This window comes from Lepisma saccharinum, chromosome 1, assembly GCF_977018435.1.
Source record: "Lepisma saccharinum chromosome 1, izLepSacc3.1, whole genome shotgun sequence".
Taxonomy (NCBI): domain Eukaryota; kingdom Metazoa; phylum Arthropoda; class Insecta; order Zygentoma; family Lepismatidae; genus Lepisma; species Lepisma saccharinum.
Genome location: NC_139229.1, coordinates 64,213,830 through 64,279,244, shown reverse-complemented (window position 1 = coordinate 64,279,244; position 65,415 = coordinate 64,213,830). Strand labels below are relative to the sequence as shown.

General features: G+C 37.0%; 2 protein-coding genes across 2 annotated transcripts; one reads left to right on the top strand and one right to left on the bottom strand.

The window, feature by feature from the left end:
• Positions 1 to 2,387: 2,387 nt before the first annotated feature.
• Positions 2,388 to 3,946, bottom strand: LOC146001206 (STAM-binding protein-like). Its single transcript, XM_083138536.1, has one exon. It carries the CDS (start codon positions 3,765 to 3,767, stop codon positions 2,472 to 2,474), a length of 1,296 nt encoding a protein of 431 aa, XP_082994662.1. The 5' UTR covers positions 3,768 to 3,946; the 3' UTR covers positions 2,388 to 2,471.
• A 10,999-nt stretch (positions 3,947 to 14,945) lies between these two features.
• On the top strand, positions 14,946 to 64,841 carry gwl (serine/threonine-protein kinase greatwall). The gene is made up of 13 exons (XM_083132031.1): positions 14,946 to 15,336; positions 20,052 to 20,107; positions 23,340 to 23,440; positions 26,456 to 26,547; positions 34,351 to 34,472; positions 34,898 to 35,004; positions 42,274 to 42,380; positions 45,118 to 45,262; positions 47,886 to 48,826; positions 57,090 to 57,258; positions 58,308 to 58,421; positions 61,980 to 62,192; positions 62,667 to 64,841. Exons 1-13 carry the CDS (start codon positions 15,235 to 15,237, stop codon positions 62,711 to 62,713), a joined length of 2,316 nt encoding a protein of 771 aa, XP_082988157.1. The 5' UTR covers positions 14,946 to 15,234; the 3' UTR covers positions 62,714 to 64,841.
• Positions 64,842 to 65,415: the final 574 nt, after the last annotated feature.

Here is a 65,415-nt window from a genome sequence, read left to right as displayed (position 1 = left end):
ATTTGAGAAAACTATTACTTAGTTTACGGCGGAGCATGTAATTTCACATTTGACGTAGCATGAGCCGGGCGGAAGAGTGATGGGTGTAATCAGAGCGGATTTATTGCATCGAAGTCTCGATGTAAACCACACACCGCAGAGAAGCAGAACTGTGAGTTATGTGCCGCATTCCAGTTGCCTATACCCTTCCATGCACCTCGGGGCGATCCTCTTTTCCCCACCATCCAAATTTTGGCTGCGTAATTGTAAAGTGATAACTTTGTGTGTACGATGGCTTGCTTCATTGTTTTTCTTTTCTTGTCTTAATAGGAGAGAGGATAGTTTGGGGAAACGTTCACGATCCATGACATTAATTGCGGTTGTACTAGTGTTTATGTCTAAAAGAGAAGTGGGCAAGAATTGTACGGTCACCGGCAATAAAAATGGGACGCCTAAATCCTGAAATACTCTCTTCCCTGCAAGGCGTTATGCGTGTTGCCTAACTCTACGACGACAAGTGGATTTTAATAGCAAATTTTCAATGGAGACTTCTACCAACGCCGTAGAGTTAGGCAACATAGCGCTTTCGAGGGAAGCGAATACATATTTCAGGATCTAAGAGTCCCACTTTTACTTCTGGTGACTGTACATACAACTTTTTCTTATAGGGTACGTCTGAAGCTGGAAAATATTTTTCGAATTAAATTGAGGGGGGAGGGTGCAAGGAATATCTCCTCTGGATTTTCTTTACCAAGTTCTCCATTTCTAAATTCGTTCCCAACTGGACAGGCCCACAGGGGCGTACTGCGAGGCCTGGCACATAATATGTAAGGTGAAGGTAACGTTCCCCGTGAACTTTGCTTTTTGCACTATGCCATGAGGCATATATAGGGGATGTGGGGGTGATATGATAAGCACCAAGCTTCGACCTCCGGGCAATCGCAAATGTTCCCATTGCACAAGTCAATCATAAGAAGGAAAAGAAAAAAATCAGACTTGCGCCTGTGATATGAATCCATCATCCGCCATCATAGAAGCTCTGAAAAACCTTTTTGGCGGTACGCAAGGAATTTTAATTTTTTTAAAAAACGTAAGTTTCGTAGCACGTAGATCTAAAAAATTAACTTCCGCGCTATTTGCAAACACTGTTTGTTATGAGGAACTACATATTTTCGTGAAAATATTTGAAATGTGCCTGAAATCGAGGGTGGAGAAAGGGATACCGGAGCCCGACCTCCTTTACCCCCCAGAGTTGCCCACAGGTACCCATTTATTTAAGGCTGGTTGAGCCCCATAACGCTTTATGCAGGGACGAGGTCGGAAAATTCCGACCTTAGATCACCCCAACCGGGAGTCGAACCCGTGTCCCCCGTGTAGCAGTCAGACGTCCTACCGACTAGACCATCGCGGCTCCGCACATGATATATTGAGCCCTACTTTGAATTTGTTGCAAGTCCACTTTTATGCACTAGGCTAATCGAGACTGAACCTACAGTTTAAAGTGGGATTCGAACCACTATGTGCCTCCTTCGGCGATCCGTCGTCGCCCTGCAATCAAGGGATCCTGGGTTCGATACCCCGGTAGAGGCACATAGACGTCCGGAAGGGGAGGGGCAAGGGGAGGCCACGCCCCCCTGGAAAATGAATGTCCAGTTAAAAAGTATTTATTTCACACATAATTTCATATAAGTCACAGTAATTTATATTCATTATTATAAAGGTGTTGAAGGAACATGATATTTTCAGACTGAAGCTGTGTTTTTTGAGGGGACATCACTATTATGGGGGGAAATATGCCTCCTTTGTCCCCCTGGAAAAAATAAATACCGCTTGCCCTCCCTGAGAAAATCATTCGGACGTCCATGCGGAGGCACATAGTGGTTCGGATCTCACTTTCAACTGTAGGTCCAGTCCTAAAGTACATAAAGTGGACCTTAAACAAACAAAAACTTTAAAGAAAAACCTCCATGGGGATCGAACCCAGAACCCCGGGGAAAAGAGAAAGCGAGAATCTTCTCTCTCCTCTCTCTCTCTCTTCATTTCTCTCTGCTCTCTCTTCTCTCTCTCTCTCTCTTCATTTCTCTCTGCTCTCTCTTCTCTCTCTCTCTCTCTCTCTCTCTCTCTCTTCCTCGTGATTACATGGGGACAGCGTTGTCAATTCGTCATGTTGAAGGCCCCGTGGAACCCAAATGAAACGTATAATTATTAACTATGATATCCTTTTAAAATGTCAAATGTACAATTTTCATCTGCCTGATAAAAGTTATGATAAGGAAACATGTTACCATATCCTCAGTCAATCTAATATCTAAATAAATACAATATGAACTGGAAATTTAAAGATTTCTGAAATCAATTTGCAATGGCGAGGTAGGCTAATTATGAAATAAATATAACAAATAGGCCCATACTTTTTTATTTAGTTGGTTGAATTTGCCAGGAAAGTTGAATTGAAGAGCTTAAGCTGCAGTGTGTAGGAACACTTTTCATGGTTATCGGAGATCGACCACCTTCAGAGATGCCAACCTAGTTGTATCTAATCTGTAGTTGGCTGCCCGTTTGTATAAAGGACCCTTGGACTGGTGGTCGTGGAAGCCCCCTTTGCTGCACTTTCCGACTACTCGCATCCCCTCCTCGGTCAGGTTTGCAAACAGAGTTTCATTTCTTGCTGGAGCGCAGACGATGGCTATGGACAGAGGATTCATTCTCTGCAGAACGCACTGAGTGTGCACGTCGATGCTCGACAAGTAAGCGGTTTGCCGCGGGTGGGTGTGTATCCAGCCGTAGAGGAAGAGATTGTGCTTCGTTTGGTATTCGCACACTTCCTCCTCGTTCCTCGATCCGCAGGTGTTCATGTTCCCGACTTGCTTCGGAAGGATGAGGTGCGTTATGGATATCTCGGAACTGCACTCCTCGTTTCCGCATATGTACGCCATGGTTTCGATGTTCTTCTGCGTGTTGGACTGTGCGATGATCAAAAATTCCTTGGTGAGCTGATGCGGTATTACCAGAGTAGGTTGTCCCATCTTGACAGGGTAGTTGATCAAGGTAATTTTAGATCTTTGCTTTTCTGGAAACACGTCGTGCACGGATGACCATGGAGTGTTGATGTGATCACAAGAGCTTCTGAAGGATTGTGTAGGAGCGATGGTTCCCAAACATCGACTTTGACTCTGATTTCCTCCGGCGATGATCTCCTGATTTCCTCCAGCGGTGATCTCAATTGCTCTTTTTCCAGTTGCTCCTAGATCTGCTGGATCTTCACTTCTAGAATTTCTTTCCTGAAAGTCTTGCTGTGGAGGATATAACAAGTAACCGTCATCAGATATCGTAGACCACCTCTCTCTTGGAATAACAATTTCGAAAGCTTTACGTCCGGTTTCCTTAAAAGCTTCAAACTCTCTCACGTACTTCCCCATAAGTTCATGACGCAAAATCAACAGAGGTTTATCGATTTCCGATAACTTCAGCTCTACCTTTCTCCTCTCATCTCCAACATGTGACTTGTAGTCTGGATGCGTCGGAACGAGCTGTTTGAATAGTATTGTAAACCTCAGTAGCAAGACGTAGGCATCTTCATAATAACCCTTTTCTAGGTACGCAAAAGCCAATGTGACCATGTCCGCTCCAGATCTATAATATCTTTCGATTGATATTCGTGGATTTATGCGTACGTGCTCCGCAAGCTTGGTTATCATATGCATCCTCAAATTGGGATCAACTGTGCAAAGGTCGACAGACGAATAATTGACATTTTTGCCAATTGCTAGTTCCCCGTCAGCTTCCATTTTCGTGGTCCTTGGAGCGTTTGTGAAGTTTCTTATGTCCCGTTATACATTATGGTGCGTGAGTGTTACTGTTTCAGCATGGCCATTGGATTTTATGTTCCCCTTTTCATAGGGATCAGGATCAAGTAATCAAATATTACGTCAATACGAAACACTCCATGATTTTACACAGAAACTAAGCAAAGAGCAACAATGGCGTTCAATAATAAAAACAGCTTAACTATGGACTCTCAAGAATAGAAAAGGACCGAGGTGGAAGCAATCGTAGAGTGCCACACACGTAAATTTGCCGTTGCGTAGAAACGAATTTTCGTTTCGTCCCCCTCTCTCTTAGCATCATGTGTTCTACCCTGCTCGAAAACCTTCGCTATTGTTGCCACATTGTCATTCCATTCCTGGACACACTCGCGCAAACATCATTGAAAACAATTGAATAGCGCTCCAGCTCGCGGTTCCCACCGTTCGGCAGGGACGGTAATGTGGCAATATAGCACGGCGTAGTGCTTGCTTCTTTTATGCAGTGCATGTTCATTGGCTAGCTAGTAACTAGTGTTGCCAACTGTAATAATGAAGCACTATTTCTGTCACGGAAGGGGAAAAGGCAGGTAAAGTGGCGGTGAATTTTGTTGGATTGGAAGCACCATATTTTTATTTTATACTAAGTATTTGACCGGTTTGACGTTGTGTGCGTGTATTGCGTGTGTGTATGTAAAAGTGTATGTTTGCTAATGAACGTTAAATTCCATAATGCCTCCAGTTCTGTCAAAGTTGAAATCAAAAACCTTGCATAGCGAAGCTCGGGAAATTCTAAGCAACGTGCGCGAGTTCATGAAGGAGGAAGCCAGTCATGGTGTTAGCATCCCAATAAAGCATTTTGGCAAGAGAGCAGCGAACAGCAGCAACAAATTGTTCATATTTCATAATTTTGGAATTATTCAAAATAAATAAATTATGTGGCTCCAACATCATTTCAACTCTGGCTCCGGCACGTGTTCTTGTAGAAATTGCATAGAGGAGGCTGTCATTTTTGCTGCTTAATGCGATACATATTGTTTTCTGTGTTAAAATTGCCATGCTTTGATGGGTGACCAAGTTCATAGCAGGGCCGGCGGAAGGGGAGGGCGTACCGTGCCATCGAAAGAGCGGCAAAATTTGAAGAGAAGAAAAAAATAAGCCTATTGAAAACTGTGATCGAGCGAGATATTCTTTTGCGCTGAAGCGTAGTAAGCGTAGTAAGTTTGAATATGGTATGCAACGAGGGGGCTTCCGATAAATAGTTTTATTCACCTTTAGAATAAGTTCATTCATGGTTTCGTCATGGTTGTCATTGGATAACATTTCAAAACATTTCACTAGAGATTTTTTCTTATGGATTTAAATTATGTTCAAAGTATACTACTTCATGGGCTGAATTTAAAGTCAATACATAATACAATACAATATCTACATACAATACATGGAATGAAACATAATACAATACAATGATAAATAGTACAGAAAATTATTGAGTGAATGCAGAATACATATAATAACACAGATATATCAAATTTGTAAATGTAGAAATGTTGTGTATACTTAAATGTATATATACACATTGCATGTAGACAATGGAATGTTTTTTTTTTATTTGTTACATATAAAAAAAATTCATCCACTCTCCAAGAGAAATGCCTTGACATGATTTCTAAATGTTTTTTTCTTCATTTTCTTGAATACATTGGGTAATTTATTGTATAGTTTTAATCCTGTGTGGTCAATAGTATTTTCCTGTTAACTGTAATCTTATGGTCTCTAAATGTAGGTTTTTTGCTGTTCTTGTGTTGTGTTCATGGAAGTTGCAATTTTGGTTAAATAAGTGTGCATGCTCGTGTATGAATGAAACTGTTTCTAAAATACCTAGGTATATAAGCAAGGCACTGGTAGTATACGAAGATGTTTAAAGATTGGTTTACTAGGTGCTCTAGGAGCTTCTTGCATTATTATTCTTACAATTTTTTTGGAGTTTGAAAATAGTTTCTACTTTTCATAATAGGCCCGCCCCAGAATGGTATTCCATATGTTATTCTTGAATTAATTATTGCATGGTACAAAGTTTTCATCATATCTTTTGTTAGGATATGCCTCAGGATTTGGAACATGTAACAATATGAGCTCAACCTTTCCGATAATGTATATCTATGTTTATCCCATAATAGATTTGCATCAATCCGTATACCTAGAAATTTACTCTCTGGAATTTCTTCTATTTGTTTTCCATTGTAAAGGACAAATAATTTCTCTTCTAAACTTTTATTAGGATTAAAATTTACTTGGAAAGATTTTGTTTCATTAATATAAAAGTGATTGTGATTAATCCAGTCGGCCAACCTTTTCATTGTTTCATCGGTTGTAACCTGGAGGTTATGCACATTGCAGCCATGTAATAAAATATTAGTGTCATCTGCATAAAAAACTGTATCTGTTGGTTTTAGATAGTCTGGTAGAGTATTGAGGAATGAGGAAGAGAATCGGTCCCAACTCCCAATATTGATCCCTGGAGTAGTCCGTGCGTAATGAGTTCAAATTTGGATTTTTTAAGAAGCGTTTTTCTAAATATGATTGGAACCATGAATTTGCAGTTCCCCTTATTCCCATATTGTTCAGTTTTTTATTAGAATTTTATGATTTAGCATATCAAATGCCTGTGTTAGATCTAGGAAGGTACCGTAAATATATTATTTTTCTTCCCTGAGTTTGTATTTTTTTGATAAAAATGAGTATAATGCATCATTTATTGTTTTGCTTTTCCTAAATCCGAATGGACCTTTCCACTACGACATAAAAAACGTTTTAAATCCATTCATTTTACGGATTATGACACAAGAATGATGTGAGCGAAATATCACATATATTTGTTTTGGAACTTGAGAAATACACCTTCAAACATCGCTGAAATTCACTTCTGACGTCACTGAAGTGAAAACGGCCTCTGACGTACGCTGACGTCATCTATCACAGCGAGGCGTGCAGGCAGGACTTTCTGCTAGCCACGTGACTTAGCGTGGACCGTGAAAGCGACAATAAAAAGTCATTAGTTAATAGTTAATATGTAAAAACACAAGTATCTTAAAATTCCAGTACAAAAACGAGTGCTCCATTTATAACATCGTCTACCTTATTGTGTGCCTGACGACGCTCCGGCTTTACATTACATGGGTAATGTAAACAAACAAGAAACAAATAAACAAAAGGCAATGATTCATACAATATTTACCTTTTGTGCCAGGGTAAGTGTCATCAGTTGGAGCCCAAGAGAATAGGGTAGAATAGATGTAACAGTTGCAAATTACACACCACAGGGTTAGTTTACTTTATATGATACAATTGCTAGAGAACATGCATAAAACACTTATATTAATGCCCCTTTCCTTCCTACATTCACTCTTTCACGCATACTTCGGCATTTCAAAAGACATCATTAATTAATACAAATTTAGTTTCGGGTGATGTTTAAAAACAGTAGCATTGATTTACATCTTTTCTTATTTTTACATTCACGTTTCCGTTTCCGGGTATCTTATGTTCAGGTAGGAGCTTAAGCATGGACGAAAAACACTACTCCTTTATGCAGGTATAATTGAATGTTATTAGGTTTACATTTATATTGATGCTATTTTGAGGTCAAATTTGATCACCGTTATATAATTACATCGACAATTTATAGTGTCGGACAATCTGAATGAATTGCCTAATTGAATGACTGAAAGTTGTACTCTGATTTACATGGTAAAATTATCGCTGGTACGATCTAATCACCGTAATAAGCAATGTCCATGAGTAATTTATACGTAAATATGCGAGTTCATTGGGCGTTTATAGGTACGACGGGGCGAACGAAGCTTCTCCATTTACACTTTTCACTCGGCTTACCTTTGCTGGATATGTTTGATGTAATCCTCTTGGAGATGTTGATGCTCTTGGCGGCGTGATGAATGAGATGGCTTCTAGACGTTAAGGCTTCACACTTCTGGATCTCAGCATCTTCGAGGGAGGCAAGGGGGTTAACGCCCCCACATGGGCTCTTTCCCGTCTCTACTCCATCGTGTTTGTAAACAATCCCGGGTGAACTAAACACAACACTAATTGGTTAGACACACGAGACGAGTACTTGCAAGCGCGGAAGGTTCCCGAGAGGTTGTGTAAGATAAAACTGTGTTTCCGCTTCCCCGCTTGTCTATTTATGTGCTATTCCAAATGTTCGTTATGATACTCTCTCGGTCTAAGCCTTGTTAAATCGTACTCAAACCGTGGCATCATACCCTTCTATCTTTGCCCGTGTAATTTGAGTTCCTTGACCTATCTACACCGACTCCTCGAAGGGAGGCTACCCTCTCGCCGGATTCATTATATTCTGCACGGTCGCTCCGTAGAGAGCGACGGGGAGTCTGTAGCTATTGTCATCAACTCTCACTCTTTAACCTTTAATATCTCCCTTAATTCACCTCCTATCATGTTGTGTTTTTGGGATTTTGCCGATCAGAATCTGATACTGGGATGTCTCAAATTTCTATCGAATCCGTTCATTATCTCCAAAGTTGTATTTTTATGTTTTTTGTTTTTTTTTACCCGAGGATCGGCCTCCTCGCTTAGGAAACCGGCTTGTCCTCTGTATTCCACAATGCAACTCTCGGGGAACAGCCACAGTCCAATTCTTTTTATTGCTTATTACGGTAATTAATCTGTTTACCTGATAGTTAGCAACATTTGATCGTTATACATTTCTTGCAGATGCATTATGTCCGAACAGTGGCAGCATTTATTATAATTCAGCCACTCGGTGGAGGATTTTTCCATTAAAGTGACAAAGCAATACTGCCACCAATAGTGAATGACTGAACACTTGAACAGTTTTGTTCATTGTCAATAGATTGGTTCTGACTGGCAAGAAATTATTGTTACAAGAATGCCTTTCTGGAATTACAATTATTTTCGTCACAATATTTTGTTCACAAATTTTAAAATAACAATACGCTTAGAACACTCGGGTTTACACGTAATTTTCTTCAGTAAATATATATTTTGCAAAATTGTGTATTTATCCCACTTTTAGGTTATTTTCTGTAATCGTAACTGCGAAAACACATAGTTAATTTAGTATTCTCTTCTATTGTGTAACTTTTCTTGTGTCTTTCTTCTTTGTATAATCGCCACGATGAAGATGAATGACGATAAGCAGTGTTCGAAATCGGGGTGCAGGAGGGCACCATCAATAGCAACAATCAGCACAATACGTACTATCACCAGAGTATAGTATTCTCAGCAGTTTCAATAGGTCTAACTCGGACTGTATCTTCGGGAATCACCAAACCTGTCTCCTTTCCACCAAGTTAACTAGTGTTGCCCACGAGACGAGTTGAGATTTTGGCCTGTCCCGTCTCGTCTCGTGAAAACGACATCTCGTCTAGTAAATGAGGAACATTAATGTTAACCATAGAAGCATCCCCAGCTGTCTCCTAAGGATCGATCAATCAACCGCCCCCCATCCCCCAGCTAACAATGAAATAACATTCACAAAGTTAATCAGTCTGCCAAAGTCGAGTGTTTGTTAGTATGGTTGGTACCAATAAGAGCCCGAGACCGTTTCCGAAAGGTGCAAGACCGTACTTGAAGCAAGCATCCTCCGAGTATGGTCTTGGAGTGCGGTCTTCAAGTCGTGGACTGGAAGTGAAAGTCTTTTGAATTGCACTTCGACTGCAGCGCCAAATACGATCAGTAGATAAAACTGAGTACTCGTTGTTTTCCCCGCGTTTTAAACACTTGTCTTTACCATACAAATCACGTAGCATTCTGAAATGTTCGTACACATACATTTCCACATATTATGTAGAAGCAATTTAACTAACAACTTGCTGGCCCATAACGTATATTTAACCTGTGTTGCTGGCATTCTACCTCAGCAACCATCTGCACTGCGAGCTGTGCACTTGCGTGCTTCTGTTCTTGGCGCTTTCGAACTGTACTAGATGACGTCACTTCCGTCAAGACCATACTTCAAGTCTATAATTTGTAACTTTCGGACAGTGCCCGAGATAGGCTTGTAATAATCGAGAATAGACCGGAGACACACCTCTGGAAAATAGAGGAGAGACTGATACTGTGTCCGAGATTCTCGGTCTCGTTCGAGACTTTGTTACGATATTCAAAAATAATCATGTAAACCGAATTTCTTATACTCTACTATGCGACTTCCTCAGATAAATCATGAATTTTGTCTATAATTAATAATTACTATAACCAGCGTCCATGTAAGCCGTCTAAGCCGGACTTACACTTTATTAGTTCTAGTAAAATGTATGTAATTATGTGGCAAAATTCGTAAAATTTTCAAAGTTCAACCAGTCTTCGAGATCCTGTTTGTTAGATTGCAACACTTCAGTACTAGGCGGCACATTGGAACTCCCGCCTTCTGCTTGCGGAAAGTTGTAAGCCGTCTGAATGTTGTCTTACAAATTTCTGACCGCGAAGGAGCAGTGCTTACCGTCGCCTGCCGTATCTGGATGGAGAGGAGCAAGGAATATAGGGAGAAGGGCGGGCCAAAACCCTCGTGTGTAAACCTACGGCCAGAAGCGTACAGCAGCGTTGTAAACCTCATGTTTAGGAAAAGTGTTGTTCATGGATGTCCGCAGTACTATTTCTTTCCACCAGGGAGGATTAAGCAATGTATTTTTTTTTCAGGGGTTGGGATAAACTAGGTATATTTCCCTTCTCAATATATACTAATTCAATTTGAAGTTAACGTTTTTCTGCAACGCCCTTACAGTAATCAACAATTTGATGTGACTGAAATGAAATTATATGTTTGAAAATGGTTGACATTCATTTTTCAGGAAGTGTCTCCTCCCCTTGGCCTTTCTAGACATCCATGGTGTCGTTTAAACTCTGAAATTATGCTACATACTACTAAATTGTTCTGGGATTTTCATATTATTAATATTAATTTATAACAAAAACAAATATAAATTCGAATGGTTCAACCAACAGCATGGATTCGACGTTATACGTGAAAAGTTTCAGAAAATTCAACCACAATGAAAAGTGGCCCTGTTGTTTTATTTATATCGCCAACTTACAAACGACTCTTTAAACTTGTGCGAGATTTAGCACCATTATGCTTGGGTTGGCTTCACTGAATACGTGCCAGCGAGACACAGGTCCTGCAAGAGGAGGGGCTCCAGCGTTGTCGGGTATGAATGGGTGACTGCAAAGGAAATTTGAGCCGGTGGTGCTTCAAGGAGTTTTTTTCTCCCAGGAACAGGGAATTCTGAAGCAAAAACTAACAGGAAGGGGGAAAAGGAGAAACCTAAAAATGAGCGGGATACGGGAAAAATAGATACACATTGATGTGCTAAATTCTTGTTTATGTTTTTCGCTTGTAGGAGAGCATAAACATTAGAAATATTAAGATCTCTGTTTTCGGTTTATGTATGAACTCAGCTGGTAATAATTGAGCTAAAAAGTGAAAGGAAAAAAAGAATAAAAAATAAATGTTAATGAAAACTGAAGATTGAACCAATTTTACAAATCTCATGTCAAATGTGAACCAAATATTATTAATTACATAGTCCGTGATTCAAACACTCTTCGAACAACGTACGAGAAGCCTGTTTATGATCTTTTAGGTGCTAGATTTGCTTTTACACTATCCTAAGAAAGCACTTACATGTCCTTTAATAGAAATTTCTGGATATATCCCTACAATTAGTGAGCATTTCTTTTATATTTTTATATATACTGTGAGGGGAATATCCCTTTCGGATATAAATAAATTTCCTCTCTTGCCTTAAAATTTCCTATATTTAGTAAAATATAGATCACTGCTTTGAGCAGTGACAGATTTTAGATCTGGTTTCTTTTTGTTTCCCCCTTCTTGTTGTGTGTTTGTTAAAGTCTCGAGGTATTGCTTTTGGGAATTCCATCTATTGAAAAGCGGACTGTCGTCCCTGTGCTGTGGTGTGATAGTGAAGTGCATTATGGAATAAAATGAGTGTGATTGTGCGGTGGGGTGGAGAACTTGTTGAAGACGCCGTTGTTGAGCAAGGATTTTGCTGCCAAGAAGAAACTTGTGGATGTAGGTAGGCCCATCCTTCCTTCTCTAGCAGGCACGGCAACAGAAACGAAAAATAAAGTGCGCCGATTTTGTGATTCATGGTACGAAGCTGATACTTGGTTATGCGGTTGTAAAAAGTATTCAGCACTTTTCTGTTTCCTTCTGTTGTCGTTTCTTTATTGTTATTATTCATTTTATCTAGCTTTGCATATTTTTATCGTTACGTTACTCATTGTGATAAGAATGAGACTGACTTAATTATCAGTTGAAATGTTGGAGATACACAGCCTAGCAAAGAAAACACCAATCCCAGGGATTTATCCAGAATTTTTAATTTGGTGAAAAATTCCAGGGAAGTGTTCTGCAAAATTGGAGGGGGGGATGTGTGTGGATAAATCACTAACCATGTCAGCCCAAAAATAAGCACAACGGGAAATAGCCTTCTTTATGCTAGGCTTACACTGTTGGAATGGTCACGCTCCGCAACTGACTATAACGTAAGTTCATTCGTTGTAATTCTGAATCGGATGTTTGGTTTACATATATATTCAGGATAATATCCCGTTTTCGAGGTCTGGTAGCGTTGAAACGAGACATCAAACAAACAAACAAAAAAAACAAAAAAAAAACATTAAGGAAAGTTGTCTTAATGCACTTTGAAAGTTTGTACTTTGACCCTATATTTTTTTTTACAGTTGAGACGACAACGAGAATTGCCCTTCGAAATTGAGACGAGACCGTCAATGAGACATTTACAAATGAACACAAGACAGATATTAACTCGAAACGAGACTGGATTGTCATGTCTTGTCCCGATATCACTCCTATAAAAAAAAGTAAAGTTGTGAGAGCCGACAAAACCAACCAAAACCATTTCCGTATGTGATCTTACACATTATTTTTTTTATTGTAACAATTATACATAAGTATTGACATTTTCTGTACAACTTATGTAATCTTCTATTACATTATATTTTTTCTTACCTGCAGAAAAATATTTTATCCCAATTTATGACTGCGCACACAGAAAGGAAACACAAACTGAAATTGACGTATGGAAAGAAAGTACAAAAGAAAATGAAAATATGAATACCGTACTTTTATCTCATTCTTATTTTGCACTACAGGTTAAATTTCGATAAATATAAATTTAAAATTTATTTTTGAAAATTTGGTCAGCAACCAATTTCGGAAGCAATATTTTTCGCATAACTGCACGGGACTACATGCACGTGGGAGACGTTTTTCATTTATCTTGCACGTGGGCAGCAGGGAGAATAATAGAAGAGTGATCACAAAGCATAATTTCCCTTCCACTATTGCTCTTTCATCCATTATTTTCATCAAGCAGATCGTTAAACTGCCGCACACGCTCTCCCTAGTCTACACGTAAACTGCACGGGCACGCTCGAAGAGCATACGACAAACCCAGTTACACATACCTACATGACGTATCAACATGGTGGATCGGGATCGTGTTTTGAGCAACGCTAGATTCGCAACTTTGGAAGTCTCCTGTGGTCTCCTTTTTGCCAACGCAGAGAGACGCGAGAACTGGCAGGGGTCAATTTTCTAGGGTGTAGTTTTTAAAATTGCTGTAAAAAAATTGAGTGGAAATGTCCATTGTGCACCTGTTAGTATGTTTTTTTTTCAGAAACACAAATTGTTATTAAGAAATTAGGGATGTCATCATGTCCAGGAGAATAAGTACTTATTTATTTTTTAGTTTTTTGATGATTTGATTTACTTCATTTGAATTTACGGGTGTCAAGAACATTGATTTGGGGTTAAATTGTTTGTCTAGTATGGCGTTTGCTTTTGGAAACATAATGGGGTATGACTTGAGATGACCGGACCCCTCTCCGATTTTCTTCATATTTGACTTAACTAATTAAGGCCTCCTAATCACGAATCTGAAGTTAAAATTTGTCGGAAACGTCTAGAAATTGCGAACCATTGACGCTAGCTTCACGAACCATTGACGCTAGCCCCACGAACCATTGGCGCGTGGTTAGGTTAGGCAAACATAGTTAAAATTTCGTGTCGTGGTAGTATCAGGATCTAGAAATTGCAAATAATTGCGAACCATTGACACTAGCCCCACGAACCATTGGCGCGTGGTTAGGTTAGTTTCGGTTAGGTTAGGCAAACATAGTTAAAATTTGGTGTCGTGGTAGGATCAGGAATATATATATTTGTTTGTGAAACAAAAGATTTCGCCAAAATCGACGTTTTCCATTCCGAAAACTAACGCCTTGTTTTCGCTTAATTTGCAATTTCTAGACGTTTCCGACAAATTTTAACTTCAGATTCGTGATTAGGAGGCCTCAATTAGTGAATATGTCAAATATGAAGAAAATCGGATAGGGGTCCGGTCATCTCAAGTCGTTCCCATAATGGTAAATACGATTGCCTGTTAATTTTCGTAGCATTTCCGCGAAGTTTGGAGTGAAATATACACAGACTAGAAATATATGTATAAAATATTTTTGGCCGAGTCTGCTGCCACGCACGTGTCAGCAGTAAGAATAAGCGTCAAATTTGCTGCTGCCACGTAATTCGTCTGCTAAGATGATGTTACAAATCTTAAGAACAGATTAAGATGAGAGAAATGCAAGTTTATGATTAGTGGGAATGAATCTACAGGTAATTTAGAACCTTTATCTTTAGAAAGCATTTAGCGATATTATTTTAATGCTAACAGAACTTAACCTAACTACGAGAGCATTTAGGTTTATTATTAGAAGAATGCTGAGGGACCTAATCTTAAAACATTTTTGTGAAAGAAATCGCTACAACTTCACAGTATGTGTTACAGACGTAATTGCATACATAGCATGATGAAATCACGATAAAACGAAGACCGAGTCTACTGCCACGCGCATCTTTTTTGAAGTTCCAGCAGAAAAAGAACGTGGCAGCAGACACTGCCAATATTTTTTGCAAATCCGAATCGCAAGGTGATTGTCAATTGTTCCTCTGTGCAAATGCGCTACTATTGAACTCTGCAACCAAAGCCCCTAAACTGTGCTCTAAAACACTCCACCTGTCCACAACGTTAAGTCTTTCTGGAAGCTCCCCGGACGAAAAAGAGCATGCATGCGCACGCATGTCGGAAAAGCGGTAGATACAAGCAGCTTGAAAAGTTGAAAGAGATAATGTGAAGATTATTTATGTAATTATTTACTTCTGACGAGTTTTAGCTGTACGTTTTATGTGTCTTCTCCAGTTTTGTTGTAACACTTTGCTAGTGAAATGTGTTGTATAACGAATGAAGGAAAACTCGTGATTCTCACCGTACAGTGATGCCACCTTGCAGAAGCTGCGAGAATATCTTTTACCTGGAATAACTTTCGTATATATTGCAGGCAACTTTAAAAAATGGACGCGAATAAGGAAAATTGGGAACCTGGAAGTATAGCGGCAACAGAGAATTCAATTTTAAGTTTTGTAACGGCCTCTAGGACAACAAATAATGCAAAGGTATGCACAACCATAGTACGATTATGTGGCATAACTAACTATAAAATGATTGGTATTTAATGCAACGTAAGCGCTTTAATGAGCTTTAATTTACTTCGGGCAGCTACTTGAATTGATATTTATGTAAATATTCAACCAACCGGATGATTAATATCCAGCTAAATGTTTAATTGTAAGTGCAAGGAAGATTCCCGTTGCCCACGATTAATTTGTTTGCTCGTGGTAATGTTGTTTCAGTACATCACAGTTGGCACTGCTATTCTACCAAACTATCAGTAATATATTCCTATAAAACATAATTTGATTTGATTTTAATGTGCAGTAATCATGGACCTTAGTGACACATTGCACAATCGTTCAGATCCTACTTTATTACCACTTCGATCTCGTGATAACACCTATAACTTATTTATTTCGTCCTTTTTAAGATTCCGGTACTATTATAGTATAAGGGAAACACCTATAAATCATATATTTCGCACTTTTTTACATTTCTAACTAAGATAATGTCTATTTCTTACATTTCCGAGTACTTACTGTTACTTCTTATTTCGATTCTGTAACACATTATGGCAGGCGATAGCGTACTGGTTCAGGGCACGTTGTGTTTTGTCGATTTATGCAGTGTTGCAACCTCGTTCACCGGAAAATACCTACTATCGTGCCCGGATTTAAAATTATGCTAATACGTCGCAAACCATTGATGTTAGCCCCAAAAACCATTCACGTTAGCCCCAAAAACAATTTTCCGTAAGGTTAAGTTAGGTTAGGCAAGCATAGTTTAAAAAAATAAAAACAAAATTAAAAATACTAGGCAAGTCATGTTCTAGTGAAAACACGGCGAGGTTGAAACACGGACTATGGGGTTGCATCATCTTAACACACGGAACATTGTGCTCTCATGCAGAAAGCATATGGCGGCAGCAGAAACAGCGTGTCGGACAGAGATTTTCGCAGAAAACGACATGTTTTCGCATTAAAATGGATCAAAACTACATTTACGAACTTCCACAATGCTACAGAAAATGATTTCCGTAAGTACTTTCTCCTGTAAATTTGAAGAAATCTGTTTCCCTTATACTATAATGTTACCAAGATTCCTACTTACGTATTCTGCAGCAGAACATTCGGTAAGAAGTTACAATATAGAGATATTGTATAATTAGTTTACTAGTTGTTATACTTGCTAAATTTGCAGTCGTGCTTACGTATATGCACATAATATTTTGGGGTAATGTGTTTAAATTGCACATTGAGTTGCAGAACTTGTAAAATAACGTTGTTAATTATCGCGATGATTCCCCATAAAGAGACAGGAACCATGTTTGATGATGTGAAGAAATGACGATCAACGTCCGTTCTGCTGTCTAGAGTGTTGCGACGCTGTTCAGAGCGATTCTCTTTGGTTTACAGCATTGGTCGTGGAAGAATGGCGGAGAGGAATGAAAAAAATATTAATGTGCTAAAGTTATATAAGTGGAGTGTAGAACAGGATGGTCGTGATTTGGTTAACAAATTGATGGAATTTGGTGTTGTGCCGAAGGAGAATAGTTACATGTGTCCATGCGGGCATACTTTGGAATTTTACAGAAACCGTGCATGTATTGATAAGAGCGATGGAATGCGGATTTTAATTACAGGTGAGTTTGAAAACGGTGATTCAGTTCCTTTGATTAAAAATGTCTCTTCACCAGTTACTTGCTACAAAAGTGTAGAACCATGGACGTATAGGTCACGCACCATTGGCAAATAGCCCCCCCCCTCACACACACACACAATTCACAGGAAGGTTAGGCAGACATAGTTAAAATTTGGGGTCGTAGAACCATTCATAGGTCATGCACCACTGGCGAATAGCCCCATGCACCATTCACAGGAAGATAAGTTTAGGCAAACATAGTTAGGAGCGATTTTACAATACCGAGAATTTCTCCATTTTGTTTGAAATTCGGCATACTCACTAAATTAGGGCTCCTAATCACGAATCTGAAGTTAAAATTTGGCGCTCACGTGTCAAACTTGCAAAATAAGAGGGTCAGTCATCGCAACCGACAATGTACAATTGCTCATTATTTATTGCAAGATTTTCAGTTTCGAATACTTAAAGAACGAAATATATGTATTCCTGATATTACTACGACCCTAAAATTTAACTATGTTTCCTAGCCTAACCTAACCACGTGCCAATGGTTCGTGGGGCTAGCGCCAATGGTCCGTGGGGCTAGCCATAATTCAGGAATTTCTATATGTGAGCGCCAAATTTTAAGTGCAGATTCATGATTAGGATACCCAAATTAGTAAGTATCCGAAATTTCAAACAAATTGGAGAAATTCCCTGTATTGTTAAATTATACCCATAGTTAAAATTTGGGGTTGTAAAACCATGCACGCATAGGTCACGCACCATTCACAGTAAGGTTAGGTTAGTTGCAGTTGGGTTAGGCAAACATAGTTAATATTTGTGGTTGTAGTATATCAGGAATATGTATATTTCGTTGTGAAACTATAGATCTTGCTATAAATAATGAGCAATTCTACATTGTTGGTTGAGATCATGGACCCCCTTATTTTCCGATTTCTAGACGTGATCCCCAAATTTTAAGTTCAGATTCGTCATTGCGAGGCCTAAATTAGTGAGTATGCGAAATATTAACAAAATTGGAGAATATCTCTATATTGTAAATTCGCTCCAAACATTCTTTAGGGTGGAATTATGCTTTCCTCACGAAAATAGTAGCGCATAGCCCCAGAAACCATTCACGCATAGCCCCCCTATTCTACATTGCAGAACATTCTTTAGGGTGGAATTATGCTTTTCTCACGAAAATAATAGTGGATAGCCCCAGAAACCATTCACGGATAGCCCCAAAAGCCCTAAAAACCATTCACGGTAAAGTTAGGTTAGGCAAACATAGTTAAAATTCTTTTTTCTATAAAAAAAACATGAATTCGCGCTAAAAGAGATTACACGATGAAAGAAAATACATTGACGAACTTCAAAAATGCTACAGAAACTGATTTATGTAAGTAGTTTCTTCTGTGAAATTGAAGAAATTAGTTTTCACTAGATCGAAGTGTTACCCCTATCCAGTTCCAGTTAACTTATGTGAGCAGAAAGTGGAATTTTGAATTTTGTTTACTCCTCTTACATCAGTGCACCCAATTTCCACCTTGGTAAATTGCAGTATCCATAAAAAAGAATCAATACGAAGGAATGTGAGTAATTACTCCCAGAAAATTCAAAAAATATTAGCCCAGTCTAATTCGCTGCATGATTAGCACTACATGAGTGGTGCTTGTTGCATTATAATTATGCGGTAACGGTTCCGATTTTTTATGATTTCTCCTAGCACGTATAATTTTGGAAATCATTGTCACACAAAATTTGAACCTTCCTTAAAGTAATGAGCCCTGTTTGAACTCGAAAAAAGTTATTTATCTTGAAAAAAACAACTTGAAAATGACCTTACGCACTCCTCATGGACAAGATATTGTCCATCGACAAGCGACAGTAAATATCATAGAAGCATGGGAATGGATGTAGAAGTAAATCGGAACCTTAGTAGAATGCATTTAGAAACTTTATTTTAATGTTAAGGGAACCAAGCCTAACCTGCCTAAGCTAACCACAAAAGCATATATTGAACAAAACCTTAAGTAATCGCTAAAACTCCGCAGTATGTGTTAACAGACGTACATCAAAATCGAACCATGTAAAAATTGCATTCGTAACATGATGAAATTGCAATGAAACAAAAGGAACTTGGGCCTTTATCTATCCAAATGGTAGGCTACTCATTTTTCTTAGCTATGATAATGTCAGTAGAAAAATTAAGTCACCATTAATAAAAGCTTCATATTTATCATTATTTGCAAATCAGAACTTTTCTTGTTTCCATGTTCATTCCAAGAAATATGGTAGTTATTATGACTCTTACATTTTCTTAGTTGTGTCTGAAACAGTATGATTTTTATTAGTATCAGCAAAAATCTTCCAAAATATAATCTTTCCTTATCATTAGTTTATAGAGTACACAGGGTCAAGGTTTGAAAATGTTATGTCCACAACTAAGGAATTGCTCAGAAGTTGGAGGAAAAAATAGAATTATTCATGTTGATCAGTTAAATAGTTCTATGTACAAAGATTCTATTAGCCAATCACCTGCAAATCTTCGCACTTTAAAATAACCTTTGACTGTGATAACAACCTAACAGGTGCCCCCTTGAGAGTTTCGTTAATTTTTTTTAAACAACACATTTCAGTGTTCGACATAATATAAAAGTGGTTCCAGTGTTAAGAAAGCACAACTAACGAAGATATTTGATCCCAAAGTATGGCCCACATAAGTTAAAACCTGCAATTTCGGAGTACTTTTGCTGCATTTGTTAGTAAAAACTGAATGCGAACATAACTATGTAAAAGTATAGCTGCTGTTGTGGAAAGTCGTTTTGGGTGCTATATTCACTTGCATGAAGCCTTCGGGTTGTTCTGCTACATAGTAAAGTAACGCGCTAAGGTAAGAGACGTACTTTACTTCACAATAACACATTTCCACAAGCAAAAATCAAGTGAAAACGTTCATAAACAACAAAATATTTAACTTTCTCCGGGGGGGGGGGGGGGTACAGAGGGTGAAGGTGTCATTAGGTGTAAAGTAACAACTTTATGTTGTAATTTACAACCATTAATTTGCCTCTTTTTTCTGTCTTTCTAGCCTCCGGATATTGAAGATTTTGAGATAATCAAACCAATAAGCAGAGGGGCTTTTGGGTAAGTATAACTACAGGGTAGATACTCACCGGGAATTACTTGAATTCCAGGAATTATGCGTGAATTATTGGCTCTGGGAATGATGCGTGAATTCTACTTGAATTTTTCTCCGTAGATGTGAAAAATTACAACTTGTATTAATCCGAATCCTATGGCGGAATTCTGGGCTGGGTGCCGAACTATCTAAATGAAAGAAATAGTTGTAAAATTGATTGATTGATTTGTGGTTTTAAGTCCACTTTACGCACAGAAAGGCTAATCAGGACTGGATCTACAGTTTAAAGTGGGATCCGAACTACTGTGCCATGTGCCTCCACCGGGTATCGAACCCAGGACCTCTTGATCACAAGGTGACCATGTTACCACTACATCATCGGGGAGGCACAAAAGTTGTAAAAGAGAGAATACATTGGCATCCCGTGAAATTATTTGCACCCTATAAAATCAATATTGGTTTCAGCTTGAAAAAAAATTAGATCCAAAAATTTTCTTGCTCGGTTCGCTCACATTATTTCGTTGTTCTCAATGATGCATTGTATCATAAATTATCAGACAGAGAAATAACATTTGTCTTAATTGATTTTCTTTTAAATGCACAAACAATTGTTTTGAGGAAAGGGTGCGTTTACATTTGAGAGACAATTTATGTAATTTTTGCTGTTGGTTTATTGTGAGATGGATGAATTGGCTGTGTAATGTATTTAAATAATATATGTTGTATATAATTTGTATTAAAGAAAGTTTCAATATGTACACAATTTAGTGTCCACATCGCTCCATGTTGCATATATGTGAAACATACATCGTGCATGAAAGTTATACATGTTAATATAAAAAAGATTTATATTTGGAATGCATTTATCAAGCATTTTCTGTCTCAAAAATAGTTCGTGTGCTTGTTTTCCATTATGAAATTGAAAGTGTTTAAAAAATTATTGATATCGTTTGTTCGAACACAAATGCTTTAGCAGCAAATTGCATAATTGACGAGGATAATAACGTCTTTGATACTACTACTACTACTACTACTAATAATAATTATAATAATAACAATGTTGGTCCCGGCAGGTTCGAATCCCAGCTTGGGCATGGATGTTTGTGACTGCCCATTCATCAATTTCATCATATCACTCATCCCCATCTTCGCAAATTAGCTAAACGTGGCACAAGAAGCGAAGTAAAATAAAACATCAATAATAATAATTATAATTAAATATTATTAACACTATTATTATTACTATTATTAGTATTAGTACGTTTATCCTGGCACTTTCTCCCCACCCTCCCAGACAGAAATTCCTGGTAGCGCCTCTGATTGTAAATAGAAACTCGGCACCTTAAATTAAATATTTTAATTGTATTACGTATACCGTTTAACTGAATTATATTTTTGGATGTTTGAATCACATAGACCCTCCGGGAATTATACTTGAATTTTATCATGGTCCTAGAATAGCCACCCTGAACTAGTATTAGAGCATATCATGATACATAATAACATTTCGATATCTTTCAAGTCATTTTGGGCCTTCATGGTGGTGTAGTAGTTCAATCCTCGGTTGAGGCATACAGTGGTTTGGATTCCGCTGTAAAGTATAGGTCCGAACCCAATTGGCCTATCTGTGCTATTCTACGTAATTTACTATCCAATTTATTCCAGGAAAATATAATTTGATTTGTTTAGTTGTGCAGTAATCTTAAACAAATTATTTTCAAGCCATTCCAATGAATCAAAAGACTAGAAGAATACAGGGTCATCAAGAATGATTGCCAGGATTTTAAACTGTTATTATAAAAGAAATATTTAATTGATATACACGTGTGGCATCTTAAAATGTTCAGAAAAGTTTAAAGTTTTAGACTTACCTTAGTACACTTCAATATGGGCACCATTTGTAGCTCGGGTGATGTCTAGACGATATTCAATCTCCTGCCACGTCTTCTGAATCGTATCCAGAATTACAATTACAATTGCAATTGCTGCAGTGACCCTCTTTAAGGTGCTCCCGCGCATGTGTTGTTTTAAGCCTCAAGGTCACACAAAACTTTAAACTTTTCTGAACATTTTAAGATGCCACACGTGTATATCCATTAAATAATTATTTTATAATAACAGTTTAAAATCCCGGCAATCATTCTCGATGACCCTCTATGAATAGTTTTAACTTGTAATTTCAAATACCACAAAGAAATTGTCTGCCCCAGCTTGCAATGCAGGGAAGATGCCTTTTGACCTTTATGGTCTCTGTGTCCCCTACCAACTTGGTCCACCAACTTGTGCTCCATCCCCTATTTCAATTCCCTGGCAAACGTGAATGTTAGGAATCGCAATGCCAGTACATAAAGGCCTGGTTCTTGGAACTGATCAGAAACATGGACAAGGAGGAGGCCAAACTTGCTGGCAGCTGTTGGAGGCTACATTAAATAATTTTAATTCACATGTTCTTTTCATTCTTACACCACTTGTGTACCACCAACCACAGAAGATAAATTGTGGATCTGCCGATGATCACCGAGATATTTTTGCATTTTTCATATCAGCCAATTATTCTTCAAGCTTCTTGATTTTTATTCATGTGCTTTGGGTATTTATATTAAGGAACATGTCCCTAGAGCAGATATTGTCAATGAGACAGTAGCCCAGTAAATTCTTTTTGAAAATTCAATGGCACAATCCCAACAAATTTATTCATAAATACCTTTATATTTTTTTAACTTTATACATTAATTAATATGTAACCTTGGAAATAAATATTAATAAATAAATTATGACAATTATAAAGTGTAATAATTCAATTATATCTGGGCTTATTGACAAATATAAGAGTGGGTTTAAATTAGTTGTCAGTGACTGGATCTAATGAAATATTGTAGTTCTGTGAGGCCAAATTAATTTGAAGTGCTAATTTTCAGTGGCATGTTGTATTTTGGACACTGAAAAATTGCAACGAATCAGAATTTTTGCACTTTAAAATATATGTTCCTAAAAAATTGCTGCGTAAACGAAGATGATAAATTTCACAAGAACCTCTCATGGCCCAGTGTAATAGATGCCAGGGCCCGATACTGGGCTGCAGCCCAGCCGTTAGGAAACACATCTATATAATATTCCAGCCATCAGGCCAAATAGATTGCACTTTCATTCCGCCCCTTGCACTTCGTGATGGGACCAGTACCCCTTGCCCTCAAGCTATATTTGAAACTTACATTTGCTGTTTAAATTTATTTTCAGGAAAGTATTTCTGGGCTGCAAGAAGAATAATCCAAACCAGCTGTATGCCATCAAGGCTATGAAGAAATCTGACATGATTAACAAAAACATGGTCAGCCAAGGTTGGTGTTACACAGTCACTTGTGAAATAAAATGTTGAATCCTTTAACTGTGAGATAGGAAAGGGGTGATATGAAAATTTTACCAATCTCGAAAAATGCTGGTAGAAAATTTCTGATGCTGTACCCATGGGCATCCGGAAAGGGTGGGGGGGAACGAAAGTCAACCAAAAATTACATATTTCACACATATAATTTAATTTCAGCCACAATAATGTGTGTATTGCACGAACATGATAAATTCAAATTTAAGCAATGTTTTTTGAAGGATGAACACTATTATTGGGGAAAATATGCCATGTTGGCCTCCGTGGAAAAAAATACCTTTCTTGCCCCTCCCTGGAAAAAATCCTGCGGACGTCCATGGGTGTACCAATCCAGTACAGAGTTTGAATGATTTATTATGTTAATGTAATAAACTTGATGACATAATTTTAAGGTGGAGGATAACTTTCAAATGGTATATTGTTTTACAATTGACTGCTAACTGTGAATTATAGGTTTATTTTTCATGTTGTTAGGTCATCTCATTGTTATTAATGTATTCATTTGGCAAAATATGATTGCTAAACTTCTAAATATGGAATTACAGGGAGTCCATAAAGTCCTGCAAAAAACTAAAACACTATAACTTTTTAGCTGTTGCGTTTAACAATACACACTTTTTGGGTGAGAAGGGTGGAAGTTTAAAGTTTTGTTCTGGCCACACTGCTCAGTGACGCTTGCACTGGTAATCACGTGATAATGTGACTTAAGATGGCGTCCATCCAGGAAAAGGCACAGTGTGTTCTGTGGTTTGCAGAGTCAAAATCTTGTGTTTCAGTGAAGAGAAAGTTCCAGACAACATATGGGAAACCACCCCCAGCAAATTCAAGTATCAAGAGACGGTATGAAAAGTTCAAGGCAACGGGAAGTGTGTCAGATTTGCCACGCAGTGGAAGGCCAGGATCGAGTGACGATGTGATTCAGTCAGTGCAGGACAGCGTTCTTCGGAGTCCAATGAAATCTCTGAAACGAAGATCACTGGAACTGGGAATACCGAAGTCAACATTACACAAGATCGTACGCAAGAAGGTGAAGGCCTGGTCCTACAAGTTCGGCAGTTTCTTAACGAACAATTTCAAGGTAGATGGATTGGCCGAAGAGGCCCCACACCTTGGCCTGCAAGATCACCAGACTTGACACCTTGCGATTATTGGTTGTGGGGACATGTAAAGACCGAGGTGTATTCACAGAAACCAGCTAATCTGGATGACCTAAAAGAAAAAATAAGAGATGTGATTCTGAATATCCCAGGAGAGCACCGTCACCACGCAATTCTCGGTTTCACAAAAAGTCTGCAACAGTGTTTCGACGTGAATGGTGCACAATTGGAGGTTTGGCGATGAACCTAACAAGCAGGAAATAAACTTTGAACCTTGCTGTAAGTACACACAAAATATTTTGTTAATAAACTTAATAGTTTTCAAGTTATAGAGTTTTAGTTTCTTGCAGGACTTTATGGACTCCCTGTATTGATCAATTATGCTTGAGTAAAGATTAATTTATCCTTTTCCTGCTACCTATAGATATATCATATTGGTAAATTTACTTTATTTGACAGCACTGTTGTAGTAGCTTGATTTGTGTGTGTTTAGTTTAGTTTATTTGCGTCCAAGGACTACCGGTGTGTACAAATTACAATACATGGTAATATAGGACATGTCTGATACTTTTCGTTAGCCAATGTACTATAGTGCTACTGAAAAATACTGTAGTATGATAAAACGGAATCGTACATTTGTGTATCCAGTGAAATCTGCCTTAAACATAACCAGAATGGGATCAGAATATTTTTCTGTTAAAACAGTCCCATTGAATGCAGCTCTAATGTATAAAAATTGAGATTAAATTAAATAATCACCATACTGATGTCTCCAGCTATCCATTAGATGCTTTGAATTCAGTCTTGCCCAGTATTTGAGCAACCTTTTTAGCATATTCCTGTAACATATGATTCGACACATGGTGATTTTTTTGTCTGGTCTCTCTCTTTTTCTCTGTGTGTGTGTACACATATGTACATAAACACACCGGAACGTAAAATTTTCAGGCAATTAGCATTATATTCTAAACAAGATTTTAATTAATGCTTAACTTTCATCTTAAATTATAAAACATGGGACACTAAATATATTTTTATTGTGTAATTATTGTATTATTTTATTATTATTATTGATATGTTAACACACACTCTTCATGACTTTCTTTTCATAAAATTTCCTACATGCAATTTATGGTGATTAGTTGATGCTGGGCGATACCTTCCCAGAATCTTGATGTCTCCTCGGGTGCCCAAAATGCCACATGATGCTTTCACAGAATCAATATATCCTATAACTATGTAGAGTTCACAATTTGCCTTAATTTTGCACCAATATTGTGCGATAAATGTGCTTCTTCTGATTAAATAGTAGCTATTTTAATAATCTGACTTTCTCATATATGAACCTGTGATAATTTTATTGTTTTTTTGTCTATTGTATGGGAGAATAGACTGCTGACAACAGCTTCATGCATTTTTATTCAGTGTTTACAAGTGCTTTAAGTTTGTCTGCTGTAACTTCATGCCCCTGCCAAAAGCAACTTGAACTTTGTTGCTTCCTTGTTTGCTTTAAGATTAGAGTTGTTGTTCATGTAGTTTTCCATAACTTACTCTTTCCATATATTAATGAACCATTTTGTGGTATTTATTATTTCAAGCAAAATTTCCAGCGAAATTACTTACATGTAAACATTTATAAATAAGCTGAACAACTATAAATTGTTCCAAATCAACAGTATTAGTATCAATCTTAAAAGGAAAATCATGTTAAAAAACTGTAATTGCCAATTTGAGTTTCAGAAATTGCTACTTTGAATTTTGTGAATTAATTTAATTTGTATCTGATTTTAAAATTATGCTTTGCAAGTTTTTTTATTTTTTGAAATTTTTTTGGTCTGTTCATCCTTTGCTTATATTTCTTGCTTTTTGTACAGTCATTACAGAAAGAAATGCATTGGCTCTCTCTAGAAGTCCATTTTGCGTTCAGTTATTTTATTCTCTTCAGTCTGCTGCTAATGTATTTTTGGTAAGTTGATGTATTTTTGTAGCATTCCATTACTAGATATTAGAAAAGCAAATAAATTACTGAAAATAATTGAAGTACATTTTGCTTTTAGCTGCTCTAGCAGATATATGGTTTAATATAGAGTAATTCACTCTGCTTTTCTTGCATATTGTAAGTGATGAAGATTTTTAATGTGCTTTGTCAGACTGTGGCACAATACATTTCTAGAATTGATTATTAGCATAATCTAATATGCAATTTTTATTTCCAAATTATCAAATCCATGTATGTCCCGCACCATGGCTTTTGTTCTAAGGCATCATGACTTAGGCTCCGGCTACGGGAGATTTCGGCCTGTGTGTATGGCTGGTGGCCGCCACCCACCATCGTGAGGAAATTGAGGAGGTACAAATGAGTAGCGTAACCTGGTCACAGAAACCTACCATGATGACTGGGGGTTCATTATGCTGACCACACGTTACCCCATAAATGTTTGGATGATCCCCCACCTGAGTGCTGGCAGTCTGTACGTAGGCCCTAGTCCTCACATGCTGTCGTGCTACGGGTTAAATTAAAGTCGTGTGTGATTGGCATTAATGATTGCCAGGAATCAACTTTGATCTCATAACTTGTAGGAAGGTGGGTCAAAAATAAATAACAGTCCGTAACCCCATCCTTTAGAAACTACACATACATTTCACTCAGATTCTCAACAGTATGTCCAGCAATGGACCAAAAGTTATTGAAACGTATTGTTTGAGCCAGCATATAGATTGTGGAGGAGGCTACATTTTTCAATAATTTTTTCCAATCTTAGGAGCAGATTAAAACGGACCAGAAATAATCCAGAATATTTTTGATGCTCTTGCTGCAACTTGAACAACAGATATTTCGTTGATCCATGGAGTTTGAAATTGGAATACATTTTATGAACGATGAGATGAATGTAGACCATCAGATGAAGGCGTAGAAGAAGATATAGCTCCTGCCAAAAAGATAAAGGAATATTGAAATGGAGATTTAGTAATAGCCCTACATGTAGGAACACCAGCAGTATTAACTATTTTGAGAGGTTGCCAAGTCTCAACACTAGAGGATGCCACTTTTGCCTACAAGATGGAATTAAATTGCACAGTTGTTTGAATCCCACTATAAGCCATAGGTCGAGCCCTCATTATACCCGGGTCAGTCTAAGAACTGACCTCATTCACAGTGCAGAACGGCTCTTTTGACAAAATCCTGTTTCCCTGCTGGCTGCTTTGGGGAGGAGGGATTATAAGGTTGCTGCTTCTTGCCCAAACAGGGGGAAGGGCAGCGGTAGTCCTAATTGGCTGTTTAACCTCAAGTTCCTTCGTAGGTAAACGTGGCAACAGAGGCCACTGTCAGAAAGCTTGGTCTCACTCCGGGAGTTACAGCGGTCTCGCTGTAGTCTGAGCATTCAAGGGGCTACACTGTCACTGAGTGGCAACACTGCCTTTCAGGAGTAGTTGTGTGGAACATACTTTGAGGAATTTTAATAATATCTAGTTTGATACAGCTTTAACTGTGTATGTTTTCATAAACTTTTGTAGTGTCCTTTGTATTCAGGGTGGCGACACCTGGAAAACCGGGAAAAGTCGGGGAATTTGAGGTGTCAAAAAAAGTCAGGGAAATGTCAGGGAATTTCGTCTTCATCGATTTTTTATTTTTTTAAAGATATTTTTATGGAACTCTGCACGGGAACAGGAAATTTCGTTCGTAAGTTTCGGCATCAATTTTTAGGCCCCTTTTATGCGCAACACAACCACGGCGCTAGAAACCAATGATGGCAGGAGGAGAGAGAGAGAGAGAGAAATTTCTCCCAGCCGGGCTTCTCGGCGGGAATTTAAATTTTTCCACCTTTTGGAGGAAAATTGTTATAACTCTGGCACTATGGGAGCAATCTACTTCGGATAACTTTTGTTTTGCAGCTAAACCATCAGCGCATGCAACCGTATACCATTCAGAACACCGGACCGAGGAGGGGGGGGGGATGTCCCCCGAATTTCAATGGGAAAAACATAAAAATCAGGTGTTTGCCCCTTCTTATCCCGCTATTTTGGGAAGAAGGCGCGAGCTTTAGTATTCTTTTCAAAGAATGGACATTTCTCAAGAGAATGAAACATGTTTCATGTGCTTGGATGCCATACAAGTTGACTAATAAGCCAAAGTGTGATTTTTTTAAATTTTATTATTATTTTTTTTTTTTTTGCGAAAAATAGGTCATTTGCATTTTTGGAGAAAAATTGTTATTACTCGGACACTATGGGAGCAATCTACTTCGGAGAACTTTTGTTTTACAGCTAAAACATCAGAGCATGCAATCGTGTACAATTTAGAACGCCGAACCGAGGAAGGAGAGTTTGGGGGTCGCGAGCTCCGAATTTCAATGGAAAGAAACAAATCTGGAGTTTGCCCCCTCTTCTCCCCCTATTTTGGGGAGAAGGCGCGAACTTCAGTATTCTTTTCAAAGAATGGACATTTCTCAAGAGAATGAAACATTTTCATGTTCTTGGTTGCAATACAAGTTGAATAATAAGCCAAAATGTGATTTTTTTTTTTTTTTTTTACGAAAAACAATTAATTTGTATTTTTGGATGAAAATTGTTATAACTCTGGCACTATGGGAGCATTCTACTTCGGATAAGTTTTGTTTTGCAGCTAACACATCAGAGCATGCAACCGTCTGCAATTCAGAACACCGGACCAAGGAAGGGGGGCTTGGGGGCACGGCCCCTGAATTTCAATGGAAAAAACTTAAAAATCTGGAGTTTGTTCCTTCTTCCCCCGCTATTTTGGGGAGAGGACGCGAACTTTAGTATTCTTTTCAAAGAATGGACATTTCTCAAGAGAACGTAACATGTTTCATGTTCTTCGGTGTACAAGTTGAATAATAAGCCAAGATGTGTTGTTTTTTTTTTTTACGAAAAATAGGTAATTTGCATTTTTGGAGGTAAATTGTTATAAATCGGGTACTATGGGAGCAATCTACTTCGGATAAGTTTTGTTTTGCAACTAGAACATCAGAGCATGCAACTGTGTACAATTCAGAACGTCGAACCGAGGAAGGGGAGCTTGGGGGGCACGACCCCGAATTTCAATGAAAAAACATAAAAATCTGGAGTTTGCCCCCTCTTCTCCCGCTATTTTGGGGAGAAGGCGCAAACCTTAGTATTCTCTTCAAATAATGGACGTTTACAAAGAGATTGAAACATGTTTCATGTTCCTGGGTGCCATACAAGTTGAATAATGAGCCAAAATGTGAAACTCTGTTCGGAAATGTGACATGGATATTTTGCGGAGAGGGGGGAGGTTGGTCATCAATATGAATTTCCCAGGCTTACTCCAGACCTGTGTCAAAGTTTCCACCCAAACATAAGAGTATGAAGGTCCAAAAAGCACATTCATTTCGTAATCAGCACCATGATACCATATGGTATCATCGGGCCAGTAAGACCTTACTCTGATGATACCATATGGTATCATTGGGGGAGTAAAGGTTAAGCCACTAAATATTATGTGGAAAATGCATTGAATTGTCATTTTTTCTTGTCCATATGGGAGTAGTAAGGGGACCTGTCAACAGATGGAGGGGATAAGAGCCATAAGATCATCACCCAACAAAGTATCTCACTACAATATGCATCAGAAATTCCATGGACTCCAACATCCAACAAAAGTCGCATGCATAAACAAGAACTTTAGACTGCAAATATGCTACTGGAATTTTATTACTCTTCTGGCTCACTTCACCTTATTTAATGTAGCAGTGCTTTCGAATTTTTTCTTTCATCATCCTGATGTATTACTGGTTTCGCACAAGTTAACATACGTTTACAATGACATTGCACTATTCTTAGATATGAAGAAGAATCCAACCAAACGGGATATATATTGAATACTATCACGAAAAAGTGAAACATAAATCTTCATTGGTGAACGTTATAAAAATTGGCAAGTGCATACTCCCAACCTTAAATTTACTGCAACACTAGTATTGCAATGAAATTGACGCCACTCTCTGTCCTGTCTGTTTAAACTCACGAGATTGTCATTAATCTCTCACTGAGTAAGGTTAATGTCCAATATTATGAAATAAGATACTAATAACAAATACGTGTAAATATTTTAATATATTTACTCGAATCATTCAATCATAAAAGCAATGCTTCCATATTAAAAACACTTAGTTGCTGACCAAGGCAGTTTATTAAGATAAAAAACACTTAACGGTTAACGTTTCAACCCTGTATCAGGGTCTTCCTCAGACGAAGAACTAAACGATCATTTTAGTTTAGTTCTTCGTCTGAGGAAGACCCTGATACAGGGTTGAAACGTTACCCGTTAAGTGTTTTTTATCTTAATAAACTGCCTTGGTCAGCAACTTAGTGTTCATAAAAGCAAATCACTTTCTTCAAGAATTGACTTTTCTCTGTCAGCCCTGCTAAATTTTTACTTTCCATCTACTGATTTATACGAGGAGTGGCCAGAAAGTAATTTCCGATTAGTAGGGACATTGGTTTTCGCAAACGCCAAAACCGTGAAAAATGGTAATTGCTGCGAAGTTATGTTTAGGAATGTGCAGGGATGTCTGGACACATTTTTCGCCCATTCGAAATATTGAAATAATGCGAATTTGGCATAAAATGCGAATTGTTGGCGTTTTTAGCGATTTTTTCAAAAGAAAGGTCCTAAAACAACGAAAAATTCTATGAAATCCAATATTCTTGTCTTTTCTAGGCCATGTTTGTGTACATAGAACATGCAAGTTTTCCAACATTTTACTCGAGTAAACTATAGAGTTATACGTACATGGAATAATTCTGACAGCTCACGATTTTTTCAACTTCATTCAAAACCATTTTAATCACAGAGCAAAGTGGCAGGGTTCTAACAGGAGATCGAGTGCGTATCTACCGTCACACGGTAGCCACATCTTCGTATTTGTCGCACGAGATATGTTTTGAATTACCAAGCTAAGTGCGCACCATCGGCATTTGCCGAGCGAGTAATAATGGAGTTCAGTCGTTAGGGCGACTGACTACTATGCGAGAGACCCAGGGTCGATCCCCTGTGGGGGAGAACCGGGATGTTTTCCACCTATTCAAACTGCTCCGGCACCCACCCAGCATCATATGAAGCTGGTACCTTGAGGAAACTTTGAGGGATAAAGGTAGTCAGGAGCGTGGTGCTTATCACATCATCCCCACCTTCAGCCGTGATCAAGAAAGTGTGGGGCCACACCCCTATACACCTTCGTGGAAAGTGCAGGGGAGCACTTTACTCTTACTTCCTCAAAAATCTATTCCAACATATCAAACTGTCACGAAAATACATAGACCATGTGACCTACAATTTAAAATAATAGTTTAAAAGCACAATGGAGTATTACGTTTCGGTATATTTGGCAGAAAAATGTTCTAAAACAAAAACGTGAATTTTGGGAAACGTAACACTAACAAGTCAAAAAAAGATAATTCCAATTTTTGGTGCCATAATATATCTGTATCTGTCACGTGAGATTGATTGATTTTAATTTTTTGGGTACGTCGCCACTTATGGTCAGTATGTACGGGGAAAATTCCATTATCTAAAACCCTTACCTTAAAATTAAGAAAGGGGTATGGAAAATAACTTTCTCAAAATAACTTTCAAGATATCAAACTCTCACGAAGAGGCGTAAGCCATGTGACTTACAATTTGAAACAGTAGTTTTAAAACACCATGAAGGTATAATTTCAGATATTTGCCAGAAAATGCGCTAAAATGAAAATGTGAATTTTGGGAAAAATAACACCGTATAGTAAAAAAAAAAAGAATTAAGAAAATATACCAATTTGAAAAAATACCAAAATATCAAAGTCCCTACCGATTAGGCATAAATTAAACAAGAATATCAGTTGTAATTTGTTGCATTAGTAACAGTGAGTCCTAACCTAATTTTCGGCATAATCACCACCGTTGTTCTGGCATTTGTCGTAGCATGACACTAAATTCTGTATGCCCATGGTATGTGTGTCTGACAGCAAAGACTGGAACTGTGTAGCTGTCAAATTCTTGCTCAGCCAGAAACCTCTTCAGTTGAACAAAGAGATGAAAGTCGGTACATTCAAGGCCAGGGCTGTTCAGGGAGTGGTTCAAGATCTCTCACCTGAAGTGATGCAAAGGGCCCGTGTGTACTCAGCTGTATGGGGTTGTGCACATTCGATTGGCCTTCCTTGAATTGTCTGCACCATCGTCTGACCATACTATCACTCAACGACGTCCGGTCTGCATACCTCACACGATTCCTGGTGACTCTGTGCCAAATTCTGAGCGTAAAATGTAGGCTACATCACAGTCGATGGGAGACTGTATGAGAGCTGCAATCTTTAACCTAGAACTGTCCTAAAACGGCTGCATGCAACTGTGCCAGATTACAGCTACATGCGTCTTCCTGCCTGCATGTGTGTGTGTCGCTCTACGACCACTAGTGCTGCGTATAGGCTTTGGAGCTTTTTTCAGGATGCCCCTCGTATATGAACTTTCAGAATCTTTTATTATTAGAGTGTTCCTGTTTGCATGTGTGGTTAGCTAAATCAGGTACCTATACAATGGAATTCTATAAATTCCTTGCGTTAAATTTCTAATACCTACATACCCTTCTCGTCAGCATTAATGGTATAACTGCATGTTGTCAGTTTCACAGTAGTTCACTTGGATATACTGTACTGAAGCAGAAATCCCATTGATAATGTAAGGAAATATGACACTTTCTTTTGTTCGATTCAATTGTTTCACTTATATGCAAGAGTTAAGTTGTTTGCTTTACAGAAACGAGAGAAGTAGCTTTATGCATCGAAAAATGAGTCCGCATTCATGGTTCTTGCAAGCAGAACGTTCCAAACCTGTGGAAATATCAACATATAATACCGAGAATGGATAAGGAGACTGATAAATTACAAGTTGTATTTCTTAATCAATCACTCTTTACTCTTATCTAATTTAGTCGAAACTTTAAAAATAATCAAGTATTTTATTTTAAACTTACTGCATATGACAAAATTCCGTAATCATTCCCTAGCTTGTGAATTCTAATAATTTTCCAAATTCACTATTTTGCAGTTTGAATTCAAATCATAGAGAATAGAGAAATTAAGTCAATTTCATAGAAGATAATATTGGTACTTAACAAAACCATATGTGGATCTGTATGAGTTTATTATTTCCATTTGCAAAAACATCGATTTAGTTTAGTTTGTAATTGTCAGGGAAAAATGTAAATTTTGTCCTGGAAAACCTGGAAATGTCAGGGAATTTAATTTCTGCTTGTTTGTATCCACCCTGGTATTAGAATATTAGAAACAATTCTAAGATTACTTACAAATGTAAATTATACTCTAAGTTATGCAAAAAAATTCCAATTTTGCACCAATATTATGTGAAAACTATGTTGTGATTATGTAGCAAGTATATTCTGATGTAATTTTTGAATATTTTGAATCAAAATTCTGATAAGTTGATGCTTATAATTAGAGGGGATTCTCATCCACTAATATTAATTAGTATTTTGAACAACTCTATGCTACAATTTTCAAGCATCGGTATCAGTGGGAATCATTAGGAATGTCAGTATCGGTATGGCTATTGGTTCAAAGTGGTATCAGCTCAGCCTTATAAAAAAGTGAATATTATACATTCATTAAACACTACTGTGTAACAATGTAATGTAAATTATAGTTGCATTTTTTGTGCATATGCCGTCAAGAGAATTGGTGTTAAACAAATAGGCATACATTGAGTACATTGAGCTTTTCCTTTTTTTAGGTAATGGAATATATGGTCGGAGGTGATCTCAAATCCTTGCTGGGTATGCATGGTTATTTTGAGGAGCACTGGGCAGTATTTTACAGTGCAGAAGTTGCCTTGGCTCTGGAGTATTTACACAGGTACTTACCAGGAAAATTATTTGGTAACAGTCTCTCTTATTTTTAACGTAGTATGTGCTTATATGGAACAAAATAGTTATAATTTTAAGATGTTTCTTCCAACAATTTATTGTGTATAATCTTGATACATACAGCACAGCGCTTATCTCCGTGGCAATAGTGGTTAGCATAGTATGCTATGATGCCAGGGGTCCCTGATTCAAAGCCTGGCATGGGTGTTCTTTGTGAGTGTCCCTTCATAATTTTCATGTCATCATCGTCATTCATCCTCATTATCATGATCAGCCAAAGCAGTGAAAGCAAATTGTCAAGTTTTTGTATATTCCTAGCTATTGCAATCCTTGTGATAATGATAATGTATTCATATGCAATACCTATCCACTTGTGTTGTGATTTTAATAATCATGCATGTACATTTCTTCTAGCCATGGTATTATTCATCGAGATTTGAAACCTGACAACATGCTGTTGACAAACAGAGGCCATGTGAAGCTTACAGACTTTGGATTAAGCAAAATCAATTTGCATCGAGGTAATGTTTTCGATATTTATGCCAGCGTCTATTTTGTACATTGAGTCATGACATAATGTAGTAAATTGATCATTTACGTGTGTGATTGAAAAGGATTTAATGTAGGAATTTTTGAAAGTAGTTGAATGTTGATTAGTTTCTGCTGGTGGCTGATAAAGGAGATCAAATTGAGATAAATGGTAGTAACGGTAACAAAATGTTAAATGTTTCATTATAGCTTACTGCATGCTTGGCTCAGGATAACTGGAAGACAGTGTAGTCATTTTTTGAATGAACTTTGAAGAAAGCAAATAAGTAGTAACTGCAGCAACTAAGGTGATACATATATACATGGTGAATAGCCATGGAAAGTTTAGAAATGTGCATGTTGTTCAAGTCAGCAACAGGAGAATGCACAGACATCTACAGGATGTCCACCAGTCTGGAAAACCTGGAATAGTCTGGGAATTTTATTTTTCTGGAAAACTTTGTGTTTTTGTTTCTGGGCCATACCAAAGCTACTGGCATTTCAAGAAGGTGTAAAAGGTATCAATTTGAAAAAAACATAGTACAAATATCCATGGATGGACCAGCAGTTAACTGGAAATTTCTCACCTTTTTCAAGGAAAACATGGCTATTAATGAGCCAGAAAGTACAACATTGCTGGAAATAGGAAACTGCAGACTTCATTTTCTTCATGGTGCTTCAAAGCATCTTCAGAGTTCTGGTTGGAACGTAGTAGTATTCTTAAGAGCAGTGTAAAATTTATTTAAAAATGTTCCAGCTCGGAGAGCAGATTCCACAAGAATTACAGGATCAAAAGTTTTTCCAAAAAAAGTTTTGTCCAATTCAGTGGTTAGACAATGGAAGTGTGGTGGAAAAAGCACAGTACCTTTCACCATTTCTGAAAACCTATGCTGACAGAGTTCCTGGTACCAAGGTGTGAAAGTTTTAAAACTATTAAGTCACAAGTGAGGAATCCTCTGTTACCAGTCAGACTAGCTTTCTTTCAGACTATTGCAGCTGATATAGAATCCTTCTTGTCAGGTTTCAGTCTGATTCACCAATAGTGCCTTTCCTTTATGAACATTTGCTCAAGCTACTGAAATCCCTTATGTCCAGGTTTATAAAGAAGTCCATTCTGCTTGAAGCTGTAAGTTCTGAAGATCTTTTGAAACTAAATCTAACTGATCCAGAATGTGTGTGTTCTGCAAAAGAAGTGGACATTGGATTTGCAACCCGAGCAGTATTTAGATCTGTGAAACTATCTGACGTTCAGGTGTTACATTTTCTTGAAAATTGTCTGAAAATATTACAATGTTAATATGTATGAGATCACCATTGAAATATAGGCTCAAAATATTACAATGTTAATATGTATGAGATCACCATTGAAATATAGGCTCGCATATGGTGCAGTAGGGATGTGACGAAGCTGAAAATTTACCGATGCCGATGTACTCACCGATAATTTTTGGAACCGATACCGATGCCGATATTTAACCGATTCCGATACATAAGATTATTAAACAGAAATGGAATGTTATTTTCATCATGACAAAAATAAATTTGCTATGTACATTTCTATTGCATATCATATGTATATACATATATATTCTCAAGAGTGTGAATGTACATTAGCATCTACAAAATGTTATGTGAACCTTTAAGAAGAACATGGATTCTCAAGAGATTATTAAACATTAGTACACAAGCAGTTCTTTGAAATGCAAAATGAATTCCTGTTCTGCCAGATTCAACTTCAGAAACACGAGATTTGGAAGCACTTCAGGAAGTAACCTACTTCTTCTCTTATCTCAAATCTGATCAGCAACACTGAACACTCAATCACTGGGTATGCCCAAGTATTTTCTCTGGATTTGCTTCAGGTTTGAATATTCATTTTTGAATTTCCAATACATCAGCAGATCCTGGTTCAGCAATGTACTGTTTTATTTCCGATTTATAGTTAGGTTGATCCTCTGAATGAGTTTGCAATAATTTTATTACAAAAACTCTACAATAATGACGAATCATCACCAAATTTTCAATAAATCTTACAAAACTAGAATATAAAACTTATTAGAGGGTAAAAACTCTAGTATAATCTGTACCGGTTTAAATATCGGATTTTTGCCGATTCCGATACCGATGCCGATATGTCAATTTCGGCCGATTTTCATACATCTGTAATCGGCTTCGGCACATCCCTATGGTGCAGCATGTTTCTCTCCAGCATTTGTTTTGGATGGAAAAGTAGGTGAAGACCAAGTAAATGTGGCATTAAAACTCCTAGTTGAAAAGTGTCATTTTTCTGACCCTGCTGCAGATGATATAAAACGGTTCTATACTGACTTATATAGTAATGACTGTGATTGCAAGAATGAAAAATTTTGACATTGCTGTTGATCGGCTGGATCAGATGTGTATGACAGTTCTTGAAGACTGTAACAAAAGTGTCTTCATACTGTTTGTCCAGAAGATTTTAATGCTTTCACATGGAAATGCTTCTGTTGAGCGCAGTTTCTCTGTAAATAAGCAATGCCTTGTGGATAATCTTGATGAGGACTCACTTATTGCCCAAAGATGTATACATGATGCAATTGTAGCTTATGGAGGGGTTGAAAAATTCCCTATAACAAAATCTTTAATCCATGCAGCAAGGAATGCAAATGGAAAGTTGAAGGAAGCATGATACAACAGGAACTCAGAATGCTCATTTGGAAGAGAGGAAAAGAAGTATAGCAGAACTGAGTACAAAGAAAGCTAAAATCCTTGAGAGATCTGCAAAGGAAATCCAAGAAGTTGATGAAAAGGTGAAAGCATTAAAGAAGATGATAGTGTAGTTGTGTTTTTTCGACTAATGTGTTCTTTTGAAACTCACATGTTAATGAACGCCAATTCTACCTATATGGTAGAAAGACATTTCAAGTATTCAAATTGTGCATTTATTTTAAAGGAAGAAAACTATTGTACAAAATTACATTCAGTTTATAAACATATATACTATTTTTCTTACAACTACTGAATTGTTATGGAAATAAATAACTCCAAAAAATTGGTAAAACAATTATTTTTAATGTGTGGGTGGATCGGATGGCTATAAGGGGTGAAGGGAGGCATCAATAATTTCACATAAATTGATGATAAAAGCTTGCTAGTATATTGGTAAATTCCCATAAATATACAGGTACAAGAGGATAAAGTATGCTTTGTGGTGAAAAGATTAATCTGATGTACTATAGTTTACGGTTTTAAACTTGAGTGTGACTAAGTGTGAATTTTCATCTAAGTGCTCTGATTTTCTTACATACAGTATATCACCTTTGACTGGGTGCCAAAACTTTCGGGTTGGGGCAAGGACAGTTAATTTTTTCTTGGTAGATAAGGGATAGCATTAAGAGACCATACTGGTTGAGCAAAAAGTAGGGGGACAATCCCCCCCATTATTAATCGCTGCTACTGTACATACATGTTCATGTACATTAATTGCCCTAATGACTTTGTCTGGAAAATTTTTGTTCTTGGTCTGGAAAACCTGAAAAAGTCAGGGAATTTTATTTTCACAAACTAGTAGACACCCTGATCTATGATTTATCTATAATTTGAATCCAAAACCTCATTGGAAGTCTATTCTCCATTCACTATGTATTTGGGATAGGACCGATGCATTGGTTGATAGTGATTATAGCAGCTGGTAATATCATTCACAGAAATAGCTTTTAACACCATGTGCCGAGTATAACGTGTTCATCTTACCAGTCAGAGAGCAGGAACATGGGAAGGAGAAACATAAAAATAAAGCTGTAAATTTTTGCAGGCATTGTTAAGAATAAAAATGCAGATAAAAACAGGTGTGGTTGGTAGAAGTATATTCCTCGTCAGAAGCAAATCCAACAGTTGATGGCTGGAAGTCTTTCACATAATGGAAGATTCTCAGTGTTGCCAGACTTTCCTGCTTTTTTTTTTTTGTATGTGTTATGTATGGTGGATACCCAAGAATAATTTTGATCTCCACTCATGGTTATTTAAATTATAACGTTATAAGTTTTAACTATTCTGGTGCCTTTCTTAATGCCCATTTAAAGTTTTCCCTTTACTCCAATTATACCGAGTTCGTTAGAACTTGTCCCATTTCCCATGCTAGCTATCGCTCAACAGTTTCGGTGCCAATGAGAAACGAGGAAAAAGTCGTCTGCTGGGCAGCGATGAGCGAATGGAAGCCAGATTTAATTTGCTGCCTGGCTTCGGCTTTTCCCAGCACTGAGGTCACGCGGTCTGCAGCAGCAATGCCCTGTAGTTTATGCTAGAAAAGCCAGCGATCAGCAAGCATGGAAAGCGGGACAGGTTGTAACAAACGTGGTATAAGAAATGAGCATCGCCCAGCCAGAAAGTACATAATGATTCAATGGCATGGAGAAAAAAACGTGATGATTATTTTCATTTTTTTTTTATAGTTGGAGCTGACATTTTGTAATTTTATTCCTGGCTTGTAGGCTTTATTGACTCCTGGTTTCTTCATCAATTTTTGATTTTTTTTTCCAAAACCCTTTGATAAAAGGCACTCCCATCCATCTCTCTCTCCCCCTTTTTCATATTTTTTTCCTACCTTTCTTTGATCTCATTTTAAAATTATGCAAGTGTCTACCCATTGATGGTAGATTTGTGCCTTTTTTTTTGTAGCTTAAACCTAATGTCGCCATTTCAAAGTCAATAGAAGAAAAGGATTCAACACAGCCTACAAACTTTGCATAAAAATACGAAATATAATTTCTGACTTTAAGCTTTAGTGTCTGGATGGTCGAAATTTATTTATTTAAGAAAGAAAACAAAACAGATTCCATCTCTCTACGACAATTAGTTCTCAAGGTAAGATTTTTTTTGTACTTCACGACAAGTTTGATAAAAGCGCACTTCAAAAGGTGCCAGCTTTAACGGGAATACTATTCACACGAGGCTCCATCTGCTAATGGTTAAGAAATACTTTCTGGACCTCTCTTAAATAATAGTATATGCAGTATCAAATGTTGATACAATAGGCAAATATATTGGTCAATCCAAAGAGCAGTGAAGGACAATTTCAGGTCAAGACCATTTATTGCACAGTAAAAATAACCAAAACATGTATGGGATTTTTTTAAACACATTATTGAACAGTGTGTCTACCAGTCAAGAAAAAGTTAAGAAAATAACAGATTAGGTCAATAAAAAGTCAAGAAATTATGCTTTTGGTCAAGAATTTTTGCTAGTTTTTTACAGTGTAGTGAACTTACATTGTTATATACCTTCTCTGGAGTTTGATAAAATTGAATATTTGGAAATCTAAAATTGTATTGAGTTGTGTTTAAGCACTTTGTTTCTCAAGGATTACATTCTTGTATTTGTGAAGTTTTCTAAAAAATATTAAATAAAGTAATGTGGCCATTCCCCATCCAGGATGAAGTCTGAAGCATTAATTTTTACATGCATTAATAATTGAAGCAAGTCTAAATCCCTTCTTAAAGTTCAGGTTCAGTTTTCATCTTAACCAACCTTGTGTGCCTCCCTGATGCGCAGTGGAAACGTCGTCGCCTTGTAATCAAAGGGTCCCGGGTTTGATACCTGGTGGAGGCACATAGTGGTTCGGATCCCACTTTAAACTGTACGTCCAGTCCCGATTAGTCTTACTGTGCATAAAGTGGACTTAAAACACCAAATCCATCAATTAACCAGCCTTGTGGTAGGGTTTTATCATTGAATAAAAATGTATGTATTTTCTTAATTTCCAACTATACCTAAGTAGGGGGCAGTTAAATAAATGTTAAGAAGAACTGTCAAGAAAAGGGAAAGAAAGCTCATGAAAAAGTCAAGAATTTTGTATTTGTTATTTTGGTAGACACCCTGTTGAATCATTACTTTCTCCTTAGACAATTTCTGGTTCATGTAATATTATACAAGGGACATTTCGTCATTTTTTTCCCACAGGGAAGCTTCATTACAAACGGAAGAATACAATGTCATAACAAAATACAATCTTTTGTCTATTTTTCCACATAGTCGCCACCAACATTGATACATTTGTTGTACCGTGAAATCAATTTCAAGAAACCCTGCTAGTAAAAATTGGTGCCCAGCGATTTAAGAAGCCTGTTGCACCTCTTCGTTGCTTCTGAAGTGACGTCCCAAAAGTGCTGACTTCCATGCAGTAAAAAGGTGGAAGTCTGATGGGGCAAGATCGGGGGCTGTAGGCTGGGTGATTCAATGTCTCCCATCCCAGACGACGAATGTGTTCTGCAGTGACACTTGCTGTGTGGGGTCTTGCATTGTTGTCCAAGAACAAAACCCCTCGACTCAGGAGCCCTGGTCTCTTGCGTCGTATGGCAGACTTCAGTTTGCTTAGTGTGTGACAATAGCGTGCCACACTTCCATCTGTGACCACGTTTCCAGCACACGTCTTTCTGCCATACTGGTTTGCACTCGAATGAGTTCAGGCACATCGGTCTGCTGCTTATCTCTATTCTTCGACACTCTGGGCATGCACCATCGCTCCTCTGCTCTCGCTCCTCCCGTCGTGAATTCAGGAAAGATTGTATTTTGTTATGGCAATGTGTTTTCTCACTTTGTAGTACAGCTTCCCTGTGAAAAAAAATGACGAAACTTACTTTCGGAATGTCCCTCGTACAATAAAGACTACCTTGTTAAGCATCTGACAATTGTGCCCTTTTAATGAGAAAAAAACTGGTTTCTTTTCCTTAGTTTTAGAATCCCAGGTTTATTTACTTTGTCACATCAGCTGATTTAGAAGGAACAATTTTTTTATGGTATGCTGTATTTTATTATGAGATATTCTCATTTCTCTCTCCCTGACACACATTTATTAGTTTATTATAAAATATGTAGAAATGAAGTTCTTGTACTGAATTTCTTAACAGATATACATCTCTGATTCCTTTATTTTTGATCCAAAGTGGTTTATTTATTCTTAATATATACAATGCTCGACAAAGAAAACCGGACACTTGCATTTTTTGTGATTCCGCATAATTCTGATTCGAAGGCTAACTAAATGTTGCAGAAATTATTGTGCATGTTAAAGCTGATATAATTATTCTATGATATATACTTTAAAAAGCCAGCGAAAGTGAAATAAATATTGTTCAGTATTTAACTGAGAGCGTAATTCATAAGTACTGTAATTGCAATTCAGATGTCAAATATTAAGGTGTCAGTTTTTTTTTTTTTTTGTCCATCAGTATATATGTTTACATTCTTGCTTCTAAACACCAGTATGATTTTTTTTTCTTTCTCAGATTTACAGTTGTCAGATCTTGTTAACTGCACACCATCTATGAGTCAAGGAAGTTACCCTAGCAGGACACCAGGACAGTTACTTTCGTTGACTTCACACTTATCATTTGTAAGTATTTGTTTACAAAATGTGTGGGCCGATTTCTGTGGCAGAGTGGTTAGCACAGCATGCTATGATGGCAGGGGTGTGGGGTTCAAATGTTCAAATCCTGGCTTGGGCATGGGTGCAATTAATGTCCCTTCATTAATTTCATCACTCATCCTCATCTTTGCAATTTGTCAAAAGTGGCAGAAATGTGAAGTAAAATCAAGCAAAAAATCAACAAAATGTACCAATCATACAGATTCGAACCCATACCATTTTACACCAAATGTTCAGCTATTGATTTCAATTGTACTACATTTAGAAGTTTTTTCATGTTGATTTTTTTTTTGTTAATGTCTCATTACCTTCCTTGTCTGTTTGAGTTTTAAGCACACGACCGAGCGTGTTTTGCCGGTAAATGCCTTAAGGACCGAGGCGTTTTCAGCGGGAATTTTTAATTTTGGCATGCTTTTACGTAAATTTTTATACCTCTGAAACTAAGAACGCTAGAGTTACAAATTATAGCTCATTTTGTTCAGTAAACATTGGGCTATAAGACTATGGCATAAAACCAGATTTTCCGTTATCGTTTAGAAGAAGAAGAAAGAAAGAAATGATTTTTTTTTTTACCAAATTTGAAAATCGCGAGCGCCCCATTCGGCAGCGCCACAACGTAAATGTGCAAAATTGTACCTGCACATTGCCTGATATGTTTCGCATTATCATACAAAATTTCATGCAAATATTCAAGACAGTTTCCAAGAAAAAAAATATTTTCCAGAGTTTTTTCCAGCGGGAAATTTGAAATTCGGCGCACGTACATTAATTTTTTTTAGCTCAGGAACTAAGAACACCGGAGTTACAAGTTATAGCTCGTTTTGTTGAGTTATAAGAAGAAGAAGAAAGAAAAAAATGTTGTTTTTTTTACCAAATTTGAAAATCGCGAGCGCCCCATTTGGCTGCACCATGACGTAAATGTGTAAAATTGTACCTGCACATTGCCTGATATGTTTGGCATTATCGTACAAAAAATCACGCAACCGACCACTTCTAAACGCAGCTGTAACAATGAATTCACCCTTCCAAATGCCTTCCTGAAAAACAGCCACCACCCTCCCCCCTATTTCTCCTCCCTGGCCTGGACAAAGACATAGCTGAAGCCAAAAATAGCATAGCATAGCATAGCTTAGCTTAGCTTGGCTGAGTGGACGAAAACACTCATTCAACAAGCTGATTCCTGCTTGGGAATGAACAAAGGTATTGCAAAATAATTTGTGCCTGCGACATGACTCCTCTCAGTGACCTTGAACACCCCCCCCCCCTTCCCCTGCATAGGACTTGGATGACATCTCATTACCACTGACATGTGAAAAGGAAAGCCAAAAAAATATTTTCGTGGGTTCATTTCCTTGCTAGAAGAGCCTATGCATATCCCAGAAATGAGAAAATGGCAAAAAAAAACCAACAATAACGTGATATTCCGGAGCTGACCCCCTACCCTTCCCCAAATAACCAAAATGATATTAAACCTTGCTCATTGTTCATCACATACCTCTAGACTCATGCAGAACTCAAACATGTATATCCAAACATAATCAGAGTCACAGGGTGTCCAAAAAGTCCGATACTACACGCAAAAGCATCTTGTCACCTATAGGTGACAAGCGGTCCTTGGCATAAATACCGGCTGTCACCTATAGGTGACAAGCGGTCCTCTAAGGGTTAATGATTGATTGAGTTGGTGTTTTAAGTCCACTTTATGCACAGTGAGGCTAATCGGGACTGGACCTACAGCTTAAAGTGGGATCCAAACCACTATGCACCTCCACCGGTAATCAAACGTGGGACCCCTTGATTACAAGGCGATGACGGTACAACTGCGCCATCGGAGAGGCACCTACAGTTTAAAGTGGTATCTGAATCACTATGTGCTTCCACCAGTTATCGAACCCAGGGCCCCGTGTGACAAAGCGATCAGTACCTTGCATTGATCATTCTGCATACCTCATCCTCAAATATCAAACTTTATATTATCTATCATTAATTATAAATGCTTTTTAATGTGATCATCAAAAAATAATATGGAATTGTGATAATGAAATCACCATAGTATTCTTTTGGATAAAAGTTTGAAAAATGTGCGTGTTATACATGCGTAAATATGGTCAATTTTATTTTTTGAGTCTAAAATACAACAGCATTGTATTTTCATGCTATTTTTATTTTTTAAGCTCAAAATATGTTGAGATTCGAATTATTTTACCATTTTGAATGGATAAAAAATGTGTTCAGAACATGTCAGTGTACATACATGCAGGAATTAACATTTTTAAGTGTTATCACATCTGTGAAAAATCAAGGTCTCTATTGATGTCTGTGGCCGAGTGGTTAGCACATCATGCTGTGATGCCAAGGGTCCCTGGTTCGAATCCCGCTCGGGCTTGGTTGTTTGTGAATGTCCATTCATCCATTTCATCACTCATCCCCATCTTCTCAAATTAGCCAAGAGGCACAAAACGCGGTGTAAAATAAACTAAATCAATCAATCAATCAAAACCTATTGATTTCTGTGCCTATTCTAGTTCATGAATGTCTTGTTTGAGTAAAATTATTTTCTTTAATTTTCTATGTATCAGCCAATATGTACAACTATTTATTTAATTAGAAAACACACTACTGCACTTCTTTGACATAATTCTCCATCTTTAAACATAGTTTCTCTTTTTTTTTTTAATAATTATGCATTGAACTATATTTTTAGAGCACTAACAAAGAAATCTGCTTTACACCATGTGTTCCTGATGCTACCATGTCTCCAGTAGCCTCCAAAGGAAACCGGAAACCATCTAAAGGTTCTGGCAGCAGTCCAGTCATAAATCTTGCACCTGTTCTTAGCAATGTGAAAAGTAAGCTCTCTCTGTTTTTATTCTTGGTGGAAGCAGTTGTAAATGCATTCCAAAGTGTGAAAATGTCTTTATATGTAGAACTTTTATTAATATTAGGATAACTTTTCTGTACACTTATGTTTAAATTGTGTCTTATGAACCATATTCTGCTTTCAACACACTGGTCTAGAACACTGTGCTATAATTTTGCTGTACAATTTTTTTTATGCCATTTTACATATGTTAGCAGACTTTTAATAACTTTATTTACCCAGACGATGCAGTGGTTCGGGTTAGCATATTATATTACCAAACCAGTGGTCTCAGTTTGGATGTTCTTATTGACTCATTTATTTCATCATTCATCCCCATCATCATCATTAACTTAGAGAGGCAGAAAAGGAATGTAAAATAACCAAGATAGAAATGTAAATTTATTTATTCAGTTATTTTCTGTTTGAATGCAGTCTTTGGTTATGATAGTTAGATGTATGAATAGAATCTTTTGGCTCAAAAATAATGTGTTTTGAGTAAATAATTGTTATGTACTTTCACTCTAATTTACAGGTCTACATCTTTCTATAACATGTTTTTTGTTTGTTCAGTATTTTCATTTAAAAATTTACTGTTTCATGATATACTAACTACAGTTGGGAGCTGAGAAGACTGCGAGGCTGAGGAATGCGAAACTGACTTGCCTGTTGTCGCCGTGTGCAGCCAGCTCGTCTTCTTTTCAGAATCTTTTGGCTCAAAAATAATGTGTTTTGAGTAAATAATTGTTATGTACTTTCACTCTAATTTACAGGTCTACATCTTTCTATAACATGTTTTTTGTTTGTTCAGTATTTTCATTTAAAAATTTACTGTTTCATGATATACTAACTACAGTTGGGAGCTGAGAAGACTGCGAGGCTGAGGAATGCGAAACTGACTTGCCTGTTGTCGCCGTGTGCAGCCAGCTCGTCTTCTTTTCAGGGTGGCAGCGGCATAAATAAAAAAGGCATGGTACGAAAATTCATTGCAAATGAATGGAACATGTTACATAGTAACAAGTGAAAGAAATACTAATAATGGAGTACAACTTCACAAATCAAAGCAATCTGCTTCCAACGTGACTAAGAAAGTAAGGGTGTGTGTGTGTGTGCTTTTTGTGTATTTCCTAGCGTCTTGTTAATGCTTCTTTCCTGGACATGGATCAATTAATTTTAACTTATGCAGGGTAGTACATTTGCTCCCTCGTTTGTTTTTACATTTTGGTATGTAGCATCGCTTTTCTGCAACTTTCGGATTATGGAACATGAAGTTGTATTGTCTCATCCCCAGTGACACCCCACACTACGCCCTAACACCCCACACAATTTTTATAAAAGGACAAATTTATGGTCATTTTGGCTCTAAGTACGGTATACCTTTTCACACTCATAAACACAAACTTGCACCCCTCAAATAAAAAATTCTGAATAAACCTTTGCTCAACCCCCGAGCCGGCTTTCCCACTTTTTGTTGCATGTTAATTCTATTGATAGTTAATCTTCAGCGACCCAGTTTACTAGATATAGTCTGCTGTATACATATACATTTACTTATACACACACGCCAGAACATTCATTCGATTTTTAAAACAAATTTATTTCCGAATACACGGAAGAAGTGTGAATTCCTATGCCGTTGCTGATCTTTGAGATGTCCCGTGGCTGGAGGTTCACAAATGGTTCCGAACGCCAGACTGCACCTCACACTGTAAGTCCCGATTCCATTATCAGATTCTCACCCTTTCCTACAGGGAATTCTGCATGTCTGGCAACACTGAAAAATTGAACACCAAGTGGAAGCTGCCCTCTCCACACTTCCTCCCCGTTCACCCCGAACCTCACCCTGCACTCGCAGTCTTCTCAGCTCCCAACTGTAGTTTTAAGACCATGCCCTTATCTGTTAATAACTAGGGGAAGAATAAAAAGCACAGCAAGAAGTAACATCAAAAGAAACGTCATTCCTTGGGCTTCATGTAATTGTCCTTGTGGGTGAGAAACACGTGGCATGTTTTTTTTAATGTTATTGTCCATTTTTTTAAGTAAAAACAGCTTGATGATATAATGTGGCAGAAGAAGATATTTACATGAATATGAATATATAATTCTGTCATGAAGCTCTTTCCAAGGACTATAAACTAGGGCTGAGTCAAAATAGATACTAGTCTATCTGCCCATACTTTTCTGGAGTGAAGTTTCTTCTGGAGTCTGTGAAAATGCCACACAGTAGTTTTGCAGAGTATTATATTTGCAACAACATTGTGGGGAAATATGGATTTTGTGTTATTAAATCATTATCTCATGCAAACTTACGAATATTTTAAAGCAAATTTTAAAAAAGCGTGAGTGCAATGGAAATTTTATGTTAAGGTCTATAAATTTTCCAAACTGCTTTCACTTGTTTCAAATTTCAAGTATCAATATCAGTACGAATTGGTAAGAGTACAAGCAGTTGTCTTACCTCAGCTCTTCTCAAACATAATTTTGTTGGCATGTTTGCAAACCTTTTTTGTTCACCTTTGACTGCCATTTCCATTGTCTGAGATCTTAATATGTGATTGTTTTAATATTCTGATGTATTTATTTTGTCCTATATATGCATTTATTTATTGTAGATATTACATATGAAAACCCACCATTTAGGATTAATATGGAGTATAGAATTAAAGAAGACAGAGAAAAATTTTGTCGAACTCCAGTCACATCAAAAGATGTCTCTATGATGGAGATTAGTGGCAGAAATAGTACCCATCTCTCCGGAGTAATGTTTTTGTCGGCCGACAACAGCTTTGATCTTGGTAAAAAGTGTCAAGAAGCGTCAAGTGAAGAAAATGTAGGAAACTCGAGTCAGTCAAGCATTTACGAAACTTGCAGCAGCCACGATGGAAGTGACGACAATGTGACGTTGCACCAAAAGAGTGATAACATCGAGAACTCGAACGTTAATGAGCTGCTGTCGCCAACACAGGTGTCCTCCACGTGTTCCTTTAAGCTGCCTGATCAGTACAAAGGCACCAAGCGGAAAAGAAATTCGAGTTCTCAATCGTCGCATCTCAAATCACCAGATGGGTCTCACACGAACCTCACGCAGGAACTAGTAAGCCTCGGTATCACCCACAAAACGCCAAAGCGAAAGGACATTAAAAGAACTCCTGAGTTGTTGAGGTTCACGGAAATTTCACCGCCCAATGTTTGCGATAGTGAAAATTCATGCATTTCAATGAAATCCATCGACAACGAAGGCAATTTCAGAAACTGTACCGTGAGTTTTACCACACCTAAAATAAAAAAGAACAAAAAGGATGATGGGAAGAGTGAAAGTAGGTCCCTGTGGGAACTTAGTGAAGAGATGGCAAGTAAAATTCATTCCACTCCTGTGTTGTCAATTTCACAGCAGAAGTTGAAGAAAGGAAATGGATTGCAACCAGCGAAGGCAACTCGTTTTGACCTTCCATCTTTCACCGAAACCGAGGAACCGTGTGACAGGAAGAGTATCGGGTCTGTGATGGAGGTAGATTCCTCGGCTCAGGAACATGTTAAAATGGACATAAGTTTGGTAAGATATTATTTTCTTTACTTCATACATCTCTGATTCATTTTCCCTTTATTCCTGCTGTAGATATACTAGTAAGAATTGTCAAATTGTCACTTGTACGCTACTAAAACCACGTTTACCACACCCACTGTAAATTATGTCCTACCTTCCTCTTCATTAAGCATTGCCAGTAACATAACCATGGGCATCAGACGAGGGTGGGGTGTGTCGAATGAGGTGGTTGACTCCCTCCCCCTCTTGGAAATCAGTATTCTTGATATCAAGTTAGAAGAACAAGCAATAACTTTATTATTCTTTTCAGTCAATAACTTTACAAAATAAGTTCATTTAATGAATATTCCAGCGGAATAACCTAATAGGGAAAAATGGGACAGTTTGAAAAGTTATTCCAAGGAAAGATGATTCTGTCAATTTTCAAAATTCAAAATGTGGCATTTTAATAGGTCAATAACACAAACCTCATGACTAAAAATTTCTCCTTTCAATTTTTTTTTAAAAACAAGGAATGTAAAAGTAAATAAGAAAACAGAATAACTATTCATGATGGGTGCAGTAAATGCAGTTTCAATATTGTTTAGGTGATGTTCCGTATGTCCATGTGGCAATTCTTTTTTTTTTTTTTTTTTCAATTAGTTAAATTTGCAATGCGGAAATACGGAACATCACCTTTTAGTCATTCCATTCCAATAATTTTTCTTGTATGTACACATTGCTTGCATTGTAGGATTTTCTCTTGTAGTCTACTGTTATTACAAGCATAAAAACACAGTTTTTCATTGTGATGTTTCAGGAGAACACATGCTTTCTTCATCAGACATTTATTTTTAGTTTGATTAAAGATACAGTTATAAGCAAGGTTATTAGAAGTATAGGTTGGGCCAATCCGTTGTTTACTCGTGATGACGAAACTACGGTAAGAGGTGAATTTATCCATGAAATGAATTCCAAATCTATGTGCTAGTGTTGCACTATGCAGATAGGAAACCATGCCAGAAACTGGACACACAAAATCGAGTACACAAATGAGCATTTCCACCCATTTACATTCTGTGGCTTCAGACAAATTGAAAATAAATATCGATGGCTACTTATTGTTATGCGGGACAGAATATTATTGACCGGAACGGTAATTGCTTTTAAATTCCGACATTCGGGATGGGAAATTTTCGAAATTTCCCAAGGCTCTGGAAATCTCAAATTCTACACGTCATTTTCACCTTAAGTGATTGTCTTTGCATATCTGGAATGAAAACTAACAATTTCCCATAAGTTCCAGACACTTGCAATGTAGAAAACGTCAAGAATTAATATTGTTTTAAAATGACCATTCGGTATTTCTCGACTGCTCGGGATCCAGAAAAGTAGGGAAGTCATTTGCTGAAGTCGGGATCGGGACGGAATTTTTCTTTCCGATCCCGGTCCCGACTTTTCTAGATACCGCAGCACAAGATACATCTTCCAAGTACGTTGAACATAATATGCTGTGCATACCAGAAAAGAAAAGTTCAAATGAGCATTTATGTATGCTATATTTGCACTATGCTATGCACTTGTATTTTTCCCTCAGTGCACAACATGTTTGTGCATGTTTATATTTTAACAAATGATGATACTTGCATTCCACTTATGTTTCTGACAAACTGTTAATTGTTATAAAATGTAAAATATATTCACATTCTCATCCTCTAATCATATATTTATGCCGTGCAAATAAGCAATAAATTTGATATTTCATAACTTGAACATTTGAAGCAATGATAGTATCATTCATTTGCATGTCGGAAGTTAAGTTTAAGATGATACAAGGTATATTTATTTAAACTCATCCTCATACCTATGTGGGAATTATGTAGAAATTAATGAAAATGAATAGTAGTATTAATCGTGACAATAGATAGTGTGAATAATTAGCGATATGAAGTCTCGCAGCAGCAGTCCTTAACAATCATATGAAATATGAATTGGAGAAAGGTGGATGAATTGTGAGCTTCTAAGGATAATTACTCATAGTCGGGCATGTAATGGAGTTAAACGAATTGTAAAGAGTAAAGACACATAAATTTTGATTGGAATACTTTCAATCCATCAATACTTTTTTCTTCAGGGCAGAAATATAGTTTTCTTGAAACATTAATTTAAAACAAAATTAAAGGCGTACAGCCAACTACAAAGATTAATTCATTGAGTTCCATTCACTTGATCATACAAGTATAAGTTTCACTATGATATGAGGTATGTCAATAATATTAATGTCTAATTTTGAATACAAGGAAATTAACCTATAGTCTAGTTTTATCTATTAAGTTAGTAAAAACAATAATACTTTAAGAAAGTTAAGAAGTAATGTAGTGTATTTTGTAATAATAAGAAAAAGTTTTAAAGTTAATGTCCATTAATGGAAAATATGACACAAATAATCTATATAACAAATGTTACATTAGCAAGCTCCTTAGTGTGGTTCTAAATTTAGATGTGTTTTTATTCTTGAAGAGATAGATAATAGTAGGCAAATTGTCCATCGTTATTTTCATTTTTTTTCTATGTCGTGTGTTGTTTTAAATAATGGAAAGCAGTTGTCCTCTGCTTATTTCAATTTGTGATCACCAGATTGGGGAAAACAGACTGGAAGAAAATGTTGATGGACAATTCGCCTACCATTTCTTTTGCCATTGGTGTACAATTCTCTCTCGTTTTTCTCTACATATTCACATAAAGCAATAAAAATACAAACTGCTAATTTTTCATTCTATTTTGGTTATTTATTAAACTGTAGGTATTTGCATTTATATTTGATAAATTTACTTTGCTCTTCCGGCCATTGAAGTCAATTGAGATGATGAAGAAGTGATAAAATAGATGAATGTCCAATCACAGTTCCCCTTCCTTATAAGAGCGACTACAAGAAAAAGAACCTTCGTCGAAAAGTCCCCGCGCACGTTCCTCCTCTTCCTTTCAACTCGGGTTATAAGAGAGCTGCTCCACTCTCCCCTCCCCTCCACACTGGAGTACGGTGCACAGGAGTTGCGAGTCTGCGCAGGTTTCCTTGCTTGTGGCTCCACTAACTATAATAGTAATATAAAAATATACACTCACCTCAGTTATCCGGCAGTTTGTTTCTTTATACATCATATTTGGAGAAGATACAATTCAATCTATAGGTGTACACTGTATATAATACACCTTATTGCTGACTTCCTTGACCCTGGATGTACAGGGACAAGGAAAACAAAGAAAAGTTCATAATTTTCTCTTCGGAGAAGATGTTGAACCTAAACCAAAAATAACACAAATAATGAACTCGACAATGTAAATTGATGAGATTTAGTAAATCATTTGATGAAGTGAACTAATTCTGAGTGGACTAATCGCAAAGGACCATGGTTTTGGGCCAGGGCTGGTTATAAGAATGGTTGAGAATTTTTAAACAAAAGAGAATCAGTTATACACTGGATGTTGTCAATGTTACATTGTTGTAATATAGCAACTTAATTGTTAAAACAAGCAGTCTGTTTTATATAAGAGAAAAATTTTGATCACATTATTATTATTTAAAAATTATGAATCCCAAATATCATCAGGCATTCAAAATCATCATTGCTTTCTCAGAGTTTCTTGATGTTTTCCGTTACATTAAATTTTAAAGATGGTGGCTTATTCCACTTGTGAAAAGAAAACTCCATAGTGGGTCTATGTTACCATTTTCAATGTTTAATTTATTCCAGTGTTCTTCTGCAATGAACGAAGCTTCCCACCTTTTTGTTTAAAAAATGGTAACCATTGTTATAACTGTATCTAATCAAACTAAAAATAAATATCTGATGAAGAAAGCGTGTGTTCTCCTGAAATGTCACACCGAAAAACTGTGTTTTTATGCTTGTAATAACACCGTAGACTACAAGAGAAATTATTCCATTCCAAATCAACACAGTTACGTGTTGACCATCTTGGATTTTCATGAAATTTGGGGAGTTGAAACTATGCAAGGTCAAGATTCCCAGAAATTGCCTTTAACTATCCTCAACTGAGTGGATTACTCATGATCTCACCACTGAAGGTCCAAGGTTTGATTCCTGACCTGTGTAATTTCTTTGTGATTCACCCTTCATCAATTTTATCTAATGATCACTCATTCTCATTAGCCTAAAAGGTAAATGATGTAAAGTAAGAAATGTACAACATAAGAAGAAACTTTGAGTGTTTATTATTTAGGGGAGACCGGGGTAATTAGAACAGGAAACAGCCTGTAGAAGTTCCACTGTAAATTACTCAGAAAGTTACTGATGGATTTTTTAAAAATTTCTACCATTTAAAAGGACATATTTTGCATATTTTTGAAAAAAATAATGACCATACCTGCATTGCAAATATTCGTCCAAAAAAAAAAAAATTGTCATGACACCATAAAATTGTTCCAATTACCCCATTTGGGGTTAATGGAACATAAGTTAGAAATTTCAACTGAATAGCTTTAGATTGCTGTTGGGGTAATACGAACATCATATATAAATGTCCCTTTTACCCTGCAAATTTGAACACAATAGCTCTACTTCTTCTGGAGTTATCAATGCTTGTTTAAATAAAATCCCAAGTTAACGTCTTTTTTTCATAAAGTTCAATTTCCCAGCTGTGAAGCAAATATGTGTGAATGAAAATCAGTGTTCTATGATTTATTTGAAAGGTTACAGGCCATTCTACAATGTAGTAAAGAAAAAACTTCTAATAGTTACATGTACAATCTAGTATACCCAAGCGAAATCAAGCAAATTACGCAATGTTCTAATAACCCATTTGCAGAAATTTTTGGGGTAATAAGAACTTTGCTTATAAAAACCAGGCAAATTGCCCATAGACAACCAAACTCACATGAAATGATGTGCGCCCTTATGTTTTATTATAGGGGTGAAGAAAATTTTGAAAGGGTTCTTTCATTCACATCCAGTATATGCAGAAGCAGAGAAACACCAAACATGTGTCACATCATTTTTGCAGGTGTATAATAAAAGTCAAATAAAACTTACTTTTGTGTAGTTATTCCAATAACAAATTTTCTGCATGTAGGTTTAGTGTAGGTACATAGGTATGAAATGTTATTACACCAGTCTCTTCGTTTTAAATTATTCTACATTAACATGTTCCAATGACCCCATGTTCTAATTACCCCGGTCTCCCCTATTTATTTATTAACGCCTTGTTTTAACTGGCGGAGTTAAGGCAGTACAAAGCATTTAATCATTGAAGCACCATTCACTAGTATCACTATCAAGCATATGTGTTTCTACACAATGTATTACATGAGTCAAATGAAAACCTTAAAAGTCGGACAAATATACTGGTCAAAAAAAGTTTTCCATATTGCAAGTTTTTCATATTCTGCATCACTGATGCCACAAATCTCCATACCTTTGAAGCGCACACATCAACCGAAGGCCAATTCAACACACAAAAGAGCAGGCACATGTCTGTGGCCAGGTTTGGAAGCATGTTTCATATTTTAACCTCGTGATTCACCCACCGATTGTCTTGCAGTTCGTGAGAAGGAGGAGTATGAAGCACTGGACATCTCAAGGAACGTTGTAATGGTTGTCATGGTGTGAGTTTACATTTTAGAAATGCCACGAAACACACTTTCGGCAGTGGATAGAATCGGAATAGTGACTCTACTACAGGAAGATATGAAACAAGTGGACGTAGCACATCGGGTAGGCTGTAATCAAAGTGACATTTCTAGAGCGTGGAAGAAATTCCACGAGACCCATTCAATAGCAGATAGGCTCAGAGAAGGACCACGCAAAACAACGGTTGTTGCACAAGACAAGATGTCTGCGTGCAGACATCCTACGTCCACAGCAACTCCAGAAGGAACTCCGTGAGGCCTCAGGGATCATGGTGTCCACCCAAATGGTGCAAAACAGACTGCACGATATAGGGATTCATGCCCGTCGACCTTTGAAGGTTCCCCGACTCACTGCACGACATAGGGCACTACGAGTGAGATGGGCTAGACAACATGAAAAGTGGACCCAGGAACAGTGGTCACAAACACGGTTTACAGATGAAGTACGGGTTAGTCTGCACCCCGATGACAACACTATACGTGTCTGGAGATCAAATGCACAGTGTTTCAATGAATCGTTCATCGTGGAACGCTTCCAGCAACAGGGTGGTTCGGCACTGTTCTGGGTAGGAATCATGTTGGGTTGTCGGATGCCATTGGTTCACATACAGGATACTATGGATGTACAGACATACGGGCCAGTGTTCTTCGACCCATCGTTAGGGCATTTGTGTGGAATGTTGGTGGACAATAATGCTCGTCCTCACTGTGCCCATTCAGTGGACCTTTTCCTTCGAAGGCATGCAATCCGTCAGATGGACTGGCCAGCAGTCTCCCTTTATATTAATTGTTTTGAACACGCCCGACACCTTTTGAAACGTGCCATTGCAAACTGCCCTCACCCACCACAAACCCTTTGGTGATTTTTTTGTTGCATTTTACTTTGGTTAGGAAAACAACTTTGTTTCTTTGGTTATATCTTTCAGAATTTTCTTAACTATGTTTTGTACTTTCATTGCCTTACTTGGAGGTATCAACATGTGTGGCTTCTGTGATGCAGAAAATAAGAAAAATTGTTATATGCAAAACTTTTTTTGAACAGTATATTACAGGACAGACTGTATGCAGCTCATATTTGCATGAGGTATCAACTGTTATTTATAAGACAATCTCATGGCTGCAACATGGATCAAGTGAGCTTCAAAACATATTTTTTGTCATTTTAAAGATGGCGCATCCTCTACACACTTTGCACCAGTGGTTTCTTGCCCGATAATTCAATATCTCTGTGCATGCTTACCACACCAGCAAGTTTACTAATGAAGGAAAAAGTTCGACAATGGCCTCAGTTCGCAGGCAGATGGGTGGAAAAGGCCTTTGCAGTGGCTCATAAATTACTGCACGTGAACCCCAAAGACTTAGTATTTTTGAGGTATACAGGCACTAACTCAAACTTGAAAATATATGTAGATCACCAATAGGTCTGTGCTAAAATGTAGCAAACTTGTGCAACCCTCAGGGTTGCTACGCATCTGGAAAACAGGAAAATATCAGGGAATTTTGCAGATCGTCTCTAATTTACGTGCAATTTGGAATCTGCAAGAGAAAAAGTTGCAAATTGAACAAGCAGTTCACTTCCACTTCTGGATTCGGTTCTTGTGATTCCACTCCCAAAAAAGATTCAGTTTAGAAACTTGTTTCTTTAGTTCTTATGATTCTCAGTCTTGTACAAAATTATGGTTCCTTTCGAATTTCTGTAGTAAATGTTCACTTTTATAATACTAAATATCAGAAAGAATATCAAAGTAAAACTTGCAGTCCAAATATCTGATTGATAACTAAAGTATATTAATAATATGATCATAATTGTCGGAAAGATTGGTGAAGATGAGGTTATCGTCTATAGATCTTAGTCTTGTTGGTATTTCCTATAGAATTCCTATATGCAACAAAAATTTCTCCAGATACTGTGTACTTATAAATGTAAGCAAAGATGCAGCATTTTTTGCGACACTATAAATCCGCCAGAAAACTAAAAATTGTGTATCGTTTATGAACTTTTCATAGAGATCTGTTATGGTGAAATAATGCACCTCTGTTACCTTAGCCTGAAGGCTAGATGCACGTGATTGTAGCACGCAATACATTTGACGTCGATTGTAATTTTACATTCTACTCTTGGAATTTTCACGTGTTCTTGTGTGTGTAGAATGAAATTTGCTAAAAAAAAAAGTTGTGAAAGTGAATATTCAAATTTATTAATGGATTATGTATTGAAAAAAAAAAGGTTCAAAAGCAAAAATCATGATGATAAACATGTCTGGAAAAATTTCATTTTTGGACTGGAAAATCTGAAAATGTCAGGGAATTTCATTTTCAAAAAATCGTAGCAACCCTGAACCCTACTTACAGAAATTGGCTAGATAAGAAACAAAAACAAATTAAGGTTTTCATTTGACTCTTCCTTGTAGTTCCAAAGCTAATTGAAATACCAGTGCTCAATAGATGTGTGTTAGTTCGAAGCTTTGAAGGTAATGACATTTTTTTAATTGTATTTTCAGCAGTGTATTTGCTTTTTTTCTCAATTCTTTTGTTTATCCAATGCGTTTAGCTTGTGATGCTTTGCAACTGATGGTGTGTAGTGAAGTGGAACAAAATGTGTTCATACATTGATATTGTTTGATAATATTAAATAATTTCTGTACACAGCGTGTGGAAGCCTTCAGCCCAGTCCATCCTCCTCGAACTCCCAGTTGCACTCCGTATCGAACACCAAAGTCTGTTCGTAGGGGGAAAGGTCAGGATGGTGTAAGCGATCAGCGCATATTAGGCACACCCGATTACTTAGCACCAGAATTGTTACTGAGGCAAGGACATGGTAAGCATTTGTTCACTAATTAAGGCTATGAGGGACATTTTCGCACCAGGTGGACATTTATTTCAATAACGTTGAGATGTGAAGTGCTACTGAAAAAAAAAGGCCAAGGCAAAAGAGAACATGAATTTCTCCCCATGTTGGAAGTGGAAGCAGTTTTTCAAGTTTATTATCTGGTAAGCCAGATACGATCTGTGAAAAATATTGTGAATAATTATTTACAGGATCTCATATGTCATTTTGATTTTTCCAACCGGTAACATAATTTTGAGCCACCTCTCTTTTCGTACATATGTTTTTTTACGCAATTGGAAGTTTGATATTTCCAAGAGAGTGAATAAAATAATACTCCCATGAGGGTCCACAGCAGTGTTGCCAGATCTGATGTGTATAAAAGAGCTAAATTTCACCTTAAATCAAGTTAAAACTGACTTTCAAGGAGCTAGATATTTGAAAGCTCAAGAACGTGCCTACTAGGTTAATGCTAGGTGTCAAGAGGGGGGGGGGGGGAGAGGTGCTGCTATTACTGTTAACTTTAAAATTATGCCAACTTATTCTTAGTTTTCACAGTCTAGATCTGGCAGCATTACCCATCTCAATAATCCACCATATAAAATCGAAAATAAAGTATTTCCGAATAACAATATTATGTCATGTTCACATCAGCCAAGGTGCTGCAAAAAAATTGCTAGGGAGGTAAGAGGGGGGTGGGGCAATGCACCCAATATAAGAATATCACATGCAAAATGTATATGGTAAAAGTTGGTCTATGTGGTTAATTCATGTCTTGAAAAAAAATTAATTTAGAATGTACTTTCTTGCACTCCGTCAACTAACAATTTTCAGGTGCATGTATTTATGGCAACAGTACTTCAGAAATTTGGTTAAAAAACTGAGACATTTTAATGTCAAAAGCAGTTATAAATTAACAAATTTATTTTGCTTTCTTTCCATAGCACCCTTTTTAATGTATAAAACCCATGAACTCTGAAGTTTGCAGAAGTACATTGATGTTTGTACTAATTAGTTCTGTTTACATATTTTTATTTTAGGTCCTGCAGTAGATTGGTGGGCCCTGGGAGTATGTTTATATGAGTTTACTACAGGAATTCCACCCTTCAATGATGAAACTCCTGATGCAGTGTTCAACAACATTTTGGAAAGAAGTAAGCACATGTTATTAATGTTTTCTCTCTCAAATGCACAGTGAAATTATGTATCTGTTAATTATTATTAGAGCCACATATTTATGGTAAATAAAATATCAAGGTTTCAGTACAAAATCATAGCATATTTCAGGTCAAAAGCTGTATATAAAATGGCATTTCGTTGTTAAAATGTTGAATAAAAACCTAAATTTGGTTTAAAAACAATACTTATTACACAGAATTAACATTTTACTTTCAGTAGCACATTTGTATAATTACCAGAGTATTAAGTTTATTCTTGTATAAAAGAATTCATTATTGCTTCTCAAATATTTACATCAGAATTATTCAATTTTCCATTATTTGCATAATTCACAGGATAATTCAGACCTCACAAGGTGTCATGTCTGTAAATGTTTATTTCGCATTTTACAGTTCATTTTGTGACAAATCATGTTAGTCAAATGCACCTCACACCTTCCAAAAACTTGAAAAATTAACACTGCAATGTGTTATTTCATATTTCGTGTTTTCGTCAATAACAAAATATGCATTCCCCTAATTTTTATTAAATACTATATGCTGTTTATATTCTTAAGGCTTGACTGGACCTTTGACAGCCGTCAGGGTGAATTTTTGGAAATTTTCTTCTCCATTTTAAAAACTGCAGTGATAATCCAAAATCTGAAAAATTACATCAGCTTAGAATTCCTTCTAGAGCATTGACGTAAATTTTCGTGTAGTTTGCTTTCACTGTTATCTAGATATTATCAATAGTTTTGTGATTATGTAAGTCTATTAAACTATTGATAATATCTAGATAACAGTGAAAGCAAACTACACGAAAATTTACGTCAATGCTCTAGAAGGAATTCTAAGCTGATGTAATTTTTCAGATTTTGGATTATCACTGCGGTTTTTTGAATGGAGAAGAAAATTTCCAAAAATTTGCCCTGACGGCTGTCAAAGGTCTAGTTGTGCCATCCTGTACCATGTAGTTGTGGAGGGGAGTAAATAATTTTCCCTTTAGGCTAAAAAAATATGTTTATTTCGAAAGCTAGTGTTGAATTTTTTATTTGACAATGACTTGGAAAAATGGCAATGCAGTGGCATTGATGACATATGAGCAATTCCATAGATAACAAACTACACTTTAGAAGCAGTTTTATTTCTATGTATATTATTCATGAAACGTATAATGGAAATGAACGAAGTATTATGTGCCAATGGTATATGTGCAGTATAGTAAATGTATGTTACTGTAAGTAATTATATTTGAATATGTAAAAATCTATTGTCATGGGTCACCTGAAGTTTACTAGTGCACAAGCAAAAGTATGTTGCATATAATATTCAACTAAAGTTGTAGTATTTTTTGTGAATAAAATTCAAACTCATGTGATCAGCATGGAATTAAATTTGGTGATATTTGTAGCATATTTCTTCTTGTATATACAGCTTCCCCAATGTTGTAGGGGTAACATCATCACCTTGTAATCAAGGGGTCCTGGGTTCAATACCCAGTGAAGGCACATAGTAGTTCAGATTCCACTAAACTGTACGTTCAGTCCCAGTTAGCCTTTCTGTGCATAGAGTGGACTTAAAACTGAAACTCAAAACATACTGCTTTTATTGTAGAATTTTTCTATTAATTGACAGTGTTATAAACAGGTAAACACCTTTCTTATGTAATGATTCAAGAGTTTCGTGCTCCCTTTGTCAGACATTTATTTGTAAATTAGGATTTTCCTAAACATTAGATAGAAAAATGTTTGCTTGTAACAACCTTAAACTGAAAGAAAAATTGCAGCACATGATGTACAGGTAGGATTCCAATTGAATATAGTTTCAAAGTCAACATGAAAGGAGAAATCCAATAAGAATAATATACTTCTAAATCACTTCACATTAAATGCTTTAATGTTTTTCATGAGAAAAATGAAATTAATGAAACCTTTTGAAATGTAATGGAGCCTCAGTGATCTAGTCAGTATGGTATGTAGTAGACCCGGATTAGATTCCCGGGGTGGGTTATCTAAGGTAGGAATTTTTCCAGCTTGTTCCCTACATGTAGGGGTTCTGGGGTTCACCCAGCCTAAAAAAATGAATCAATAGGGGGGAGGGCAGCTGGAGCATGGTACTGATCACAGCACCTTCAAAATGCCAAAAGTGAGAATGTGGTGGGCAGTGCTCGAAACCCCATTTTTAAAAAAGTATTTTCAGGGGATTTCCCCCCTTTCCCCCTCCATGTATACGCCGAATGTGCATAAATTATATATCGTCTGAATCTGTGATTCATTTTGCGTACAACAGTATATCTTTTATATCTCTAGGGCATTTAGTTTCTGAGCTATAGTCATTTCAAGGTACCGCTGCATTTTGAAGCTTGAATCAGTGGCATGCCGACCATTCCTTTTGGGGGTACAACTCAAGTTACATTGGTCATATGATAATAATGCAAATATTTTTGTGTTCCTTACATGTCAGCGATCATTTCCATGTGCATGTCGACACTGTCATGTACTTTGTTCTTGGGGGGAGGGTGGGGGAACCAAATATTTTTTTCCGAAATTTTGGAATTTTGAGAGTTAGCCCCCTCCCCCCGCCACATATATGCCGAATTTGCAAAAATTTCATATAGTCTGAATCTCTGGTTCATTCTGCGTAGAACGGTATATCACTCATCTCTCTAGGGCAATTAGCCTCCGATCTACACTCATTTAATTGAAACTCTGCATTTTGCTCAAAATTGGCTCGGGCAATAGAGGCTTACATGTGAAAAAGGCCTTGGGCGGCAAAAGGTTAAGCATGGAAAAATATCTCAATGGATGAGACTTTATAATGCAGAAAACCCGGTACCTCTTACGGTTTTTATGATATACATTTTCAAAGTTTGGGTTGTGCAACTTTTGAAACGTCAAAACATCGCTAAATAATTCAAGAAAACAGGAAATGGGGTGTTGGTGGACAAAGAGTAAGAAATTATTACTGACACTCTGGAATGTTCACAATGTTGATTGAAAAAAAAAAATCATTTGCTAACTTACGCTCTACTGCAATTTGAACTTGAATCATCAAAATTTTGTACATATTACAGGAAAAGATCACAGTCGCCAGAAATTTTTAATCTACCTGGCGACCGGGATTTTTCGAGCCCTGGTGGTGGGGCTTTACCCCTACATCCTCTAAAATGTGGCTTCATGGAACTTTGAAATGTAATATGAAGTGATTGACCGTTCGTTTTGCCATATTATGTAAAGAAAATTATGATCTATAACTAGAGGCACATATTTTTGGTAAATAAAAAAAAAAAAGTGCCATATCAAATGACATTTTGGTTTTAAAAGATGTGAATATAATTCCAAATCTGATTTAAATACTGCACTATTACACAAAATAAACATAACCCTTCTAAAAGAACATTAAATCATTACCAGAATATTAAGTTTATTCCTGCATAAGGAGTCCATTTTTGCTTCTCAAATATTTACAGCAGAATTAATCAATTTTCCATGAATTGTATAACTCACAGGATACTTCAGCATGCCTCTATCTATAACATTTTTTTTTACTTAGACATCACTTGGCCGGAAGGAGATGAAGCTTTGTCTGATGTTGTTCAAGAGGCTATTAATAGCCTCCTTACCTTAGATCCAGCAAGACGCCCTGCAGCTGAAGACGTTAGAACGATGCACTTGTACTCTGAAATTGACTGGAATAACTTGTTAAATCAAACTGCTCCATTTGAACCAAAACCAGATAATGAAAGGGATACGACCTATTTTCAAGGTAAGCACATTATATTATTTTTTTCATTATCTGATATGCTGTGTTCTTTGAAATTGTTCACAAAAGATCTGCAAATAGACATTACTAGGGACACATATTTGTGTCATAGTTTTGGTACAAAAAAGGATTGAATTTTGAGTTCAAGTAATGGGGTTGTTTGTGTATGTATTAGGTTAAAAAAAATAGTAAATTTTCCATGTGGCAATTTATCAATATTTGTCCAACCCTACTCCACACAAAATAACTGTTAATTTTAGCAATTGATTTTATTTAAACATTTTAAGGAATATTTTTAAAACATTATTATGTAAATTTCAGTGGTAATATTGTTTATTGCTTTATATTGTTTCAAAGTTTGAAGTTTTTAGTTCTGTAGAGCAAAAACACACAAGCACATTTATAGTACTTGATTTTTTTATATTACTTTGCAGTTTAAATTATTGTTGCATAACTTCACTTTTTTTTCCTTTCCAGCTCGAAACACCATGCAACACCTAAACGTTTCAAATTTTGAAATATAGTTCATTTTATATGATTTGCTCAGTTTGTTCAGTAATGTTCATGCCATTTTCTTGATTCAGCATCTAGTCATTGACAATAAGTTATTACAGATAAATTCAGGTTTTATGGTGATTTAGCTATCGTACATATTTTTTTATACTTCTCCCCATTTTAAAGCTTTTTTTGTTAAAAAAATCTTCAAATGTTAGAAAAAATGCTGAACAGTAGAACAAGAATCAAAATATGTTTTAAATGACATTTTTGGGGAAAAATTTGAATAGTCTTATGTCTAAGGAATCTATGTTGATTCCTTGTTTTGGCATTTTATTAATCAGAATGTAACCGATTGTATATTTTCGGTAAATATGAAGAAGATGTATTTATACGTGTACATAAGTGAGCAGCAACAAGGTATGTGAAGGTTTTGCAACAAAGTGTTTTTGTTGTACTTATTGCTGATACAAGGTGTGAAAATACATTTTGGGGTATGCCCATTGTAAAATTGACATGGCTGATATATCATATTCAATTGTCTCTTTGCTGTTTATTTATTATATATTTTTTTCAAATATTTAGAGCATAAATCAGTAATGAGCATGCAGAATTGGGAAGAGAATTAATTTTACATTCTGCAATCTCCACATATTGACCTTGAAGACTGTAGTGTCTTTCTTTGCCAACAATTGTTACAAAATTAGCGTTTGTCTATTTTCTTTTTCTTGTGATGAAGTGACTTACAACAGAGCATTACAGAGTAACTTCATTTGAAAATGTAATGTAATGCAGTTCCTCAAAACAACTTAGTTCATATTTCTGCATGCCACATTGTGAAACATGCCAGGTAAGCATTCTGGGTATGGTCTTTCCTGAAGTGATTTGAGGTGTGCTTATCGTGATCACATGAGGAATGTGTGCTTTTTACCTTTTCCGAAGCACTACAGAAACAGTGAAAAGTGTGTGAAGTGGTTATAAATGCAAATTTTCTCGCTACAAGAAGGTTTCTTATATGTGTTCCTTAACACATGCAAATCTGTTTGGCCAATTTCTTCCCAGAATACACTGCGTGATGACGTCAAGTTGAATATCATCCATTATAAATAACTCTTCTAAAGCAATGTGTACAACACATGCTTCTTTTCCATTGTCTTATTTGAATCCTCAAGTTAACGCTGGCAATGAAAGTAGATGGCAACTGAAGACATGCATAAGATTCATGGCATTTGGTGTCGTTGCTGTTGGGTATTTAATGTCACTTCTATACACCTTTTAAGCTAGTTGCAACAATGATGATGAAACAAAATGCAATAAAATACCCATATCCTGGAGGCAAAAGTTGTCTGTCTTGTTGGCTGGGCCATTTTCTCAATAGCATGGCCGTGTCACCTTAGTCTGTGGATGACACGTGAGCAACGAATGCTTTTTTACCTATACTCTGTTTCTGGAATCTGTGGAGCAAGGCCACGCATAGTGGAAGCTAAGGGGAGGAAGTAAGTTGGTGGAGCAGAGCAGTGTACGCTGATGCCAAGAGTTAGTAGCTGCACTCACTTCCTCTCACACATGTTCATTGGTCGAGCCCTCTCGAGTCACCACTTGCGCACAGACTTGTTTTTGTTCACTTGCTCCAGAGATTCCTAGGACAGTACAGGGTGTCCATAAATTAAGTATCTATTTAGTTGAAATAGTGATTTTACTCTCAATGTTTTTCATGGTATATGTTCGTTACACATTACTTTCAATATGTGCATCATCCACATCATGACACACTTTCCATCTGTTGGTAGTGGTGCGAAAGACGTTCTGGAGCATTGCCAGTGTTATGGCGGTTGCGGTTGCGGAGCTCATCCAATGTGATAATGGGTCAGGTGAACACCCATCCTTTGATAAATCCCCACACAATGAAGTCGTGGGGGTGATGTCAGGGCAAAATGCCATCTACATCAGGGGTCCCCCGCACCAAATCCATCTCCCAGGAAAGTGAGCATTCAGGAATGTGCAGACATCTAAGGCATAATGTAATGGTGCCCCATCTGGCTGACGTGTGTTCACCTGACCCATTACCACATTGGAGGAGCTCCGAAACCGCACTACACAAGCTGCTGCCACCATAACACTGGCAATGCTCCAGAACGTCTTTCGTGCCACTACCAACAGATGGGAAGTGTGTCATGATGTGGATGATGCACATGTGGAAAGTAATGTGTAACGAACATCCATGAAAATCATTGCGAGTAAAATCACTATTTCAACAAAATAGATACTTAATTTATGGACACCCTGTATATTGGAGGAGGAAGTGCCTACTCTGGCATGTCCAGTTATTGTTGTGTTGATTGTCACATCCGTCTGAAAGCTCCCTAAGACTTTGTGCATTCATTTATGCAAGATACGTGGGCTTTCTCCCAACGCTTCCTGATGTGGGCCATAGATGGATGCGAATTACCCAGAAGCAATCATTAAATGTAATGTGGCTGTTTAAGTAGGCTGAGGAACGGTGATTATGAACTCTAGACTTAGGGATGTTGATATTTCACTGAGGTAAATTTTATCCCTGATATTGAAAAATGAATACAGGTACTGGTATTTTAAGGTGGAGGAGGTGATGCAGATTGGGTGAATTTTGTATATTTGTTGGGATATGGGACAAGGGAGTATTTATTGTCATATTTTTCTCTTGAGGAAATTTGGTAATGTGTGTGTGTGATGTGTATTGTATGGATACATA

What these genes read in the sequence shown, in the direction of transcription:
- LOC146001206 (XM_083138536.1), bottom strand. Translation starts at nt 3,767, where the DNA reads ATGGAAGCTGACGGGGAACTAGCAATTGGCAAAAATGTCAATTATTCG.
- gwl (XM_083132031.1), top strand. Translation starts at nt 15,235, where the DNA reads ATGGACGCGAATAAGGAAAATTGGGAACCTGGAAGTATAGCGGCAACA. An exon ending in CTGCTGCTAATGTATTTTTG is followed by an intron (nt 26,548 to 34,350) that starts GTAAGTTGATGT and finishes TCCTTTTTTTAG; the next exon opens with GTAATGGAATATATGGTCGG. An exon ending in CAAAATCAATTTGCATCGAG is followed by an intron (nt 35,005 to 42,273) that starts GTAATGTTTTCG and finishes TTTCTTTCTCAG; the next exon opens with ATTTACAGTTGTCAGATCTT.